The sequence below is a fragment of the Lactuca serriola genome, chromosome 4 (genome assembly GCF_051521515.1).
Source record: "Lactuca serriola cultivar US96UC23 chromosome 4, Lser_US96UC23_V15, whole genome shotgun sequence".
Classification (NCBI taxonomy): Eukaryota; Viridiplantae; Streptophyta; class Magnoliopsida; order Asterales; family Asteraceae; genus Lactuca; species Lactuca serriola.
In genome coordinates, this window is record NC_136411.1 from 23255002 (window position 1) to 23327090 (window position 72089).

A 72089-nucleotide genomic window follows, 5' to 3' on the forward strand; every position below is an offset into this window, starting at 1 on the left:
CTATCCATTGAGATAGAGCCAATACTCCCCCAGTCCCATAAAAGGGAATAGGTTTTCCGTTGGTGAAGTCTTTGTAAGTGCATACCCCTGAATGACCTTGACCTTGGCCATTTGTAAAGCTGTTTGTTCCTCCTCCCGATCCGTTGTTGCTCATTTGAGCCATCACTGCGGTTACAGCAGCGGTTATAAAATGTACGATAAGAAAGACTTTACTTCATTTGAAAGTATTTCGTTTGTCAAGATGTATATGTAAAATGTATGAATAACTTGTTAACTATACTCATTATAGTTTCTCAAAAAGTATGTTTCCATTTAGTAAGAATAACTTGGTAATATAATAGCCCTTTAAACATAAAGATGTTTGTATAAATACTCTATAAGATAGATATTATACTTATGTTTATAAAACGATACTTTGACTTGTAATGTACTTGTATTTTCCCCCTAAAACATGAAAAGAATTGAAAGGTAGGGGTATGAACTCACTCGTTTGGTTTGAAGAGAGAGAGGCTAGAGTTGAGTAGAACTTCGACTGCAGAAAGCTGCACCTTCGGACTCTTCAGGGGTCTCGGTAGCGTAGATCTTTCGTCGAGGGCTCGGGTGCGGAAACCGAGGGCATCGGGATGGTCTATGGAGCTTCTACATCCTTCTGGAGGTTACATTTGATTGTCTTTTGAACATATGAATGTATGTTTTAGGTTGTTTTAAAAATGAAAATTTTACTTTGGTTTTTGATTACTTTACATTTTGACCAACGAATGATGACTTTATTTTACCAGTTGTCATATTCAAGTGTTTTGTCTTATTCAGGTGAGGTTTGGAGCTTCTACATCCTTCTGGCATGATGCGTGGAACGAAGATCAACACTTTTCACTTTCTTTTCGTAGCATTTATGCATTGGATAATCATAGACATGTTTCGGTTATGGATCTAGTCTTAGCTGGCTGGGGCATGGAGACGTTCAGATGTATCCCTAGAGGTGGCATTGAGCAAACTTGGTAGGATGATTATTATTTTTTTAGCAAGATTTCTAGTTGGAATCTTCTCCTGATAGACTAGCATGGCTACTTGATGTTCAGATAGCTTTTATCTTTCTTCCAACCGTTTTTTCTCAATGGTGGTTTACTTCCCACGGAGGAAATGGAGACTAGATAGAATAATTGGGTTCCCATTAAACTCAATATTCTAATCTGGAGGTTGCAGTTGCATAGTATCCCCACTAGAAAGCGACTATCGTATCGAGGGATTACGGTGGAGTCAACTATGTATCATGTTTGTTCTCGGGCAGTTGAGACTATTAATCATCTCTTTGCAGATTGTATTGAGTTGACTGACTTATGGAGCTGCATCACTATTTGGTGGGGTGTTTGTCTTCATCTTAAAGTGTCTATGCATTATTTACTTTCTTTGTGCAACTGTGTTTCTTTAAGTGGAAGCTAACGAAAGGCTTTTGATGCAATGGTTTTGAATACGATTTATTGCCTTTGAAATTTCTGTAATTCCATTCTTTTTGGACAGTGCTCCCCAGTAAATTCTTACTTTTTCATGATGTTATTGATAAGACGTTTTTTTTTATTTCTATTAGGTGTAGTAGAGCTAAGCTTTGTTGGAGTTTCTTGCTTCATAATCCTACTTTAGCTTCAACTTTATTGTAATGAGTTCCTTCTAGCTTCTTTCTAGTTTTTAATATAATTTTTCGTTCCAAAATAATATAATGCAAATACAATGTTTTTTATAGTTTGAAGATGATATATATATATATATATATATATATATATATATATATATATATATATATATATATATATATATACGGATTGGTTCACTTGAAATTCTAAAAAAAATAGAAATCTTGAAATTCAACCTCAACCATATTGTTAGGTGCATTTTGTGCACCTTTTGGCATACATTTTAGTCCCTTTTGTGCATCCATTTAGCATAGTTGTCTTTCATTTTTCTTGCATTTCATCAAATTCATGTTATTCTCTAGAACAACCTTATTTTCATTATGGTCTTTTCAGGTAAACGGGAGGTTGAAACGCATTATGGGAGGTGCCGGGAAGCACGGGTGAAGATTTCGGGTTGATTGTATGCAAACCGGAAAAGTTAGAAAAATCAAGATTGGACTTGGAAGCAGGAGCGAACACGGGGTATGTTGAATTTATACTGAAAAGAGAGCACGGGTCGTGTTTGACCAAAAAATAGGATGTTGACCATGCTGAACACGACCCGTTTCAGTTTAGCCTATTTTGACACGGGCCGTGTTGGTCCAACTAAGCAATTTTTGAGCATTGTACTTTGGAAGAAGAACAGAGGACGGCATGACAATTTCCACTCAACACGAACCGTGTTGATTTACCCTATTTTGATGCGGGCGTGTTAGGCCCGAAAACTAACTTTTGGCAGTTTTTCCTATCTTTCATATTACGGAATTTGGGTTATTTTTACATTTAGACTTCATTTCCAGAGCATGGGAGAAGAGCAATTTTGAAGATTTTTGTGAGGTTTCAATTGTAATCATTTGGAAACATTTGTCTTTGGATTTTTTAGTCTCGTATGAGGATTATTTCATCTTTTCTAGACATGTTGGTTGTTCTAGTGATGTGTGGCTAGAACTATAGTTTCTCCAACTTTATGTCTTGACATTTTAATTGTGATTTCAATCATATGACTCAATGTTTGTTTCTAATTTCTATCTAGTGAATATGATTTCGTTTAAATCGAATGTTTGATTTAATTTTAGTTCACACATTCTTACGCTCCCAAGCTTGTGAGGAGTATTAAATGTTTTTGGGTACATTCACATCAAGTTTAATGCAATCTTTCAATCTAACTCTAAGAGCTTTTTTAGATTAGGTTAGCGAGGCTAGGGTTAATCAAAGAGCTTATTTTGGTTAATTAATGTGGTGAATGAAAAATGTTAGAGTTTGTTAACACTTTCAAGTACCAATTTGGATAGAAGTGAACAAATACAATGTCATCTTGGAATCACGTTGCTAAGTTGATGTGTGTCGAATGCACTTGTTTTAATCCTACTTTTTAAATATAAATTAGACACACAAAAGGCAGTGAACCTGTCGATTGGTGGTATAGTTTATAAAGCAGGGTATCGAACACAAGGAACGACAATTAAGTTAATTACTAATATTATCTAAAAGCAAGCAATAAAAGAAAGGGTTTTCTCTAGTTTTGCAAAATTAGAAACTTAAGTACTTAACTAATACTCAAATAAGCAACTAACAGCTAAGCAAATGAAAATCAACTAAATTCAATAATGGGAAAGACTTCTGTTTAGGTTTTGAATCGTTTATTCCTATGGTTGATTTTATGACAAGTGCAATGGATTAATTAACATTGGCTACCGATTAGTGTGATTAGTTTCACGTTCTCTATTACTAATCCTTGGAAAACAAATCAAGTTAAGCAGTGATCAAGTGATTAAACTAATTAATTTCCTAGTTTATTGATTATGGTTAAGTAAGACTTGTAGTAGCTAATCAAATTGCTAATTCACTTAACCTCTTGTTGATGGTTCGTCACACAAGCTCACACATTTATTTACATATTTTCTAGTTAACCCTAGTTTCACGTTCGCTATTCCTAGGCATATAACAATGTTTTCACACAAATCATATGAGATTAGCAATTAAGAGATGTTCATGCAACTTAATATGCTAGTTAATTAACAGAAAACAGTTGTAATTAACACATAAGGTTCTTTAATAAGCTTAATAAAACAAAATCACCAAACTAAATTAATCCAATCATAAAATCAAACCATATTCATAAAGTCATCTATCCTAAACAGAAGTTATGAGTTTTTAGCTCATAATGTGACAACCCAAATCTATTTCCGTTACATAACCCCGTTTTCACTAACGGAATTCGTCGTTATATATATATATTTCCGTAATATTTGGAGTCGTCAATAAATAAATATCTATTTATTTATATTTCATGAAATTATCATTTTAAAATAAGTAAATATAACTTGTAAGTGTTAACCCCGTTTAACAAAATAAAGTTATATTACCTTTCAACCACTCCACCCGGGTAAAAAGTTTAAACCTCGTTAAACTTGAGCATCGGGTAGTCATGTACCGGGTGCAATACCTGAGGCATATTTAAGGAAAATAGATGTCACTTTACACCCTTTTTCCCACCCCAAACATACACTCTCTCACTACTTTCTCTCTCTAGACCCGATTCCGACTCCAAAACCGCGAATTCCGGCTTCCAAACGTAAGAGTTTCTTCCCTAACTTGTTCTAAAACATGCATCAATGTGTTTATAGCTCAAAAATCGTGTGAATGAGTCAGGATCAAGGAGTTTACGGACTAAGAAGCTCCTTAGGTCGTAAACACCCTAAAGATGGCCAAAAGTCCCCATTTTTCTTCTTTTAAGCATGGATACTAGTTAGGAGTTATACCTAGGAGCCTTTGATCATCAAAACCATAAGTTTTAGGGCACTAAAAAGGGTTTACGGCCCAAGCACATGCTTAGACCGTAAACACCCTTTTTCCATGTTAAAAGTCCCAAAAACCCTTCCAAAACATGTTTGGACTGAAGATGCAACCTAGGGGACTTCCAATTCGAGTTTAGGCCAAGTAAAACACCATGTTTGAGGGGTAAACTAGAGTTTACGGCCCAAGCATATGCTTAGACCGTAAACTCCCCCAAACCTAGCCAAAATGATGGTTTAAGCCCCTAAACACCCTTATACCTTCACTAGAAATCAATGGAAATGGAATAAGGGCCTTAACATCATGAAATGGGGAGTGAACAAGAGTTCACGGCCAAGCCATGAGGCTTACGGCCGTAAACTCCCAAGGAGTGGCCTTTGGGCTGTAAACTCCAAGGGAGTAAACTCATGAGCCCCTTGTTACCCCTTTTGGCCTTGTAAAATACCCTAGAACCACCACCTCTTGCATGTGAGACTAGATAACATTCAAAAATACCCCTCCCATGAGTTTACGGCCGTAAAATCATGAGGGATAAGGCCTACCAACCGTAAACTCACATAGGGTGGGTTTTAGGAGAGTAAACTCCAATGTGGGGTCATACACTCCTTCCCTACAACTCATTCACCTTCTAATACTCAACCATTAGGCCTTTAATCAAGCTTGAATGTTTAAATGCTTTAAATAGAATATAAGTCACTAATTACTTTCAAAACACTTATCCCACATGTTAATAGGGTCTTAAAGGGTGTACAAGTCCTTAATTGACACCAAACACTCAACCGACACTTTCACCCGATTTACCCGATTTACTCGGTTTCAGGTGAGTTCATACCCCTTAAATGAACCTTTCAAATGTTTTTTTTATGTTTTAGGGGGGGATACAAGTCAAATATACATGTTTATGAGAATTAATCACATTTGATTCACTACTCGTAGTTCAAATCACATGTGACTATGCCTTATAAAAGAATTTTGCGTTTTCAAAACTACTTTGGATAAATAAACTAATTTCTAAATGTTTTCTTTGTATAAGATTTTCATTAAATAAGTTTTCTTATAAAATGTAACCACGCTAATATATTTATATAAGTAAGACTTGAAGGACTTAGGACTGATAGCTCGCCTTATTTCTTGTTCTTGTTTGATTGTGGGCTTAGGGTAGTTGTTATCCGTCCGACTGTCGTTGATTTCTTAGTTATATATCATGTATATTAGTGTTGGATACGAGCTTTTTCATTCCATTCGATACCTACATTACTTAATTGTCAAGAATCATACACACTAGAAGTAAATTAGTATCTATTACTAATGGGAGTTTGCACCACTATTACTGATATCAGGTGTAACTTTTCTTATTACACTACCTATTGGAGACTCACTAATATACCTTTAAACCAAATGGTTTTCAATGACGATAATTACATGCAACTTAGGCCCCGTTTCTTTACCTCTTAATTGCAAAATTAAGAGGCAATGTCTTAAAATTTCAGATTCAGAGCGTTTGTTTGTGTTTTATTTTTTACCTCTTAAGAACAAAAATGCCTCTTATTTTTTCAGATATTAAACGAAGTCTGAAAAAAAAAGAGACGCACGTTCTATTTGCCCTAAACACATCGACCACCTCCTCTTCTTTCTTCACTTCGTGTCTGCTTGCTTCGCATATTCTTCTACTCAATTTCTACGACGCCAGTGACGCCTCCTTCCTCCGCCGTCGCAATCGTCGACGACGCTGCACCCAACAATGTCGCCTTCCTCCGCCGCTACTTGTCTTCCGTCTCCATCTCGTTCTTCAGCCGACCGCAGACGGTATTCTTTTGTTTCTTCCTTCTGTTTCTTCCTTCTGTTTCTTTCTTCTTTCCCCTTGAATTCATTGGTCTTCTTCTGTTTCTTCCTTCTTTCCCCTCAAAATTGAAAATCAAAAATCGAAATTGTTATGCTATTAGATTCTGATTCGTTTCTTTTCTCTTGCTTTTTTCTGAAATCGGTAATGATGCTTTGTGTTGTTTCAAATATTGATTTTTTTTGTGGTGCTTATATTTTAGAGATGAATTGTTGTTGTATGTACTATTGTTGTTTTATGAATCGCGTTCAGTTTGCAATTAGCTCTTGTTCTTCTCATTATTCATTGCAATTTTTGTTGTATTGGGGCTGCCATCATTCAATGTTATTAATAGATTAAAGCTTATTGATTTTGTGTTTCTAATTATTTGTTATCAGGTTTCTCTTTGTAAAAGAGTATGGAAAATGTGAAGAAAGAGCATATCAAGATTCATGGTTTTTAATATGTATCTTTGTTTTTCAAAGTTGTAAACATTGTGATCTTGATTACAATTAGGTTAAAGATGATTACAATTTATGTGGAATTGTTTATATATATACAAAGGAATTTAAAATGTAATGTGTTTTGGTTTTGAAATTGTTTATATATATACGATTCATGGTTTTTAATCAATATAGTTGTTTTCCATATAGGTGTCATAGCATTGTGCTTCCTATTTCTACCTAATTAGAATAACTGGTCATACTTTTTAAAGTGTGATGTTTTAATAAGAAAAAAGTTTGGAAGTATAATGTTGTAATTAAAAGAAATGATACTGAAGGGTAAAATAGTCATTTTTGTTATTCAGCACAATAATTCAGAGGTTTCAACCAAACAAACATTTTAAAATTCAGATCTTAAAAATTTAGACCCTCTTTGCAAGTCAGACCTTTTAAAAATTCAGATCTTAAAAATTCAAATCCTGCCAAACAGCCCCTTAAAGGTTTTCACTTACAATGTATTTTCTGGAAAATATAGGATTTTCTAGAGTTTTCTACTACTTACAAATGTATACTGCAACTTTTCACACTATCTGTACTAATGCATTTTATACTAAAACTCACACTAAACTCTTATGAACTCACCAGCTTTATGCTGATACTCGGTTTCAAAATAACTCGTATCCTCAGGTCAAAGATAGACAGGTACAGGTGCAACATTTTGGAGAAGGTGGAGCTTACAAGATCCATCTCTTATTTTTGTAATACTTTTGGTGTTTGTTGAACATTACAGAACACACTTGTAATTAAACACACTATGTAAATGAAATGGTTGCATGTTTCTTGTTTTTACTATTATGCAATTGTGATGATACTGTACATGACGTCCTCCACCCCGAAACGTATTCCGCCGTTATCGGTTTTGGGGTGTGACAGATTAGTATCAGAGCATTGTTTATAGTGAATCAAGTATATCAACCTATAAAAGATATACGAACTATAAACACTTCAGGACTAAAACACTCTGACCAAGAATATATACTGTTAAGTATTTAAAAGATTTAACTAAGTATATAAGCACATCTCTATAAAACACAGAAGTCAATATCGCACTAGAACATAACAAAAGTATTAAGATTGTTGAATAGCACAATTGGGCTTAGAGACATATAGTCACTATTGGGGGGATGTAGCCTGATCAACTACATTTTCCTGGGAGTGACTAGCATGTGCCTAAGTTTGGTTGTGGTATTGCAACAAGTCTAAAACTTACCAACACTACCACAATAACGTTACCATAAGAATACTATAGGAGTATTTTGTATCTCTAAAACATACATATGTGATAACTAAAAGGGTCGTTACTGGTAGGACAATAGTTGCTAAGTGGGTACACCACGGTTACATGCGACTAGGGCGCTATAGACTCAGAATCTGTAGCCTTTGTTTCATTTCCTGTTCTTGTTTGATTGGGGATCTGGAGTTAGGGTTGCTTATTCGAAGGACTATCTTGCTTCGGTTGCATGTAATTGGTATGCACTACGCAAGTATTGGGTCGACTAATAACGATTCATCTTATAAGTATCTTAGAGTAGTTCGTCTATTAACCTTTCCCTTCCCCTTTCTCGCGTAGATAGCATGGCTGGCTTCCACCATCCTGGTGATCCGTACTATCCAAACCAGGGCAATGGAGGATGGCTCGATGAGGAGTCAGACGATGAGCACCCGATTCCTTTGGATGATCATCATGTTGAGGGCTTCTCGGATAGCTCCAACTCCGAACCAGAAGTTAACAACCAACCTCTTGAAGCTCCGAACCCCAACCCCCGTCTGACATTTCAGGGTCCCACTCTTATGTGGGCCATATCCTTGCACCGATGGAGTGAGGAGCAGGGCCAGCCTTTACATTACAATGGAGACCGAAGCTTCTACAACATAAGCGAAGGAGGATCAACGGATCGGGTTCTGCCCATCATGATTCGAAGGATTGCCAGGAATGTCGAGCAGGGTCAAGCATCTATTGGACGAGTTGTAGAAGTGGATGCCAACTCGAATCTCAACAGTGTTCGCATCCGCCAACTCGAAGAAGCCATGGACAGGACAAGTAGGACCAACGAGGCTCTGCAGCATCAGCTAGCTGCATCCTGAGCCGAAGTTAGGGAACTCCGAGCACGTCAAAGGACTCATGATCGACACCTTCAGGAAGTTATGCGATAGATAGCGGATCTGAGGGTTCGCCCAACAAGTAACCGTCGCCAGTAGAAGACGTCTAGTACCTCACTCTTTTGTTTAAAGGACTAGTCTTTCCTCTCTATATTCCATAGATCTCTTGTCTGTAAACATTTCTAGCTTAAAAGTACCTTAACTAGACCTCTAAACTGCCAACATTTTCCTGATGGTTGATGTAAGACCTACTGTTAGGTCAATTTTCATGAACTTGTATTACATCATTTATACCAGTATATTGGCAGTTGACTACTCTATTGCTATGATTCTCATTCTGATCTTGGATTATGTTGATTTGATCCATGAAACACACTATTCATATTCGCAATAGACTCTTACTATTGCTATCATTTCTATGGTCTTCCAGTGAAAGATGCCTCCTCGAAAGCGTCCAAGTCGAGGAAGACCAGCAACTCAAACCCCTCTTCCACCACCTCCCCCACCACAGTTCGATCCAGTGCTGTTCCAAACGGCTGTGACTGCAACTGTAACAGCAGCCATGGCTCAAATGAACTCCGGGGACGCGAGCGGTGGTAACTCTAGATTTGGTGAAGTCCACCAAAGAGTGCAGGGATGCACTTATAAGGACTTCATGAACTGTAAACCTACCTTCTTCGATGGTACTGGAGGAATTCTGGCACTATCCCAATGGTTCGAAAGAACCGAAGCCGTATTTGAAATGTGCTCTTGCCCCGAAGAGAGCAAAATCAAGTTCGCTACTGCCACCCTCACTAACTGAGCCTTGACATGGTGGAATGGTCATGTCAGTGCACTCTCCTTGGTAACAGCCAATGCCATGGGCTGGGACACTTTGAAAGATCTCATGAGAGGGGAGTACTGCCCTAGGGGCGAATTTCTACAACTTGAGGAGGAACTCTGGAACCTCAAGATGAAAGGGACTGACATAACAACTTACACGTCCAGGTTCTGCGACTTGGCGGCTATGTGTCCCAACATGATCCCATCCGAAAGCAAGAAGATTGAACGATACATCTAGGGTTTAGTGCCCCCGGATCGAGGAAATGTTCTAGCCTCACGCCCTACCACCTTCGACAGCACCAAGGAATTGGCCCAGAGTCTGATCAATCATGAAGTCTCTTCCACCCCAACAACAGCAACCCCAACCACCACTACACCACCCGATTCATCTGACAGAAAGAGGAAGCGATGGGATAAGAAGAAAGGCAAGAAAACTCAAACCTCCTCCAAGGACCAGCAAATTGTGGCGGTCCATGCTGCCACTACTCCAGCCACTCCTGCACCACCAAAAGCTTATAGTGGGAATCTGCCCAAGTGTCCCAAGTGCCCTTTCCACCACAATGGCCCCTGCCGTGAATTGCAGTGTTCCAACTGCGGCCGGAAGGGCCATACTGTCCGATTTTGTAGGGCCCCTCCCAAACCTATCACACAGGTTCCCGATACGGGAGTGACCCCGACTTGTTATGGCTGCGGTGAAGCTGGTCATTTCAAGAAGAACTGTCCGAAGGCTACAAATGTTGGGGGAACTGGAAGGTTACTCGCTATCGGTCACAATGAAGCGGTAGCGGATCCAATAGTAGTCACGGGTACGTTTCTTCTCAACAACTCTTATGCATGTGTCTTATTCGATAGTGGTGCAGAAAGAAGCTTCATAAATCAAAACTTTAAACACTTACTCAAACAATCCCCTCAACCACTAAAAGAAACATTCGTCGTAGAAATGGCTAACGGGAAGACCGAAAGCTCTAACGAAATCTACATAGGTTGTACCCTCACGTTAGACGATCATTCATTTCCAATCGATCTCATACCGATCTCTATCAAGAGTTTCGATGTCATTGTCAGTATGGACAGGTTGAGTCTTCATCGTGCCGATATCCTATGCTTCGACAAAGCCATTCGCCTAAATCTTCTGAACCACGAAACTCTGTGGATCTATGGAGATAAACCCGGTACGAGCCTTCGCATCATCTCTAGTATCCAGGCTCAGAAATATTTGCGTAAGGAATATCGTGCCTTTCTTGCTCACGTTGTCGACACTAGTCAGAAAACGAAGGATCCGAAGGACATCCCCGTTCTATGCGATTTCCCCGATGTCTTTCCGGAGGACCTTCCAGGTCTACCTCCCAAATGTCAGGTTGAGTTCAGAATCGACCTAGTCCCAGGAGCTATGCCCGTAGCAAAGTCTCCCTATCGTCTAGCGCCTGCCGAGATGCAAGAACTATCTGGTCAACTCAACGAGCTGCTCAGCAAGGGCTTTATAAGACCGAGCTTCTCACCTTGGGGAGCTCCGGTCTTGTTCGTGAAGAAGAAAGACGGATCGTTCCGTATGTGCATCGATTATAGGGAACTCAATAAACTCACGGTCAAAAATCGCTACCCTCTCCCTCGTATCGACGACCTATTCGACCAATTACAAGGAGCAAGTTACTTCTCCAAGATTGATCTTAGGTCCGGGTATCACCAGTTACGGGTACTAGAGGAAGATGTTCCGAAGACAGCTTTCCGAACCCGTTACGGACACTTCGAGTTCGTAGTGATGCCCTTTGGACTAACAAATGCCCCCGCAGTATTCATGGACTTGATGAATAGGGTATGTCGTCCATATCTAGATCAATTCGTCATCGTCTTTATTGACGATATACTCGTCTACTCTCGAAGCGAGGAAGAACACAAGGATCACCTGAGACGAGTCCAGGAAACGTTGCGATCAGAGAAGTTATATGCGAAGTTCTCTAAGTGCGAGTTTTGGATCCGAAGAGTTGAATTCTTAGGACACGTGGTTAGTGAAGAAGGAATCCACGTGGATCCCTCCAAAATTAAAGCTATTGAGAACTGGTCAGCACCGAAGACGCCTACAGAGATTTGTCAATTTCTAGGCCTCGCTGGCTACTACCACAGATTCATCCAAAACTTCTCTCGGATTGTGAAGCCTCTCACCATGTTGACACAGAAGGGTGTATCATTCGACTGGGAAGAGAAACAGGAGAAGGCATTCCAGACCCTGAAGCGAGCCCTATGCACCGCACCGGTATTATCTCTTCCCGAAGGAACAGAAGATTTTGTTGTATACTGCTATGCATCAAATCAGGGGCTCGGTTATGTCTTGATGCAACGAGGTAAGGTCATCGCCTATGCATCAAGACAGCTAAAGACGCATGAGGTGAACTACACTACTCACGATCTCGAGTTAGGAGCGGTCGTCTTCGCACTAAAAATCTGGAGACACTACTTGTATGGGACGAAGAGCGTGGTATACACTGATCACAAAAGCCTCCAACACATACTAAACCAGAAAGAGCTCAATATGAGACAACGCCGATGGGTCGAACTACTTAACGATTACGACTGCGAAATTAGATATCACCCGGGGAAAGCCAACGTGGTAGCAGACGCCCTGAGTAGGAAGGAGTATTCTGGTCGTAGAACCAAGTCATTGACAATAACTATCCATTCGCATCTATCCACGCAGATCAAGGGGGCTCAGCTGGAAGCCTTAAAGCCTGAGAATGTGACGGGAGAATCCCTACGAGGAATGGAGAAAAGTTTGGAGGTCAAGGGTGACGGAGCTTACTATCTCATGGACCGAATCTGGACTCCATGCCACGGAGGTTTCAGAGATTTAGTCATGAAGGAAGCTCACAACACTCGATACTCTGTCCACCCAGGTTCGGATAAGATGTATCTGGATCTCAAAAAGCTATACTGGTGGCCTAACATGAAAGTTGAGATAGCTACTTTTGTGAGTAAGTGCCTTACTTGCGCGAAGGTCAAGGTCGAATATCAAAAGCCATCGGGACTCCTCCAACAACCGGAGATACCGGAATGGAAGTGGGAGCGGATCACAATGGATTTCATAACCTAACTGCCCAAGACAGCGGGTGGGTTGGATACCATTTGGGTCATCGTCGACAGATTGACCAAGTCTGCACACTTCCTGCCCATCAAAGAAACGGACAAGATGGAGAAACTCACAAGGACATACATAAAGGAAATAGTGCGGCTTCATGGCGTCCCCGTATCTATTATCTCGGATAGAGATAGTAGGTTTACTTCGAGATTTTGGAAAGCACTACAAAAAGCATTGGGGACGAGGCTGGACATGAGTACAGCCTACCATCCACAGACTGACGGACAAAGTGAGAGGACAATCCAAACCTTAGAAGATATGCTACGAGCTTGTGTGATTGATTTCGGTAAATCGTGGGACACGTACTTACCCCTTGTGGAGTTTTCCTACAACAATAGCTATCATACGAGCATCAAAGCAGCCCCATTCGAAGCCCTCTATGGCCGGAAGTGCATATCCCCTTTGTGTTGGGCTGAGGTGGGTGACACTCAGTTAGCTAAAGGGCGAGTTCCTGATAGTGCTCTCACTGGTCCGGAGATTATTCGAGAGACGACCGAAAAGATTGTACAGATTCGTGAACGATTAAAAGCCGCTAGGGATCGACAGAAAAGCTACGTAGACAAACGGAGAAAACCCTTGGAATTCCAGGTGGGTGACCGAGTCCTTTTGAAGGTCTCGCCCTGGAAGGGCACGATACGCTTCGGAAAGCGTGGAAAGCTGAACCCGAGGTACGTAGGGCCTTTCGAGATTCTCGCAAGAATCGGCCCTGTAGCTTACAAACTCAACTTACCCCACGAGCTAAGCAACATACATCCTACCTTCCATGTCTCCAACTTGAAGAAATGTCTGTCCGACGAGACTTTCGTGATTCCCCTCGACGAGATCGAGGTCAATGAGAGCCTTAACTTCGTGGAAGAGCCTGCGGAGATTATGGATCGGGAAGTAAAACGAACGAAACAAAGCCGCATCCCAATGGTGAAGGTTCGGTGGAACGCCAAGCGGGGACTGGAATTCACTTGGGAGCGCGAGGATCAAATGAAACTCAAATATCCCCATCTCTTCGCTCAGCAATGTTGTAATACTTATCTGTATGAATTCTAAATTTCAGGACGAAATTCCCCTAACGGGGGGATGATGTGACAACCCAAATCTATTTCCGTTACATAACCCCGATTTCACTAACGGAATTCGTCGATATATATATATATATATATATATATATATATATATATATATATATTTCCGTAATATTTGGAGTCGTCAATAAATAAATATCTATTTATTTATATTTCATGACATTATCATTTTAAAATAAGTAAATATAACTTGTAAGTGTTAACCCCGTTTAACAAAATAAAGTTATATTACCTTTCAATCACTCCACCCGGGTAAAAAGTTTAAACCCTGTTAAACTTGAGCATTGGGTAGTCATGTACCGGGTGCAATACCCGAGGCATATTTAAGGAAAATGGATGTCACTTTACACCCTTTTTCCCACCCCAAACATACACTCTCTCACTACTTTCTCTCTCTAGACCCGATTCCGACTCCAAAACCGCGAATTCCGGCTTCCAAACGTAAGAGTTTCTTCCCTAACTTGTTCTAAAATATGCATCAATGTGTTTATAGCTCAAAAATCGTGTGAATGAGTCATGATCAAGGAGTTTACGGCCTAAGAAGCTCCTTAGGTTGTAAACACCCTAAAGATGGCCAAAAGTCCCCATTTTTCTTCTTTTAAGCTTGGATACTAGTTAGGGGTTATACCTAGGAGCCTTTGATCATCAAAACCATAAGTTTTAGGGCACTAAAAAGAGTTTACGGCCCAAGCACATGCTTAGGCTGTAAACACCCTTTTTCCATCTTAAAAGTCCCAAAAACCCTTCCAAAACATGTTTGGACTTAAGATGCAACCTAGGGGACTTCCAATTCGAGTTTAGGCTAAGTAAAACACCATGTCAGAGGGGTAAACTAGAGTTTACGGCCAAGCATATGCTTAGACCGTAAACTCCCCCAAACCTAGCCAAAATGATGGTTTAAGCCCCTAAACACCCTTATACCTTCACTAGAAATCAATGGAAATGGAATAAGGGCCTTAACATCATGAAATGGGGAGTGAAGAAGAGTTCACGGCCAAGCCATGAGGCTTACGGCCGTAAACTCCAAGGGAGTAAACTCATGAGCCCCTTGTTACCCCTTTTGGCCTTGTAAAATACCCTAGATCCACCACCTCTTGCATGTAAGACTAGATAGCATTCAAAAATACCCCTCCCATGAGTTTACGGCCGTAAACTCATGGGGGGATAAGGCCTCCCAACCGTAAACTCACATAGGGTGGGTTTTAGGAGAGTAAACTCCAATGTGGGGTCACACACTCCTTCCCTACAACTCATTGACCTTCTAATACTCAACCATTAGGCCTTTAATCAAGCTTGAATGTTTAAATGCTTTAAATAGAATATAAGTCACTAATTACTTTCAAAACACTTATCCCACATGTTAATAGGGTCTTAAAGGGTGTACAAGTCCTTAATTGACACCAAACGCTCAACCGACACTTTCACCCGATTTACCCGATTTACTCGGTTTCAGGTGAGTTCATACCCCTTAAATGAACCTTTCAAATGTTTTTTTTATGTTTTAGGGGGGGATACAAGTCAAATATACATGTTTATGAGAATTAATCACATGTGATTCACTACTCGTAGTTCAAATCACATGTGATTTATCACTATGCCTTATAAAAGAATTTTGCGTTTTCAAAACTACTTTGGATAAATAAACTAATTTCTAAATGTTTTCTTTGTATAAGATTTTCATTAAATAAGTTTTCTTATAAAATGTAACCACGCTAATATATTTATATAAGTAAGACTTGAAGGACTTAGGACTGATAGCTCGCCTTATTTCTTGTTCTTGTTTGATTGTGGGCTTAGGGTAGTTGTTATCCGTCCGACTGTCGTTGATTTCTTAGTTATATATCATGTATATTAGTGTTGGATACGAGCTTTTTCATTCCATTCGATACCTACATTACTTAATTGTCAAGAATCATACACACTAGAATTAACTATAATAGGTATAGTTAAAACCACTACTACTCGTTACTGCCACTACTTTACATACTATAAATGCACACTATTATAAGACGACACACTGATAAGAGAACACACTACAAGCTATACAAAAGGCTATTACACTATAATACAAGAGAAAGCACTAATCAGGAGATAACGCACTAACTCACTACGAGATACGCTATTCGCTACATACTATGCCCAGAGTTTTCCGACAGGAAGACGACGCTACATGTATAGATCTATACGGGGCAGACACTATTACATCCCGACTGTCAACTTCAGTCTGAGCCGTGCAGGCCCAGGGATGCCACTACTTCACTACACTGTGCATGACCGGGAAGGTCATGGGGTCCGCTATTACTCACACTATCAGTATCATACAAGGAATACACTACATCCATACTAAAATACTAACACTAAAGAATAAGTTAATATCCCAAAGTAAATAAGTATCTATTACTAATGGGAGTTTGCACCACTATTACTGATATCAGGTGTAACTTTTCTTATTACACTACCTATTGGAGACTCACTAATATACCTTTACAACAAATGGTTTTCAATGACGATAATTACATGCAACTTAAAGGTTTTCACTTACAATGTATTTTCTGGAAAATATAGGATTTTCTAAAGTTTTCTACTACTTACAAATGTATACTGCAACTTTTCACACTATCTGTACTAATGCATTTTATACTAAAACTCACACTAAACTCTTATGAACTCACCAGCTTTATGCTGATACTCGGTTTCAAAATAACTCGTATCCTCAGGTCAAAGATAGACAGGTACAGGTGCAACATTTTGGAGAAGGTGGAGCTTACAAGATCCATCTCTTATTTTTGTAATACTTTTGGTGTTTGTTGAACATTACAGAACACACTTGTAATTAAACACACTATGTAAATGAAATGGTTGCATGTTTCTTGTTTTTACTATTATGCAATTGTGATGATACTGTACATGACGTCCTCCACCCCGAAACATATTCCGCCGTTATCGGTTTTGGGGTGTGACACATAATTAAAGCAGAAAACAACTCAAAAACGAAATCAATTAATGCAAACATAGTTTAAACAAAGATTAGGTAAAGAGTACATTGAATTGCCTTGATCTCCCCAAAATCGAATGATTAGAATCGATCTTCAAGTTCCAGAGCTCCAGCAACAGCTTGAATCGTTAATTATCCTTCAAGGGTTCCAAAGAGAGGTTCCAAATTCGTGAATCCACCACTTAAAATCCGGCGAGTCCACCACTTAAAATCCGTATACGATAAGGAATCTTATTTGTGCGCAAATCTTCGAGCCTACTCGGCGAGTAGGCTCCCAATTCGCCGAGTTCTTCAAGGTTTTTCTTTCTTTTCTTTCTTTCTTCAATTCCCGAGCTTCTTATCGGTTTTTCTGCTTCCTTTTGCTTCCGAGGTCATCTTTTAGGTTAAAAATACATTTTAAACATATTTTAGTACCTTTTGTTCATAATTTTCAATAAAATAGCCAAAACGTATTAAGATTTAACAAAAAATATATGACTAATTATGCCCATATCAAATTATCCCACACTTGACTATTGCTTGCCCCCAAGGAAAACTGAATTTTAACATACTAGCATCACATAAAGTAATTCCAATCAAAACCAGCCATTATGCTAAGACCGCAATGCATGCATTTGTGTGTAAAAATTTTCCTAAGGATCCCCCTGATTCTAAATACTCACAATCCTCATAAACACTCCGCCACTTCTTTTGAACAACGCTTGTTCTATGCATCCCTCCGAATCCATCCGCAAAAAACTTCCTAACCTCGAGGTATTTTTGGTCAAGCAACCCAAGCATACATAAGTTAGAAAATTATAACTTTTCGATACCACAATGGAGCTCTTTCGAATTCTTCACTTCTTTGATAATTTGATCTTGATTTCCTTGAATTCACCACCTTTTCGTTTTTTGGTATCTTCAACTTTTGAACTACTTTAGAATTTTGATCTTTTGATCTTCATACTTTGATTGCTTCGAAAATTCTTACAACTTTTCTTGTAATTCTCTCTCTTTTTTTAACATGTAACTCACTATTTTTACACTCAAAACCTACATGCTTAAGCAAGGGCGCTCAACTTCAACCTGTATTGGTTAAAGATATTAGTTTTCCTGGATACATTTCGAGTACACGATGCTAAACATATCGCAATCCTCAAACTAAGCGAGGTTGTATTTTTGTCCCATGATTTCACTAGAATGAAGGGAGCCACAAATGCATTATAATGTATATTGGCTCAACTAAACATTTAGGTTCTCATAAAATCGTCAAACACAATACTAGCCTGGTTCCTAATTGCTTTTACCAAAATTTTCTAAGTTATCCCTAGCAATTTTAGTGCAAAATTTTCAAAATTAACTAAAATTTTCAAGATTTTCAAAATTTAACTAAAATTTCAACTAATGTAACCAACCCCCTACCCCACACTTAATTTATGCAATGTCCCCATTGCATATTATGCATGATAAAGAATAATAAAATAAAGAGAGAATTAGAACAAACTCCCTTGGGATAGTAGTGGCGAGGTTGGTCTTCATCTTTAAGCTCCATGTTGGGCTGAAGTTCTGTTTTATGTTGCGTCTTTTGGGCTCGTAGATTAGCCTTTTATTCTTCGGTTTGGTCCTGTCCAACTGAGAGCCTTTTATGTATTGTATATAAGTTATTGCTTGCATGCATATTAGGTTAAGATTCAAGATTACAGTTTGTACATTCAAGAATTCTACGATATTGCTTTCTTGTAATCTCCCAATCCTTTACAGTTGATGTTCTTAATCGAGCTCTTCTAAGGATTTTATTTAATCATTCAACACGATTGATTCAAGCTGCTGTGTTCTTAATATTTTTCTCTGGTTTGCTATTATTATTGCGTTCTTGCTGTTTCTTACACTTATACTTGTTCAAGATCTAATCGATCTTCATAGATTAAAAGTTGTTTTAATCCTATCAATTGGTATCAGAGCAGGAGACTGTGTAATCGATACACATCTTTTCTGTGAAAAAGATTTCCATTAGGGTTTTTCCGCAATCATCGATATTTATTGAGCCGTCGTCTTAATTGACGTATCTTAGTATTTATTGTTTTGCCCTAATCTGCTTTATTACAAGTTTGATCTTTGAACAGGTTATTACGATCATAATGGACGCGACGCAATCAAACCCTATTAATATTTCCAACAGCATTGGTTCGACGACAAAGATTCCAATCTTATACACCCATGACTATGAAGTATGGGCACATCATTTTGAAGATTACGTGATTGGATCGGAGGACAATGGTTTTCTCATATGGGAAGCCATTATCAATGGACCGTTTTCTCATTCCGCGACATCCAGAGTTATTAAGACGCAAAAAGAATACAACGATCTGCTTAAGGACGTGACGAATATTGCGCAAGATGAAAAAGACAAATTCCAGTGCAATATTAAGGCACTAAGGTTGATCAGATTCGCCCTTCAGTCCGACACATTTAGACTGGTCAGCTCATGCACTACGGCGAAGGAAGTGTGGGATAGACTTCGCGAACTGTATTCCACAGACGAAGATCTTGAACATTCTATCCAAACTTTGCTTCTATCTGAGTTTGGAGAATTCAGGCAAGGGGCTGAAGAAACTGTGACCCAGACGTTTGATCGCTTCAATCATCTTCTCAGCAAGATGATCAAACACGACATTGAAAGGAAGCTCATCGAACAAAAGGTTACTTTCTTGAACGGACTGCGATCTGAATGGAGAGCAAATGTTTCCACTGTCAAAGCCCATGAACAGTTTAAATCATACTCTTTGGCAAAACTGGTGGGTATTCTAAAGTCCCAAGAGAAGATTGTGGTTCAAGAGAAAAATTTTGTCTCCAGTCTTGGTTCGTTGGCCCTCCTATCTAAAAGTAAAACTGTGATGGAGGATGAAGAGCTCAATTTAGAAGAATATGACCTCTCAACTGAGGATTATGCCATGATGGTATCCAATCCTAAGAGGTTCATAAAGAAGAGATTCCCCAACAACAAAAACCGAAACTGGCAGGGGAGTTACAGCTCTGAAAAGGCGAACAATGAACCGAAGGCTGAGGAGTCCAAGAAGGAACCGAAGGTAGATGGCGATTCTGGAGTAAGCTGTTTTTACTGTGGTGGCAAGAACCACTATGCTAAGGACTGTGTTCTTAAAAAGATGGCTGAAAAGGATGACGGAAAGGATGAGGAAGCCGTGCTGCAGAAGAGATTGGATGAGTTGAGAAAGAAAAAGTCTATCGCTAACCCTTCTATTAATGCTCTTATTGTGCAGGGTTCGGTTAATGACGATGAGTTCGGTAGCACCGAAGTTTGGTCTACTGACTCAGAAGATGAAGAAGTGAGGAAGCCTACTCATGGAAAGGCTTATATGGCTAAGGAGGAAAGCAGTGGTGGAAAATGCTTCATGGTGTCAAGCGCATCTCAGATGAGGGAATACAATACCGATGGAGGAAGCAATGGACCGAAGGTGCAGGAAGATATGTGCTTCACGGCCAAACCACTCAGCCAACAGTTCAATGAGCTTGAAGAACTGATAAAGAAGGTACAATCTATTTTTATTTCATCTAAAGTACCATCATTCTCATATGAGAAAGAACTAAAAAACGTTAACACAAGAATTTGTCATTTAGATAGTAGCTTAACTCAAACTCGAGTCACCAATTCTAACCTGACTGATCAATTAAGCAGGGTGGCGTCGAAGAGTGAGGAGCGGCGTATGTGGATTGAGTTAAAAGAGTCGGAATTAATTAAAGTCAAAGACGAAAACATTTATTTGCAGAGAGACAATTTGAAATTGTTAAAACAACGAAATGTTTTTTGTTTAATAGCTAAACGATTATATTCCAATATTACTCAGCTTCACTTGGACTGTGAAATAGGCAAAAAGATCCACCGTATGATTTTACCATTCCTAGAATTTAAGGAGGATGAAATCGATGCCGAAGCTTACAATTGTGAGAGTGTGATTTCGTCTGATGATGTCAACCCAACTTATCAAATTGGACTGGACAAAATTGAGTCCTTCATTAAATCCAAAGACCATAAGGACATGCTCAAAAATCTTTTGGACGAAAATGACAGACTTAAACTGAGAACCGAAACCATACAAAAGTTTGACTCTCTAAATGCCAAAGTAAGCTCAGAAAATAAAATCGATGTTGAAAATGCATCTGAGCTTAACGAGGACGAAAACATGAGTGAAATTTCTATAGAGGATACGGTTGACTGCTCAGAATTTGTTAAAAGCGAAACTAAAAACCACAAAAATCTTATTTCTGAAAATTCAGTGGAATTCGCTAGATTGTCCCAACAAAAGTCCCCAAAATTAGTAGAAAAAGCTGTTGTGTATCAAAAAGTCAGAACCACTCCGAATCAAGTATACAAAGTGACTGGAGTAACCGAACATCAAACAGCTGAACTCACGGCTATTGTTAACGAAGACAATGCTGATGGCTGTGATGAATTCTTCTGGGAAGCTCCTATTGACAATGGAAACGAAACCGTTGGCCTATCTGAAAGAACCTCTTGGATGAAGAAAGGGAGATACATACCTGAACCCTTGAACAAGCCTGATAATTTCAGTGAACCAAGCACAAGTGGTACAAAAGATACTCCTCAAGAGGTTGATCGCTCAGCAAAAGAAGACATTCCTTCTACGCCAACAGCTCGAAGTGAAACTTCATCAGATACTCCTTCCACTTCCTCAGGGCAAACTGAATCTTCTTCGAACATTCCCTCTGCACCCTCAGCTCAAAGAAAAACTCCTAAAGTTCAAAAGGAACCAGCAAAGGTGACATCAAAAGCGAAAGCGAACATTCATCATCAACCTAAACAGATGAGGGATAAAAAGATAGAAAGGAACCTAAGATACAGGAAAAACCTTTCTGAAAGAAAACAATTCTGGCACTCCCAGAATGCATACTATTCACACAAAGACAAGAATCTGAAGTATGAAAACAATCCCGTAAGAAAACCTGATAATTCCAACAACCGAAACCAAAGGTTCGGTTCGCAAGAAGATACCAACCGAAAGCAAAGGTTCGGTTCTGAAAAGGATTTCAACCGAAACCAAAGGTTCGGTTCCAAGAACCACTCCAACCGAACTCAGAGGTTCGGCTCTGAAGTCAGACGAGAACAAGACTCAAAGGTTAACCCCACCAACGATCAAAAGCAAAAGGGTCACCTAGAGTTATCAGCAAGGAAGACATCACCATCCAAATCCAAATCCTCTCTTCCTAATTCTTCTCGTTTATCACCATCTTGCTCTAACGCTAATTCCGTTGATTCTCAAAAACCTCGTCCATCTGCTGAACAGAAGGGAAAGCAGAAGGTCGATGAATCCAAACCTGAGTCCAAAGCGAACAAACCCAATCCTAACAAAATAAAAGTATTCACCATTAAAAAGAAAGATGAAACAACTTTAATTAAAAGAACATATCTTGTTGACATCTCTCTAACTATTCCTGTTCCCATGAAAACCTCACATGGACCCAAGAAACTTTGGGTTCCTAAATCTGCTTAATTTTTGCAGGTTATAAGTGACGAGCAGTTTGACGAAGAATGGTACATCGACAGTGGCTGCTCACGTCACATGACAGGAAGGAAAGAGGAACTCAGAGAATACAGATCTCTTGCAAATGGTGGCAACGTTAACTTTGGAAATAACTCTTTCGGCACCATAAAGGGATATGGGATGATAACGAATGGTGATTTTACCATAAGGAAGGTGGCCTATGTGGAAGGACTTCAACACAACCTCATCAGTGTATCTCAGCTTGTTGGAGGTACAGGTCTCAAAGTTTCATTCGATGATGAAGGTTCTGAAATCACAGAGAAAAAGTCAAAGAAAGTGATTTTAAAGTCAGAGCGAAAGGGTGAAATGTTTCCGCTGAACATGAAACCCATCAAAGGAAACCCAGCAATATGTCTGCTATCAAAAGGTCAATCCGACGAAAGCTGGTTGTGGCACAGAAGACTCTCTCATCTCAATTTCAAAGATATCAACCGACTTGTCACTGGAGGTCATGTTAGGGGTCTTCCATTGCTCAAGTTTGACAGAGAGCATTTATGTGCTGCATGTGAAATGGGAAAGCAGAGTCGTCAAAGTCACCCATCCATAATTAACACAAAAGTTGTTGAACCACTCGAATTGCTTCATATCGATTTGTGTGGTCCTTCATCTATTGAAAGCATCGGTGGTAGCAAGTACATTCTTGTTGTCGTTGATGACTTCTCTAGATTTACATGGGTGTTCTTTCTAAAGCTCAAATCTGAAGCGACTCAAAAGCTGAAAGTGTTTATCAAGCAAATTGAAGTCCAGCTCAAGAAGGTCGTTCGCAACATCAGGAGCGACAATGGTCTCGAATTCAAGAACAGGGAGTTTGAAGTGTTTCTTGCAGAAAAGGGAATTAGCCATAATTTCTCAGCTCCCTACACACCACAGCAGAACGGAATAGTCGAAAGACGAAACCGATCTCTGTGTGAAGCTGCCCGAACTATGTTAAGTTTCGCTTCCTTACCTCTTTATTTTTGGGCTGACGCTATTTCTGCTGCTTGTTATACACAAAACAGGTCCTATCTCAACAAGCGATTCACGCTCACACCATATGAGATATTAAACAACAGGAAGCCCAATGTGAAATTTTTCCACGTTTTTGGCTCAAGGTGTTTCATCTTTAACTCTAAAGAACACCGCAACAAGTTTGATGTCAAAGCCGACGAGGGAATCTTTCTGGGTTACTCACTCACTTCAAAGGCGTACAGGGTTCTAAACAAACGATCAAGAAGGATTGAAGAGACATACTATGTGACCTTCGACGATAGATATGTCAAGAAGCTACAGGCCATAGATGACACTGCCAGGGAAATCTTTCCTCAAACTGGTCAGGTCACAGTCTCAATCGCCAATATGTACGAGAATTTTCCGGATCTCTTTGACGAACCGGAAAAAGCTTCTCTCTCAGAAGCAGGTGTAGCCGACAACAAAATAGATCATATGAAGCAGATTGTCGAAGATGCTGCAAGAAGAATGGATGAAGGAAAATCGCCTACTGATGAATCTCCAACCAACAATGCTTCAGTCGAGGGGGAGCCAAGTTCTCTTGTCGAGGGGGAGCCTAGCTCACAAGTCCAGGGGGAGCCAAGCTCTACTACTTCAACCGAAGGTCCTTCATCAAACGAAGGTAACTTTCCAACTGAAGATGCCCCTCCAAACGAAGGTGCTTCAATGCCTGAAAATCCAGCACCACAAGAAACCCCTGAACCTCATGTTTGTCAAGACTCATCAATTGAGGGGGAGCATGATGATATGACGCTTGATTTTGATAGCCAATCTGAGCCTGAAGAGATGATCAACGCTGAACTAGATCCAACCTTCGATCCGAATTACCCTCCTCTTACAAAATGGACCAGAGATCATCCTATCTCTCAAGTAGTTGGTGACATATCTGAAAAGGTTCTGACCCGATCTCAACTGAAGGCAAAACAGACATCCTTATTCTCAAAGGTTGAGTTTTGTATGTTTAACTCATTTGTATCAAAAGTTGAACCGAAGACAGTGAACACTGCTCTCGATCACTCTGATTGGGTTCAAGCAATGCAAGACGAACTAAACGAGTTTGAAAGGAACAAAGTCTGGCGCCTCATTCCAACTCCTCCAGATGCTTCAGTTGTTGGTCTCAAATGGGTTTTTAGAAACAAAATGGACAAGGAAGGTAATGTCATAAGGAACAAGGCTCGTCTGGTTGTCAAAGGATACTGTCAGGAGGAAGGGATAGATTACGAAGAGACGTTCGCTCCAGTAGCTAGGCTAGAATCGGTCAGAATATTTCTGGCCTATGCTGCTCACAAAAACTTTGAGGTCTTCCAAATGGACGTCAAGTGCGCATTTCTCAATGGAGAACTTGAAGAAACTGTGTATGTGGAGCAACCTCCTGGGTTCATAAACGAAAAGTATCCAAATCATTGCTACATTCTGGATAAAGCTGTGTACGGCCTCAAACAAGCTCCGAGAGCCTGGTATGAAACGCTTACAAAATTTTTAAAGATGTCCAAATTCAAACAAGGTTCGGTTGACCCAACCTTCTTTCGCAAAAAGGAAGGTAACCACCTTATGATAGTTCAAATTTATGTCGATGACATCATCTTTGGCTCTACGAATCCCAGCTTAACAGCTGAATTCAGAAAGTTGATGGAGACTAAGTTTGAAATGAGCTCAATGGGTCCTATTAATTTTTTCCTTGGTTTAAATATAAGACAGGGACCCGAAGGCATCTTTATCAATCAGGAAGCTTACACAAAGACTCTCCTAGCAAAGTTTGGCATGATGGGAGACTCAAAAGTCAAAGTCCCAATGGCATTCGGCACCAAACTTACCCCTTCTCTAGACAAACCGGCTGTCGACATCACGCTCTATCGTCAAATGATAGGCTCACTGATGTATCTAAGTGCTAGCAGGCTTGATATCATGTTTTCTGTGTGTTATTGTGCTCGATTTCAGGCTAACCCACGCGAACCTCACATGCTGGCTGTGAAGAACATCCTACGCTATCTCAAGCGAACCGCCTCCTTAGGTCTATGGTATCCATCCAACTCTGGCTTCTTCGTTCAAGCCTATTCTGATGCTGACCTCGGAGGATGTGGACTCGACCGCAAAAGCACAACTGGTGGCTGTCAATTTCTTGATGGGAAGTTGGTCAGCTGGCAATCCAAGAAACAAACATGTGTGTCGCTGTCTACTGCAGAAGCGGAATACATTGCCGCTGCATCCTGCACATCACAAGTGATTTGGATCCAGAGTCAACTTCGAGACTATGGACTCAATATGAAGAAGATCCCACTATATTGTGACTCTGAAAGTGCAATTAGGATCTGTCATAACCCAGTGCAACACTCTAAAACCAAACACATAGCACTGAGGTATCACTTCATCAAAGATCATGTGGAAGATGGAAATGTCGAAGTTCACTTCGTAAGAACCACTGATCAACTGGCTGACGTCTTTACCAAAGCTCTTCCAGAAGCATCGTTCAATAAAATATTGCAAGGGCTAGGAATGATGGAATCAGAGTCAGTTCCTTACACTACCTCTCGATCTCAAACGTAAGAAGCGAATCCAACCGAACGTTCGGGTTCGGTTCAACCATTTCACTCGCTCATTACTTCAAAGGTAGTTTCTCCTTGTTGTATATTTCTGGTGCAAAATTTGTTTTTCTTTATGTAAAAAAGTTTTTTTTATTGCATATCTAAACTCCTTGGTTTCTTAAAAAAAAATTTTCTTTTTTTCAAAATTCTTTCTGAACCGAAACCAACCGAAGGTTCGGGTTCGGTTTCTCAAAATTTTTCTGAACCGAAACCAACCGAAGGTTCGGGTTCGGTTTTTCAAAATTTTCCTCAACCGAAACCAACCGAACGCTCGGGTTCGGTTTTTCCATTTTCTTTGGCAAAGTTTTTTTTAATCGTATTTTTTTCTTTTCATTTAACTCTTTTATAATTTTTTTATGTCTTATTTTTTTTTACTTTTAATTTTTTTTTTCTCTCAATTTCAAAAACTCTAAAAAATATTTTTTTTTTTTGTGTGCTCTTTTGTTTATGGGGATATATTTCATGACTTACTTAAGTGTCCCTAGAAGCATGTTGCTGTATGTGTCCCAAGCCTCATAAGATTTTGAATAATAGCCTTCATGACCTGGTATACACAAACCTTGTCTTCCCAATAAGGCTAACTCATTTATTCTAATCGTGAGCTACCTCATTCTTTTCTCACATGAGTTCAGAGTCTCCTGCTTGGTCCTTATGTTCGCAGCAGAGGTACTATGTCTTCTTTCACCATCTCCATTACACTTCTCCATAACATTCGCATCATCACTGTAACCCTTGAGACTCTCAGCAACTACCACTGAGGTTTATGGTTACACAACATCTGTGTTTCTGATCTTAGCTTCGTGCCACTACGAGCTGAGTGAAACCCAAAACTCAACACCAATGAATTGACGGTGACCAATTAACTTGATCAAGTTTTCACCAATGAATTAACGAATGTACCTTCATGAAATCTCATTTTTTTTGCGTGGTTCCAATGAAATTGTTACACACCATGACATTTCTTCCCAAGGGATCCAGTTTTAAATTTTTATCTGAGATTTCATATTAATCCAAGCCACTACAAAATTAACTGATACCTACTTGTTCAACAGACTACACTGGTCTCACAAGTACTTTGTTCACGTTCGTTCTTATATCAGGAATTGAATTGTTGAATCAAAGCGAAACCACCCTTAATTTGCCTTATTTAAAGAAGCCTTTCAACATTTATTGATAAATGTTTGATCGTAATTCAACGGGATTCCACACTACCACTTTGAGGTCTCTCTTGACCTTGAAGGAAGAGATTCGTGCCCGGGATCATCAGTTTCGTGTCATCATTGACATCACAGATTATCCTACACAGAGTTGCTTTATTTCTCTAATTTTTTTTACACTCTTTGCACGAAAATCCTAGATTTTCAAAAATTCCGTTACTAATTATTTTACAGGCTGGATAATTAATGGATGGTTCATAATGAAGTTGTGGTTACCAATAATTCACGTGGGCATTTTATTCAAAAGATGGCGTTTAAAAAGGGATAAGTTCAAAAGGTTGCTGACGGGGCGGGAGTTCAAAGGATAGAAATTCAAACGACGGTACAAAAGGAGGGCGCGTGAATTTGAAGCGGCCGCGCTTTTTCTGACACTATTGGACGCGTGTGCAGTATTGAAGCGTCATCCATCTGGCATTAATGGCGCGTGTGGAAATGGAAACGGTTCCTCTCTCTGAACCGGCGCTTATTGGGCGGTGTGATCCTAGGAATCTGACACTCTCTCTCCTACGTGATCATCGCACGTCCCAACTGTCACCAATCAGTCAATCAAAAACCCTTCCGTATTTCAATAAGAGATTTGACACGATCTTTCTCTCTCCTATCCCCTACTATAAAAAGCCATCAACACCACCTTTTACCTCTTTACTGCCCCCATAATTCCAAAGCAAAATTACTCCCAAAACTCTCTCCCGGTCATCTTCTTCTCCACACCTGCAACAATGGCTGAATCTTCATCCGTTCATGCCACTTCTCAAATTCTTCCCATCAGACCTCAACAATGCCTTGTCATTGATCTGAACCCACTAGCCTATGATCCTTACATGTCGCCGGTCATCGAATGCCTCAAGTACTCCCAGCTTGCTCCGACATTGTCCAGACTTGAAACGGTGCCAATGGTGGCTCTATCTCAGGTCTATGCGACGGCCTACTACGACAAGGGCGTCGACAGGATATTTTTCGAAGTGGCGAAACACAAAACGTCGATTTCTCGTCCCCGCTTCTGCACCATGCTTGGATTTGCTGCAGACCCATCGCGTATTAACCCGGAGACGATTCCGGTTGGAATGTTATACAGCATGTTCTACAACATGGGCTACACGGAAGTTCTTACCTCCGTCGCCAGGTTCAAGAAGTCATGCCTACCGCCCCTGTGGAATGGGTTATTTACAGTTCTCTTCAAGGGACTGTCTGAGAGGAGCTCAGGATCGGACGGGGCCAGTCGTCTTTTCCTGTCAATCATGTATGGGGTGTACAACGGGATCAACCTCGATTATGGGTTTGTCCTTTGGCAACAACTAATTCAGAGCCTTTCTTCCACTTCTCGACACTCTGAAGTGTCGCTGGCCCGGTTCTGGATCTTGATCACTAGATGGGCCATGGACAGGTTTGAGGTCCCAACTGCTGACGGTGCACCGATGTCTTCTGTTGGTACGTTCCATACCAAGAAGATCATCGTATCCGATGCATCGAAATTCTCCTTCATTGGCTCTATCCCGGAGTCGATGTATGGTAGTGTGCCATCAGACAACAGTATGATCAAGGCGATCAAGGAGTTAGGGCCATCTGGTCCGAGGGAACTGACACCGGACATGCTGCGATCAATTCATGATGCCGACAAACCGGTGGCCAGGGGTAAGAAGGCAGACAAGGGGAAGAAACCATCCAAAGCCCCAAAACCTTCTCCCAAGAAGCGCAAACAACCGAAGGCTGCTTCGTCACCACAACCGAAAAGAAGGAAGACCCAACAAAAGCGAAAGCTAGTCCTTCCCTCCTCATCAAGCGAATCCGAAGGTGAGCGTTCGGACTCTGAGGGATCACAAGGAGACGAATCTCCACAAAGAGGCAACACACCCCCTCGGTCCCCAACCCCGGAGATGGAACTTCACCAATCCCCAGTTCCTTCCCCTCCACCCACAATTCCTATTTCCATTCCCACCATAAACCCTACCATACCACCAACCTCATTCCCTATAGCACCACCCATATTCACCACATCCACCGAAACACCACCTGTTACCGAAACCCCACCTGTAACCGAACCTCCACAAACCGAAACCCATACACCACCACCACCCGAAACTCATCCCCCACCCACTCAACTTGAACCAACTAAACCAATAACACCCCCAACTTCACCACTACCTCAATCTCCAGAAGACGCCTCCGACGGCGATGATCAATACCTTGGTGGTGATCACATGAACTATGATTCGGTCTATTATAGTCCGTTTCAAGTTCAAAGTGATGAGGAGGATGATGCTCCAGTGACAAAGAAGCATCTTCGCGAGCTTAACGAGAAGGTTGCTCAACTTCTCGCCTCCTCTTCCAACCAGCAGTCCTCTTTATCTGAAGCCGCACTTCAGAAGATAGTTGATGCCTTCTCCAAGGCTCAACATGATTCAATGGCCTCAGCAACTGCTGCGATAGACGCCTCCACCCGAGCTTGTGAGGCTGCGACCGAAAAAGTCGATAAACTATTCCATGACGCTACAATCCTGCTGCAGTCTATGCAGGAAAGCGCCGAAGCCACCAAAACAACTCTGGAACCACTTGTTAATCAATTGGCCCAGTTTGTAAAGATGGAGTTATCCTCGTTCGCTACCCTCAGACAAAACCTTAGCGACGACAACTCGGCACTCCGTGCCTCCATCGATGCCCGCTTGGCAAAGCTTCAAGAGGATCTTGCGGCTGAAAATTCACTGATGGACGTCCTGGCGAGTAAGACTACTGCCCTCAAGGTCAAGAGCACCCAACTTTCCAACTCCGAACAACAATTGGAGGCTCTTCGATCCGAGAGGGAAATCATCAAGACGTGTGTTTCGGATGTCCACGCCGCTCTATCCAACATCCTGGAAGCACACGACCCCATCCTCAATCACTCAGTGAGACGCACTCTCGCTGAGAAACTCTCTCCGGCCATGGCCCTCTTGAGTAAAATTGAAGGCCTACCCAGTTTCGTGTCCATTCCGAAACAAGGGGGAGATGAGAAGAAAGGATCGAAACCCCCTCCTTCCTCCAAAGCTACTCACACAACTGAACCACCCCCAACTGGTCATGCCTCGGGTTCGGGTGTGAAGAACAAAGGCAAAAACATAGCAGAGGGAGGAGATGACGATGAAGATGAAGATGAAGACAAGGAGACTATTGCGGACATGTTAAAGAGAAAGAACAGTCGCAATACTGATGACGATGTCAGTCGTGTGGCACGTGAAGCTGAAGAAGCCGAACGTAAACAAAAAGAAGCCAACGATCTCCTTGAGAGCCGAAAGCTGCTCTTCCCTGCCTGGACCAGGGATCGTCTGATAAAAGAAGCCATAGAGACTCCAAGCATACTATGGCTCGAGCCGGTGATATCGTTCGACTGCATCAACTCGGTCGATTCGCAATTTGATATGCCGCTGACTCGAAAGGCGTTCATCTTCCACGCCTTCTCCAACATTTTCGAAGTCCCGCATCCGAACGATGAGCTTGACAGGGAGCTCATTGACTTCTACCTGGAGGCCGCTCGCCCTCAATACCTTACATGGAGCGCCCAGAAGATTGTCAATGTTCGGGTGATGAAGCCGTTTGCTGTGGGGAGATTCACAAATGTAAAGTTCAAGCTTATCCGAGGATCTGCAAGAACTGCTCACATGATCTCTCTGGCGGATCTGCCCAATCTGAACCCTCATGATTGGATAGTCTTGTACAACATCTTGCTGACAAACGATGCCGAATATGGTCCCATCTTAGACCATGTCAAAAGGATGCTGGCATGCTATATCATGGAGGTGGCCCTAATGGATCAGGAGGTTGCCACAGTGTTTAAGAAGAAACCGAAAGTCAAGCCTGTGGGATCGGCCAGTGATCTAAACACGATGAAAATGGGCAAGATAGATTCGAGGCGAAACTCTGTGATGTTCAACAGAGCCGAAGGACAGAAATGTCTGTTCGCGTTAGCTGACAAGCACCTCTACACCACTACCTGCTTGGAACACGTCCTATCAATCGTCAAGCGGTGTAAGGACAATTCGGCTGATGACATCAAGTACTTTGAAGATATGATCAATTGGTACATCCGGTTTAGACAGACCATCCTTTCCATAACCAAGTGTCTGTTTAGTACCGTGAAGAAGAAGGTACCAGCCTCAGCCGCCGGCCCAAGTAAGAAGTGAAGGTCTCGCTCCAAATTGACGCAAAGGGGGAGATTGTTGGCTGAAGTTCTGTTTTATGTTGCGTCTTTTGGGCTCGTAGATTAGCCTTTTATTCTTCGGTTTGGTCCTGTCCAACTGAGAGCCTTTTATGTATTGTATATAAGTTATTGCTTGCATGCATATTAGGTTAAGATTCAAGATTACAGTTTGTACATTCAAGAGTTCTACGATATTGCTTTCTTGTAATCTCCCAATCCTTTACAGTTGATGTTCTTAATCGAGCTCTTCTAAGGATTTTATTTAATCATTCAACACGATTGATTCAAGCTGCTGTGTTCTTAATATTGTTCTCTGGTTTGCTATTATTATTGCGTTCTTGCTGTTTCTTACACTTATACTTGTTCAAGATCTAATCGATCTTCATAGATTAAAAGTTGTTTTAATCCTATCACTCCATCTTCAATTGACTTTAGACATGGGAACAACTCATCCATGTCTTGGGCGTCAAGATATCGTGTGGTATAGCTCCAATTATAAGGGAAAAACTCTTGGGAATGCTTGAAAAATGATCTTCCAAAGAAAAGAACCAATGCCCGTATCAAATGTGGTCAAATTGCGAACTTGAAAATAGAATTAACGAGTGACTCGTTGAGTAGATATGCTAACTCGCCGATTTGTAGCGTGACTGGCAGAAAAATCATGAAATTTCACATGGACTCGTCGAGTCCATAAGATGCACTCGGTGAGTAGACCGTTGTGGGGAAAAATTTGTGTTCTGCCCAGATCCGTTTCTGATGTATGGGGGTAATATAAACTAATACGTTCCCCCATTTTTCCTCAATAAATAAATACTCTATAACTCTCTTCATTACCGGACTCAACCTTGGACTCAAAAACTTCTATTCTCTCGTCTAGACTCGACTCTTCACGCTATATTCTCTTACGCTCTACACTCTTTCACTTCACTCTTTTATCCAAATTCTGAAAATACCAAAGGCAAACATACATAATAAAAATGAAAAACAACCAATCCTAAAAATTACTAAATGCTAAAAACAACCCAAAACAAATAAAACAAACCAAAAAAAATGAAAAGTGTCTTAAAAGCAACCACTCAATCAAAGAAAAATAAAAGGATAAATCAATCTTCATCTCCCACCTCACTATCACCAACACCGCTTCCTCTGGCTTCGCTCCATCTTTGGCTCACTCTCTCGTCCGAACTCCATACATATGGATACTCGGGCCCGAGGATTGGTGCAAGATGCAATTGATCAAATAAATGCCCAAATGAACCATGATAATAGTTCATGCTCCGACCAAGATCATCTTGATACCTCCTCAATTCCACGTTGTACCAATCCATTGATAGTTCATCATCCACCGGAATTACTGCTGGATCTTCTCGAACCAGCTCATGCCTTGGTCGGACCCGCCAACCCGGTTACTCGGGCTCTAATACCGCATCATCATTAGGGAGGCAATGTGGCCACCACCATAATCCTCTATGATCCTCGCCCTCCTACGTAACGTGATACTAAAAGGAGGTGTGGGTACCATTGTCAAATAGTTACCGGCCCCTTGCTCCAATATACATAATGTCCTAGCCAATCGAGTTACGAACATCCCTCTATTGATCTTAGAAGTGACTCTTTCCTTGACCGCCCCTTCCCCTAAGTATCTAGCCAAGCAATAAGGAACGTTGCAAAATGTGTTAGGAGTGATAATGCTCCACAAATAGAAGATGTCGAGGGTCGGAACCTTGTTATCATCCTTACGCATGTTGATGGTGCTTGCGACAAGGCGGTGGATCAAACATTGGATGGGAGCACGGATACTCCCTTCTTGAGCGGAAGATGGTATATAAACCCGGTTAGCAATAGTGTTCCACCAAGTAGAAGAAACCACTCCCTCGGGTAGATCTCTATGGTAGTTCTCCAAAAATACCCCAAAAACTTCGGACATTACCACGGATTGGTCATATATTCCTAGCCTCCATCCAAGCTCGGCCATGCTACATTGGTGAATTTCCCCGCCAAGATAGAAAGTAAGGACACCGGGATTGTAGTACTCGCTACCACCTCGGAAAGAGACGGTTGATAAAAATTCCCAGCACAACTCTTGGTATAGTGGTTCCTGAATTCTAAAAAGTTGGTTCCTCCAATCACATGTAACAGTCCCCCCATTATGCATAAAGGTCTTGACCAAGTACGGGGTCAATTCTTCCTCCAATCCTGACTGGCCAATCCAATGCAATCAATCTCATTGGGCACATAGATCTCTTTCCTCATGAATGTCTCCAATTTCTTCTTGGCTTGGACTAGTGATGATTTGGATGTGATTTGAGGAAAAATTAACCACAGGTTGTCCCCATTTCCGCTTCCACGAGAGCTTTGGCCCCTCCTTGACATTTTCTCTGCAAAACTTAACCCAAAACACAAAAACAAAACACATAAAAATTAAAACTGTAAAAATTATGTGTCATTGCAACATGGACTCGTTGAGTCCACGAACCGACTCGGCGAGTAGCATGAACAGTTCATCGTGATTCTCAGTTCTGATTTGGATCACATCATTCATCAAAAATCCAAATTTGTTCCAGGGGTTTGTTCAGGGATGTCTATTAAACATTAATTCATAAGAAATTTTAACTATAACAACCTAATTCATCCAAAATCGAAACCCTATAAACTCAAGTCAAGTTCAAAATCGGGATTTCCAAAAATTAGGGACATTATTCTACCAAAGATTGGAACTTTAACAAGATTAGGAGTAAAAGATATTACCTTTTGATGGGATTTTGAAAATAATGCAAGAAATTGAAGATAAATTCTTGAGAGAGTCGTTTTGCTCGTCGAGTGCTATTGTGGTTGTGAATGATAATCAAGTTTACCAATTAGGGTAAAAACCCTAATTTCACAGAATAGTAAAAAAAATTCGATTTAATCGTGGACTCGCCGAGTAGATACGTGATTCTGAAAATGAAATTGGGATTTTTCAAATGGATTCACCGAGTAAGACTTCGGACTCGTCGAGTCTTAGGATCTGTTTAAAAAATTTTGAAAAATTTTGTGTTCTTTAAATTTTATGCCACTGTACCCCACACTCAAGCTTTGGTTGCCCTCAAACAATCATTTTAAACAAAGAAGAAGATTGAGATAGATAAATCCTAAGAAAAACCAATAAAAGACGAAAAATAAAATGAAAAAGAAAAGTAAAAACGAAAACAAACTCTAAGATCGGTTTGCCTCTCGTAAGCACTTCTTTTTTAAGAGTCGTTAGCTGGACTCCTACCCGCTCTACGTTTCAGCGGCTTCCTCCATCGCGAATTCCTGCTTAATCCTTTGGGCTTTATACTTTGTTTTGTAAGCATGGATTTTTCTCTTATACGCCTTCTTCAACTCCTCCTTTCTCCTTTTGGTATCATTTCCTTCAGATTTATGCTTTATCCCTTTACCACACTTCTTCTTTCTTTCTTCTACCATGTGCCCCATCATGTCCATTCCTCCTTTATCTACCTCGGTCTCCTTTTCAGTCATCATCTCAGCATCACTCGAGGTGAGGTATTCTTTCTCACTTTCTTCATATGCTTGAGAATCCGGTGCTTTAAAAGTGAATACTTCAAAAGTAGTAAAAGCTGAAGCGCGAGGTTTTGTTCTTGTGGTTAGCTTATCTCCTTTTTCTTCTTGATTAATTGTGTGCAATCTAATACAAGATTTATACTCCTTATTTTTCAAATCTGCAACACCCTTTTCATCTTCCAGCCATTCCTTATTATCAACTTGAATTGCTTCCTCATTTTTCAAATTCTTTTCATCAAGTGTTGAGTTTATTTCTTCAAAGTTGTCCTCAACTCCTTCAAGTAACCTTTCCAGTTCCCTTAAATCACTTTGAGCATCAAACTCTTCATCTAATGAATATTGCTTTTAATTATCTTCTTCCAAAAGTGCTAACTCTTTCTCTAGAAATTCATCACCTAATTCCATTGATGAAGTCTTATCTTCAAACGATTTTTCATGCTCCTTTTCTTGAATAGTGACAAAAGTAACCGAATTATCCCCCACCCGAAGTGTAAGTGTTGATTCCTACATATCATCTAAGGCACATGTTGTGTTCAAGAATGGTCTTCCAAGGATGATTGGAATCTTGGGGTCTTCTTCCATGCCCACAACTACGAAGTCAACAAGGAACACCAACTTATCCACCTTGATTAAAAGATCTTCACATACTCCTTTCAGATGGATCATCGTTTTATCAGCTAGATGGATGGTCATGTGGATAGGTTTAAGTTCTAGAAGGTTCAACTTTTTGAATAAAGAGTATGGCATAATATTGATACTAGCCCCTGAATCAGCTAATGCTTGAGTAGTAACCAAATTCCCAAATTGGCAGGGTATGGTGAAGCTTCCCGGATCACCCATCTTTTCTGGTAGTTTATCGAACACTATTTTTGATACTTCTTCCATGTTCTTTCTATTTGTGAGGATCTCTTTAAGAAAGGATGCATACTTTGGCGTGTGAAGGAGTGTTTCAACAAATGGATTGTTCACTTGAAGTGTCCTTAGATGATCCATGATCTTCTTACACTCTTGAATCTGCTTATTCTGAATGGCTTAGCCTGACAATGGTAATCGTGGCGGATATGGCTTTAAATAAGACGTATTTTTACTGGTAGGCTGCGAACTCGTCGAGTCCGTGTTATGTAATTATCGAGTCTATGTCACAGTTTGCAATTCTAGACTTGTTTCTTCATCTTCAAGCTCCACTTTTGCTTCCACTTCCTGGATTGGCTTCAAAGGAGAAAAATTATTTTCAGAGCTTGTTGTTATCACATTCACATGTGCTATTCTCGGGTTCTTTATGGGATTACTTGGAAGTTCACTCGTCGCTCTTTGGTTGACTTGTTGTGCAAGTTGGCCTAATTGTTTCTCAATATTAAGAACAGAGGCTTGCTGGTTTCTCATTAAAGCTTGTTGCTCTTTCATCATGAGTTCTTGTTCTCGTATTGTAGATCAGTTTTGTTGTGTCTTTTCTCGGACGCAACTGCAAGTCTTGTGATAATATATTCAAATTCTGGCTTCTTCTCTTGCACTGGTTCCTCTTTTTGGAAGAAACCTCTTGTCTTCATTTTATATTTCTCCTCCTTATTCTTTTTGTACTAATCATAAGGTAGTCATTCTTTCCTTGGTTTTGGCCAATCTTCATCGTATTTATCGCCACTCGAGTAATATACTTGCGCTTTCCGGTCCCATTTTCATCATGATCGCAGTCCTTTGTAAGGTGAGGCCCGCTATAATTTTCACACCCCACTCTAATGGCATGGATGGATTAGTCCATCCATCTTAGTCATCCTTCGCTCCATATTCTCCAATTTGGCCATCACAGCTGCCATGCTATCATTCATAGAGTTCACCATCCCTCGAGTCGAGTCATGTCTTGGATTATGATATTCTCTAGAGTGTTTAGAGAATTCTTCAATGGGTCTTTTAACTTCAGCCAAATTTTTCTTCGTTAATGGGCCTTGAGATTCAAGCAGTTGTCTAGTGGTGACATTCACTCCATCATAGAAGGTTGACACTTCTTGTTGCATATTAAGGGCATTTTGTGTTCAATTCCTTAGTAGACCTTTGTAGCGCTCCCATGCTTTTAATAAAAACTCTCCTGCTTGTTGCTTAAAATTAGCAATGGCCTTCTTGAGTTTAGCAATTTTAGATGGTGGGAAAAATTGTTCCAGGAACTCCTTACGCATCTTAGCCCATGTAGTAATCTCTCCCAGTGGTAGTGCTTTTAGCCAATCCATTAAGAGCCCCTTTAAAAGTAACAAGGAGCATCCTCAATAACACCGTCTCTCTAGGTACATTTGGAATGTTGAAGTAGTCGGCGATGTCATTAACTTCATCAAGATGCTTGTATGTATCTTCATAATCCTTTCTGGTGAAAGGAATCCCCTTCAATGCAGTAAGGATGTGCCCCTTAAGTTCAAACGTGGCAGTGACGCGTATGGCGGGTTGCACAAGCCTCGGACCGGTGTCGTCTCGAATCCTCTTTTTGTATGCCTCCATCGAGAGGTTGGCAATGTCGGCCATGGTTTTGTCGAGTTCTTCTTCGTGATCAGTTTCTTCAAAATCGGTAACACTTTCCTCCTTCTCGGTCTCGTACTCGGTGTCTTCTTTCGTGTTGCTGGATTCCCCTACTTTCTTTCCCTTCTTCTTGCCAAAAACCGATCTAAAATTCTTAAAAGGCGACTTCTTTGGAGTATCTTCTTCGGTATTGTCCTTGTTCTTGTGAAACAATGATTCCGGCTTTTCAAGTGGTGGAATCAAGGATGAATTTGATCCACAGGTCATAAACAATATGCAAGAGACATAAAAACACGTGTAAAAAGAACAAAATAAACTGGAAAACGAAACTGGAAAATTGCCTTGGACTCGTCGAGTAAGTGTGAATGGACTCGGCGAGTTCAAGGGTAAAACAGAAAACATTTAAAGTGAAATTTCTAAAAGAAAAGACACCAAAACTTAAATCTAATTAAAACTTTTCCTAAATCAGTAACTTTGTGCAAGAAAATCTTACACAAAGGATCGATAACACTAGCAATTAAAATTAATTTTAGAACGGTTCCCCGGCAACGACGCCAAAAACTTGATGTGTGTGGAATGCACTAGTTTTAATCCTACATTTTAAATATAAATTAGACACACAAAAGGCAGTGAACCTGTCGATTGGTGGTATAGTTTATCAAGTAGGGTATCGAACACAAGGAACGACAATTAAGTTAATTACTAGTATTATCTAAAAGCAAGCAATAAAAGAAAAGGTTTTCTCTAGTTTTGCAAAACTAGAAACTTAAGTACTTAACTAATACTCAACTAAGCAACTAACAGTTAAGCAAATGAAAATCAACTAAATTCAATAATGGGAAAGACTTATGTTTAGGTTTTGAATCGTTTATTCCTATGGTTGATTTTATGACAAGTGCAATGGATTAATTAGCATTGGCTACTGATTAGTGTGATTAGTTTCATGTTTGCTATTACTAATCCTTAGAAAACAAATCAAGTTAAGCAGTGATCAAGTGATTAAACTAATTAATTTCCTAGTTTATTGATTATGGTTAAGTAAGACTTATAGTAGCTAATCAAATTGCTAATTCAATTAACCTCTTGTTGATGGCTCGTCACACAAGCTCACACATTTATTTACATATTTTCTAGTTAACCCTAGTTTCACGTTCGCTATTCCTAGGCATATAACAATGTCTTCACACAAATCATATGAGATTAGCAATTAAGAGATCTTCATGCAACTTAATATGTTGGTTAATTAACAGAAAATAGTTGTAATTAACACATAAGGTTCTTTAACAAGCTTAACAAAACAAAATCACCAAACTAAATTAATCCAATCATAAAATCAAACCATATTCATAAAGTCATTTGTCCTAAACAAAAGTTATGAGTTTTTAGCTCATAATTAAAGCAGAAAACAACTCAAAAACGAAATCAATTAATGCAAACATAGTTTAAACAAAAGATTAGGTAAAGAGTACATTGGAATTGCCTTGATCTCCCCAAAATCGAATGATTAGACTCGATCTTCAAGTTCCAGAGCTCTAGCAACAGCTTGAATCATAAATTATCCTTCAAGGGTTCCAAAGAAAGGTTCCAAATTCGTGAATTAAATCCCTTTATATAGTTTCTGAAAAACAAGGGCTACTCGTTGAGTCCACCACTTAAAATCCGTATACGATAAGGAATCTTATTTGTTCGCGAATCTTCGAGCCTACTCGGCGAGTAGGCATCCAGCTCGCCGAGTTATTCAGGGTTTTTCTTTCTTTTCTTTCTTTCTTCAATTCTCGAGCTTCCTATCGCTTTTTCTGCTTCCTTTTGCTTTCGAGCTCATCTTTTAGGCTACAAATACATTTTAAACATATTTTAGTAACTTTTGTTCATAATTTGCAATAAAATATCCAAAAAGTATTAAGATTTAACACAAAATATATGACTAATTATGCTTATAGAGTTGGAGTCTTTCATAAATTCTGAATTTATTTCAGCTAGTTAGCATCTTTCTTGCTTCTTTAATCTTTTACTTGAATTATTGTTTACAAAAACCCCTTTTTACTTTTGGTGACCAAAGTACCTTGCGTGAAGAGCTATAGATTGATTGTCCCGTGTCTCTATGGTTCCATCATGCTTGCCTTGTACTACCTTTTAGTGCAATATAGCAGTGTTCTTGGAATATATTACACCCCTTTATTCGTTGGGTTTGACACACATAAAACATATATTTCTCATTTGACACTCTAATGCTCCAATATACCAGCAACAACGGGGTATGTATGATCATAAATGTTTAAATGGAAGAGATGTATAATAATATATGACCATACATGTTTATACATATATGTCTAATCATAAATGATTATCAATGTTTAAAAACTAATTTGAACCGGTCGGCCGCACCGGTTAGACCGGGAACCGGGAGAGGGGGCGGTTCAACTATCACCGATTTTACATTGATTTCTGAACCGGCCGGTTTTTTGAAAAACCCGGTTGAACCAGTCAAAATAAACAGGTAGAACCAGTTAAACTGAATAAAAACACATGAAAAAGAACCATTTACATTATAAACTTTGGTGATTTTTTTCAAATCTATTTAGTTTTCTCTAAATAAAAACATATGGTAAATGTCATAAAGTTTTTTGATGTGTTTGTATTCATCTAAAACTATATTTCATTTCGGTATTATACTTTATTTTCTTTTTGACGTATATGGATTGATGTAAAACACTAAAAATTATGCTTATGTGTTATTTTAATGTATTTGGATTCATCTACAACTTATTTTATGTGTATTTTTAATGTTTAAACTTGTAAACATCAAATTCATAAGCTATATATGTATGTATGTGTAGGAAAAAAGATAAAAACATGAAAAATATAGAAACTAGTTCACCTGGCAGTCGAACCGGTTAAATCGATTGAACCAGAAGCCGGTCACCATACCGGTTCAACTAAAAAGCCGATTTTTAAAACATTGATGGTTATACATATATATTTTGAGTAATCATAAATGATTATGGTGGTTGGTGGCAAAGGAAGTGGTGGTGGTAGAGGTGGCGGTGGCGGTTTTATAGGTAATGGAGTTAGCGGTTGTGTTGGTGGGGAAGGTGACTGGGGAAAAAGGAACTGGCAGAACTGAATATTCATTTATGATAATAACTCTCTCGTTGCGCTGGTACGTTGAAGTGCTATAGCGGCAAATGAGAATATGCGGCTGAGGTTGAATATCAAGATCTCTATTTTTTCAAACTTTCAATGGAAACTATATATATATATATATATATATATATATATATATATATATATATATATATATATATATATAGAGAGAGAGAGAGAGAGAGAGAGAGAAAGGTAAGTTCAATTGAGAAATAAAAAAGGTTGAGAATGTGGAAGTCATTCTAAGTCAATCATTTATTTTTGCCGCAAAACCCTCAATCGTATCGGCGAAAAGCGAAAGGAATGCACGTGTGTTTTTAAACAAAACATGTTTCATTAAACTATGTTAATAATTACATTAATATATACACAAAAAATAATTTTTGTTTTTTTTTAATTGTCAAGGAAATATTTTTATCGAACACCAATTCTAAATATATCGAAATTTAGAATATTTTATTCTCTATAAATAGACATCAATATTGACATAGTTTTAAGATAAAATAAAAAAGTTATTTTCTAATAATTTCACCTCTCATTTTTTATAAGTGAATACAATTGCATCATATTTTTATTACAGTACATTCGTTATCCAATTCTGAATAAAATGTATGTTTAATTTTTTATACAACTTAAGTATCATTCATATATGAATATAACATGCAATAAACGTTTTAAGATTTACATCAGCTCACATGTTTTATTCACATACTAGATGTAAGACCCGTGTTCTACACGGGTTGATTTAAAAAAAAAAGTTAAATATGAAGGTGTAAACATTAAACTTTTAAAGTAAAATTTGAAATAAATACGACCAAAATGATTAATAAGTAAGTAATTAAATCTATTCTAATAAAAAGACTATTGACATATTTTAAAGAATTGTCTTGAATCATAAATTTTCAAAGACTTTTTTTGAATACAACATTAGATGTCTTATTGCTAAGTTTACCGTCGTTATCTAAAATTAATATTTTTAATTCATTTCTTCATTTAACTCTGGACAATCTACTGTCTATGAGTGAATATTGGTTGTATAAAAAAACAACCCCACCTTTGATAGCGACTGTCATTTTTGTTTATTGTCATTGCAAAATATACGATCAGTGGAAATTGTCTTCTTTAAAATTTAAAAGAAATTCTTTTATATGAATGCGTCAAAGACATTCTTGGAATAAACATATAGTTTCCTATATCACTTCTAGATATTATATCTTTTTATATAACATGATTACCCAATGTTATAACCCATAGCCTCATTCAACTACACAAACCGCATTTCTTATTAACATTCATTAGTAACATAACTGGATCACCGATTTTTAATACCGAATTATGAATTGACAAAACTAGCGGTTTAAGACCATTTAGAACATCAGGCGAGTATACACTTTCATTAAAGTCATCTAGAACATAATCTGAATGACAATGACTATCTTAACTAAAGTATTCTTTTCAGCTTCCAAAATTAGTGATAACAAACGATTGTTTATTTCTTAAAGGACTTCATTTTTAGGTGCAAAGATTTCCCTTACTTGAGAAAAAAATCAGATTCTTAACATTTTGAAGAATTGAAGGATGGACAAATTCAATTAATGAAGCTATAGGATCAAATGAATCGGTATTAAGAAGATCATCCGGGATATCAATAATTGTTTCGCAATCATTTAAACCACTAACCTTTCCTTCCCCTATATCTAAAATTCAGTTTGCAAATGTCGTTAATCTTAGTACTTTGCATTTTAACCAAATGTAGGATGAACTTAATGAAGCATTCACAATGTGTTGTCTACTTCCGTTAGAAACAATAGGTACACTTTGATTAAAATCGTCTAAAAACAATTGCTTTTCCTCCAAATGAAAATTTTAAGCTGCTACAAAGATCATAACTCAATATATCTTTCAAATATCGATCCAACACTTCAAATCCATGCTTATGAATCATAAGTGTCTCATCTCATATAATCAATGATGTTTTTTTAACAATTGAGTAACATCAGTATATGGCTGATATAAAACAAAGAGAAGCCTCATTAAGATTTAGAGGAAATTAAGTTTGTAATGTGTTTTGAGTAACGTTATTTAATCAAGATTACTTATAAAATAATTATGTTGTGTAACGAGATATATAATTATAAAAATCAGAAAAATAAATAGAAAATAAATGATTAAGATAATAAAATAATTATACATGAACATTAAATGATAAGAATAATTACAATTTAAATGATAAATGAAAATGTATCATCAACAAAAAAAATGTTATGAAGAAAAAAAATGAAGTATATTTTCATAAATTTCTGAATACTTCTTTATACACAAAATTGGAATGTGATATTTGTAAGTCTATGATTTTTATCTGAAACTAACAGTTTTAATTATTCTCTAGTTTGAACTCGAGATAAGGAAACATACAATTGACAATATGAAAAAATAGGTTTTATGAGGAATAAACCAACCTTTGATAAGGAATGTCATTGAATTTTAGTATTTATCATTCTAAAACATATGGTTAATTGAAACTGTATTGTTTGAACTTGAAAGATATATTTTAGTAGGACTTAAACATGTTTTTGGAATCAAGGTTTGGTTTTCAATATTACTTTCAAATATGATAAATGCTTAAATAATACACTTGCTTAAAAACGATAAAAGTATCAATAATTATCTTCCTTATAATAAGCAAAGGGTAAAAACATAAGAATCCTTCTAACCTAGTGGTAACTTTGTTTCTTTGTTAGTTGGAGGATGTGGGTTCGATCCCTGCACTCTCCTTTACCTATTCACTAATTTTTTCTTATAAAGAAGCTAAGGGAACGCAGTCAGCACACACATGGATGACACATCAGCAAATCTAGCTTAGTCAGCGCATATGTGGCTTTTCATCTGTAATGATGACTGGCTTAACCTGTAAAAAGGGCAAAAATGAAAAAAAAAATTGTAAGTTTGTGGCCTAAATGAACTAAAAGCTTGTCAAAGGGTAACACTGATAATTTTTGGCCATACTTGAGGCTTATTATGACATTATCCCAACAAATATTAGATAGTTATAATATAATTATCTATTAATAAAGCAAATCAATTTTTATCCATTTTCATCATTAAAAAGATCCTTACCTATTTTGACAATTTATATTACTGCTACCAACTTAATTAAAACATATTATATGAATTTAAATTTGAGTTAAAAGTGAAAAATTAAATTTATAGAAAGAAAACCTAAATAATATTTGGAATAAATAATTACAAAATGCTTCATTTCCTTATGATAAAATAATGTATATCATGAAACTTTAGAAAAAAATAACTTACTTTAGCTTGCAAATCTCTCCATCAATTCAAAGTAAAACTAACCATTACATTAAAAGAATACGAACCAAATATTTTGTTTCAAACAACCCAACATCTTGTACTACCAAATACATTAAAAATTTATGCAGTTATCTTATGTAGTTAGCCTAGGGATGTCAACGGGACCAAACGGGAGCAGAAATAGCTGCCCCCGCCCCCATCCCTGAAATCAGTTGTTGCCCCACTCTGAGGTCCGCCCCCCGGATCCCCCGATTACATTGCCCCCGATTACCTCCATCGCCACTGATCTCGCTCCCATTCCCTTGGTTATAGACTTAAAATTGGATTTTTTGCAAAAAAAACTGCTATGCTTTAGGTTAAAAAGACTATTCTTAATAACTTCAAAAGCTTAATGTAACGCCCCAAAATTCAACCCAAAATTTTCGATTAAAACTTTAAATAAAAGCACAATTGCAAGATCTTAAAACATTCATCAAAGTATCATTAAAAGTTATCAAGTACACAAGTCCCTCATTCATGCCATGCAATCGAGTCGTGTCCATCCTTTAATATAAGAAAACCTAAAACATACAAACCAAACATAGTAAGCACAAAGCTAACTGAGTTCCCAAACTACCACACACATCACAACACAAATAAACAGCTATGGGTTATCAGCAACCCTAGGGACTATCAGCAGTCCCGGTGGGCTAACAGTATGCCCGGTGGTTTATCAGCACCCTTGAAGACTATTAGCAATCTCAGTGGGCTAACAGTACGCCCGATGGGTTATCAACAACCCCGGAGACTATCAGCAATCTTAGTGGGCTAACAGCACCCCCAGTAGATTATCAGCAACCCGGGAGACTACAAGCGGTTTCAGTGGGATAACAGCACGCCCGGTGGGTTATCAGCAACCCTGGAGACTATCAGCAGTCTCAGACACATATAAACAACATAACACAATAATAACAGCTAGACCCAGCTGGTCATCATAGATACAACTATCCTACCACATAGGCTCATACAAACATGCGAGAGTCTCAAAGACAACTAGCATCGTACATACATAATTTAGTGAGCCGACATTGGTGCCTTCGGCTCGCGGGCATTGGGAGAAGACTCACCTCAAACTGCTGAAACAACCAAATAAATGCTCGAACTACTGATCCGGGGAACCCCTTCACAAAATATCATCATGCAGTATCTAAATTAAAAATTAGGTTATAAACCACCTCCGGGCCCTGCCTAAAGACACCCATAAGCCTACAATGGCCTAAATCCTAAATGGTTGCCAAATCCCACTATGGGCCCAGATCCAAAAAGGCCCAGATCCTAAGGATGACCCAAAGTCAAAAAGGACTTGTGATCAAATAAGACCAAATACCTTAGTAATCCAAATATGGACCAAAACCCAAAACTCAACGACGGTCAACAATGTGAGTATGCCCTGCATACTCGATCTATGCCCACCGTATGCCACCTTTGGGCAGTATGCGTTGCGTACAAGCTGGGTACGCCAATGTATTTCACAACAGACCAAACTTATCATTAAGGACTTAAATGGTTAAGCCACTAAGTCCACTTCTTATATCTTATCCCAAATAACGTCTTAACCCATAAAGTCAAAGAGTTTAAGCCTTTGCATGGGTAGAAAGAGTTTAAACCTTGAACTTTAACTTAATCCACACTCAACACTATCAAGATCATGCACGGCTATAAAGGGACCATCAATTAACTGTTTTTACGAATCCACAAGACCTAAAATGCTTGAAAGGACAACTAATAAGCTCTGGAGTACTCCATACTCACAAAGGTCCAAGCTTTGGCACAAAAGTTAATGAAAAACTCATATATGGATATCTAAAAGGAAATTCATCAAGGTATGAACTTTATACCTTTAGAAGATGCACCAAATGGAGTAGTTTCCGGATCCTAATGATTGCAAGCAACCCCTCCTTATTCACTAGTCTTCTTCTTCTTCAACAAAAGGCCACAAAAGTCACCACTAAGCTTCCATATCTTCACTCACAAAGGATACACTCGAAATTAGGGTTTGGAAGGAGTGGAGGTTGATTATGGGAGGCCCAAGGGTGAGTTAATGCCTTTAAATAGGGGTGATACCCTAAAAATTAGGGTTTGGCATCAGCCTACATACGCCCCATATACTCCTAGTATGCCCAATGTACTAGGTTCGACTCTGCAATCATCCATCACCTAGTACGCCCAATGTACTAGGCTCAACCTAATAACCCTCCAAATTCGACTGGCCAAAACTTCTTCATTCTAACTCTGATTTCGACGTTATTTACATCTAGAGAAAGGTATCGAAAATCCCCACAATAATATATAGATATCTTGTACAGATAACTCTTCGAAAAAACTCCATTTCTCATGAAAGAAACTAACCTGTGATTTTTCCCACACTATCCTTCGGCCCAAAGCATAGTCCAGAGCATTTAGGTCTCGTAACTGATGGGTTTTGAGCATTCTAACACTTCCTAAGTGTACATGCAATCCTAATAACCTTGGATCTATGTTTGTCTAATAATCATGCAAAGAATAAATTTGAGAGAATAGTTTAACACATGCAAAATCGGCCAAACCCTTTTGTTTCTTAGTGTGTGTGTGTGTGTCCGATTTTGGGGAGAGTTACATTGCTTATATGGTGTGTTGCATTAGGTAAACCCTAATGTTCCATGACTCTTCATTTCTTGATCCATGGGTTAACTCCATGGAGCATCTTATGGGTGGAACCCAACTTGATAATCCATGGAGCATCTTAGTCCACTATATAAGATATGGAAGATTTACTTAATCTACACATATATCTAATTAGTTATCTTTTGATCACTTAATTAATTCTAAATTAATGCTTGATCAAAACTAATTCAATAATATTATTAATATATTAGAACTTATAATATATTAATAAACCATATGTGTTATTTCTCTCATTTAGTTTATCCAATTGCATGGTGCCATGCAACCCAAATGGACCATGCCAGGTCGGGTCAAGTACTTACCATAAATAGTTATGGACTTAGACACCTTATTCAACAGTCTCCCACTTGGATAAGTCTAATAACTATAACTGCAATACTTCAGGAACCGATCGGCAATCGTAGCTCTTTCAAGGCCTCTCGGAAATGAGAAGATGTTGATACGCCATTTAAGATAAGTGATCATATAATCCTCTGTTCTAGATATCAGCCGGACAAATACATGGAACAATGTCTTACTTATTGTCCAGCAGTTTGTTTCCCGATTTCCGATTTGTTTGACAAAGAACTTAATTGAACACATCAACTTAGTTCTGACCGGGCCCGGTACATAGGTCAAAACAAAATCATCGAGGGGCCCAGATATCAGCTTCTAATCCAAGAAGGAACATATAAACTTCGACTTATATGTTTGTTCTACTACTAGTTGAATTATACACAAAAGCATGTTTTATAACATCGAGTTACCAATGCGTTTTCGTATAATCAATTCATAGGCAACAAATCATATCTCTAGGTTTGAAGACTTATATGATATTACCGTCTCACGATCACTCGAGATAAAATTCCATGAAGTGATTCCAGTGAGCGTGGGTTGATTCCAATACTCAGAACTTATGAACACTCATGATTGTTGTAGCCATGTCCAACACCTTAGACCTCTGCAACCAATCATGACAGTCTTGATTCATACCTACTTCCGACATATGACCGACTGTGGAGGGTCAAATAATATGATATACCAAACATAATTATTCTGGAAGTCAAAACATGCAAAAGAAATATAGTAAACGATTGAAAAAAGATAGTAACACTTTACTCATAAATAAACACAACTTTTATTCATCATCAAATGTCAATTACACTTTACAAATTTCATAATTTATCTAACTAATAAAACTTATATCATCCTTCAGCCCTATGCTCCGAGCATGATGGAGATGCTTAACCCTACTCAGTCCCTTCATGAGGGGATCTGCTAGGTTCTCATCCGATGATACCCTCTTTGCCACGAGGATTCCTTCTTCTATGCGATCTATGATAAAATGATATTTTCTGTCGATGTGTCTGGATCTCCCGTGATCCCTTGGTTCCTTGGCTAAGGCAACAACACTTTCACTATCACAGAAAATTTCCATGGTCTCCTTTATAGCTGGTACTACTCCACGGTCTCCAATGAAGTTCTTCAGCCATATAGCCTCCTTTGCTGCCTCGCTCGCTGCTATATACTCTGATTTACAAGTGGAATCAGCCACTATCTCCTGCTTGGAACTCTTCCAAGTGATTGCTCCTCCGTTTAGGGTGAAGACCCAGCCCGAATGAGAGCGGAAATTATCCCTATCAGTCTGGAAGCCAACATCACAATACCCTACAACTCTCAAGTCATCACTCCCACCGAGGGTAAGGACCCAGTCCTTAGTCCTCCGCAGGTACTTGAGAATATTCTTTACCGCAGTCCAGTGAGCCTTGCCAGGGTTCCCTTGATACTTGCTAATCACGCTCAAGGCAAAGGCTACATTAGGTCGAGTACAAGTCACATACATGATCGAGCCTACTGCCAAAGCATAAGGTACTCGACTCATTTATGCTATCTCAGCCTCAGAACTAGGGCTTTGTGTCTTACTCAATCTGGCATTACTTTGGATGGGTAACTCTCCTTTCTTGGAGTTCTGCATACTGAATCACTTCAACACCTTGTCCAATTAGGTACTTTGACTAAGTCCAATTAGTCTTTTACTCCGGTCTCTCAAAATCCTTATCCCTAGAATATAGGCAGCTTCTCCTAGGTACTTCATAGAGAAACACTTCCCAAGCCAGGACTTAACTTCCTGCAGAGTTGGGATGTCATTTCCTATGAGTAGTATGTCATCCACATACAAACCAAAAAGCTAACTATACTCCCACTAGCCTTGACATACACACAAGATTCATCTTCACTCTTAGAAAAGCCAAATTCCTTGACTTTCTCATCAACGCAAAGATTCCATCTGTGAGGTGCTTACTTTAATCCATAAATGGATTTCTCAAGCTTACACACTCTATTAGAATACTCGTTACTGACAAAACCTTCTGTCAACATCTTCAGTCAACTTTCCATTAAGGAAAGCGGTTTTGACATCCATTTGCCATATTTCATAGTCATGAAATGCGGCTATGGCTAACATAACCCTAATAGACTTAATCTTGGCTACTGGAGAAAAAAGTCTCATCATAATCCACTCCAGGAGTTTGAGAGAAGCCCTTTGTAACCAATCGAGCCTTATAAGTGTGTACATTACCATCCATGTCGGTCTTCTTCTTGAAGATCCATTTTCACCCTACAGTATTACGACCTGGTACATTCTCAACCAAGTTCCAAACTTGATTGTCATACATGGATTGTATCTCGCTATCCATAGCCTCTTTCCATTTAGCAGACTCAGAGCCTGCCATGGCTTCCGCGTAACTGTAAGGTTCATCCAGACCTACTAGTGTCTCATCACTAATAAGTGTCTCACCTTCTGCAGTAATATGGAAACCATAGTAATGCTCAGGTGCATTCCTAACTCTCGTGGAATGCCTCAGAGGTACAGACTCGTCAATTGGTTCAACAGGAGTTTCCTCCACAAGTTGAGGGCTAGGGTTTGAATTTCCTTCACCACTTGACTCTTGAAGTTCTTCAAGGTCAATTTGCCCCCCACTGTCTCCTTGGCTTATAAACTCTCTCTCTCTCTCTCTCTCTCTCTCTCTCTCTCTCTCTCTCTTTCTCTCTCGAAAGACTCCTCTTCTTGCTACAAAGACCACATTATCACTAGGTCTGTAGAAGAGGTAACCAAAGGATCTTTGTGGGTAGCCGATGAAAATACACCTCTCGCTTCGGGGTTCAAGTTTATCATGAGTCTCACGTCGAATGAAAGCCTCACAACCCCAAATCTTGATGTGGTCTAGTTTGGGTACTTTACCAGTCCACATCTCGTGAGGAGTTTTGGCAACTTTCTTTGTAGGGACTAGATTAAGGATATGGGCGGCAGTCTCTAAGGCATACCCCCAGAATGAGATTGGTAGCGAAGCTCGACTCATCATGGAACAAACCATATCCAGCAAGGTTCGATTGCGCCTCTCAGCCACACCATTCAACTGCGGTGTTCTGGGATGTGTCAATTGTGAGACAATCCCACATTCCCTAAGATAGTCGAGGAACTCTGAACTAAGATACTCACCACCTAGATCGGATCGAAGCAAATTAATGTTCATGCCCAATTGATTCCCGACTTCCTGTTTAAATTCCTTAAACCTTTCGAAAGTCTCTGACTTATGCTTGATTAAGTATACATATCCATATCTACTATAATCATCAGTAAAAGTCAAATAATAACGATTAGCATCCCTTGTGGCATGTTTGAAGGGTCCACACACATCCGTGTGTACAAGATCCAACAAACCTTCACCCCTCTCACAAGAACCTGTGAAGGGTGACTTTGTCATTTTTCCAAGTAAGCATGATTCGCAACTATCATCTGATTTTAGGTCAAATGGCTCCAAGACTCCATCCTTTTGGAGTTGGCCTATGTGTTTCTTGCTTATATGTCTAAGACGACAATGCCATAATGATGCTTTATCCAAGTTATTATTATTAAGAGAATCAATACACAAAACATTATTTCCTAAGTTATCAACCACAGATACAGTTTCATACACACCATCACAAGGTAATGCTTTAAAATAAAGAATATTATTAAAGAAAGCATTAATCGAACTAACTTCATTATCAAATGAAAAGGTAAAACCTTGTTTATACAATGCATGAAAGGAAATAATATTTCTTGCCATTTCTGGCGAATAACAACATTTATTCAAATCTAAACTAAACCCACTACTTAGTGATAAAGTATAAACTCCAATCTTAGTGACAGGTGAGGCTTTCCTGTTTCCCATGATCAAGTTTATTCTTCCTTGCTCCACATTCTCACTTCTTCTTAGTCCCTGCAAATCAGAACAGATATGAATACCACAATCGGTATCAACGACCCGTGAGTTAGAATGGGGTGAGTTATTGGATAAGATAGTGTAAATACCTGCATGGTTGGGTTTGACTTTCCCATCCTTCACATCTTGCTGGTACTTTGGGCAGTTCCGCTTCCAATGTGCCTTTTCATGGCAATAGAAGCATTCAGCCTCTTTTGGGTCAAAACAAGGAGTGATGAAACCTTTCTTGGTTCCACTTGAAGAAGAGCCATCAAAGGTCCTAGCCTTGGTACCCTTCGAAGAACTCTTTCTCTTATTCCCTCGTCCTTTCCTGATTGCCAAGACAGGGGCGGAGTTGGTAGGAGTAGGAGTAGTAACAACCCCTTACCCTTAAGACCACTTTCTGCGGTCTTTAAGAGTCCTTAAAGTTTGCTGAGAGTGACCTCTTCCTTATTCATGTGGTATTTCATGTGGAATTGATCATAACATGATGGTAAGGAGTGCAAAATGATATCTATTGCAAGCTCCTCGGGGAAGTTCACATTGAGCTTCAGTAAGCGGTCCACAAACCTTTGCATTTTCTGCATGTGGCCCGTGATGGGTTTACCATCCTTCATTCGGTTTGTTATCATGGAGGAGATGATTTCATACCTCTCTTGTCTTGCACTTTGATGGTATCTTTCCATCAAATCTTTGTGCATTTCAAAAGGGTAGAAGTCCTCGCAGGACTTTTGGAGGTCGGCTGTCATAGTGGCCATCATGATGCATGCCACCTTGGTGGCATCCCTTTCATGTGCCCTAAAGTCAGCGATCTCTTGAGGAGTAGCAACTGTCTCATCAATCTCCTTAAGCTCCTTATCGAGGACATATTCTTTGTCTTTGTACCGGGTAATCATTCGGATGTTTCTGATCCATTCATTAAAGTTGGATCCATCAAAAGTGACTTTCCCACACAAGTTCATTAGAGAAAAGGAGCCATTAGGATTAGAGCCAGAAGCAGCAGTGTTTGTAGACATCTGAAAAGAAGAAAAGTTTAGTTTAGAAATAGAGATACTCCTTAATAAAACACCCAAATGTAGTATTAAGGCTAGGACCCAATCACAATATATTATACTTAGAAGAGGTATGCCGTAATCTAAGTAATAACATATTTGAAAGGTAGGTGAATGACGATTCACCAATTTCCACCAAAGATGAAATATTAAAAATATTTAATTTGATTCTTAGAAACTCCTAGAATCTTTTGAGATTCAATGAACTTTTCAAAGGCATGTTTCAATCTCGAGTGTGCCCTCCAATTTTTGTATCTGGGATGCCGAGGATCACAAAACGAGGTGTGAAGTAACCATGCAAATCACATGGTACCCTTAATGTTTATCACTCAATCGATGTGTCGGTTAACCACACACGCTCCACCGATACTATGATAAACTTTAAGTCACCCTTTACCTACCTTGTTAAGTCCAAGTTAGTGTGTCGGTTAACCACACACGCTCCACTAACGACTTAAACAAATTGTATAGTGTAATTTCATGGATTAGCACCTTATTCACATTTCCTAAAGTAACTAAGATTGGGGATTTAATAAAACATTTAGTTACTTTATAATTATCATTATACTTTTAATGAGAATTTATAAGTCCTTGTCCTACCCGTTCGGCTAACGACCCTCCACCGATCAAGGAAGCGGTAGGTGAGAGTGGACACCCATTAAGTTGCCATTTTATAGGCAACAACCTTATACCCCCCCCCCCCCTTATAGACCGGCTTCGTGAATGAGGCGTACTAGCGGTAAGACGACTTGATCTTATACATACACACACACACACACACACACATATATATATATATATATATATATATATATATATTATTAACTTATAATATTATAAAGTATAAGGGTTGAATTTTAACTTTTAAAATTCTAAGGTTTGGAACTAACATTTTAATCAAGACTTTACTTGTTCCAAAACTTGAGGGCAAGTTTTGTAAACTTTCAAAACTTTTCATTTCTTGTAACTTATGAGTTAATTAGAGTATTAAAAATGAAGACTCTTCATTTTATAACTCATGTGTTCTTTTAATGGTTTTTAAAACAAAGTGACTTTTGGTTTTCCAAAACTTCGAGACAAGTTATGGACTCCATTAAAACACATAATGATCATGAATTAATCTACCACATAGGTTACAAATAATTCCTATGATCATCTAAACATCATAAGATCAAGAACATGAATATGAACACTTTCATGAATCAAAAATTACACTTAAAAAACTTGTAATTTGATAATTTTTCATTGTAAATGGATTAACATGAACATTACACTAACTAAAACAAGTTTTAAAACACCAAAACAATTTAGGGTAATGTTCCTAGTCCATTTCCAACAACAAAAATTGAAATTCTAAAAACTGCAGCCTCTACTCGTCGAGTGCACGAAGTGACTCGACGAGTAGCTTGCATTTGGTCATGGACTCGGCGAGCCCCCATGGACTCGGCGAGTTCATACGGGCAGAAAGCAGAAAACTCGATTTTTTCAAGCAGTTTGCACAAAAATCAAACAAGCAAGCCCAGTCTCTGATACCACATGGGTTTTGAGCATTCTAACACTTCCTAAGTGTACATGCAACCCTAATAACCTTGGATCTATGTTTGTCTAATAATCATGCAAAGTTGTTTTCCAAGGTTATGAACCTATCTAGCATACATGGGGTACAATTTTCTTTGTATAAAAGATAGAACTACATACCTTGTTGTTGAAAGTGTTCCTTGAAACCTTGTGAGTTTAGCACCTGAAGTGTGATGCCTCAAATGCTTCACACAACACCAAATGCAAAGAATAAACTTGAGAGAATACTTTAACACATGCAAAATCGGCCAAGCCCTCTTGTTTCTTAGTGTGTGTGTGTGTGTGTCCGGTTTTGGGGAAAGTTACATTGCTTATATAGTGTGTTGCATTAGGTAAACCCTAATGTTCCATGACTGTTCATTTCTTGATCCATGGGCTAACTCCATGGAGCATCTTATGGGTGGAACCCAACTTGATAATCCATGGAGCATCTTAGTCCACTATATAAGATATGGAAGATTTACTTAATCTACACATATATCTAATTAGTTATCTTTTGATCACTTAATTAATTCTAAATTAATTCTTGATCAAAACTAATTAAATAATATTATTAATATATTAGAACTTATAATATATTAATAAACCATATGTGTTATTTCTCTCATTTAGTTTATCCAATTGCATGGTGCCATGCAACCCAAATGGACCATGCTGGGTCGGGTCAAGTACTTACTAGAAATAGTTATGGACTTAGACACCGTATCCAACAGTAACCTTCATTGACTTCTTCGAAAAGATCTAAACATCGCCTCCTTAAGGCCTCAAAGATTTTATGGAATCGATATCCGGACTATGATAGGGTGCTACAACTCTCCCCCGCTTAAATTAGATTTCGTCCTCGAAATTATTCCTTACTATCTCCCCTGCCAAACCAAATGATCCCGACTGAACTCCCTAAAGCACGAGGATGACGAGGAAAGTAACCTTACTCGGATAACCACCCACCCTTACTAATGTTGAGCCCAAAATAACGGAAATCACAAGCGTTTGTGAAGATTGAACCTCAACTTTGCTCTAAACCAACTTGAGCCCAATCGTTACGCCCGAAACTGAAACCCTGATCGATGTCTGACTCCCAGGATGGCCAAAACCACTCCAAACCATTTCCATAATGGTTCAACTTCATATCCCGATCCACACCAACCTAACCGTCTTGAACAAATTTACGGATGCCTGAAACAAAACCTCCCGAACACTTACCGAAAACAAAATCCTCATCGAAAACAAAATCAACTCCATACTCAAAAACTGACCAGGTACAGGTGGTCATGGTCCCGCTAACACAACTCCATCAATCAATCACTCCCAATGAAGGACAATCAACCTATGATCGAACGACCACTAAGTCTGCTTAACCCCAGAGATGGCTACAAACCAAAATGAGTTCTCACATCACATTGACCCCAACCCAGCCTATGATTTCCCAAGTATTACAAATGTTGGGCCCACTTACAACCATTCTCCTAACCCTTTGATGATCTAAATCATACTAGAGAGTGCCATGAGCCAAGTCATAGACTTCCATCACTGCTACCACCGCCTACCGTTCTAGTGAATGCTACGGCTGCTCCGCAGTTCTTGTAACATATCCACAACTGCACACTAAGTTGGTGAATGCTACGGATGCACCGTAGTCTTACTTGTAACACCCCGAAATAGTAAGAGTAGAGTTGAAGGGCTAAAAGTGTTATTGGGAAAGAGTGACTCGGCGAGTCCATGGCTAGACTCGGCGAGTAGAGTCGCGACTTGGTCGCGTGTTAAGTAGCCGACTCGGCGAGTCGATGAGATGGACTCGGCGAGTAGGCGCTGGATGGAGAAAACCCTAATTCCCGGGGTTGAGCCCTATATAAGGAACATTATGTTCCTTCCCCAGCCTCTTTATTTCCCTCTTGAGTTCCAGAAACCCTAAATCGCGGAGGAGCTCCATTGTTGAGTGGATTGGAGCATTGGAGAATTTTGTTGAAGGAATTTTGTGAGAATTGAAGGCTTGGAGCAAGGGGCTTTGCTTGGATTCGAATTTCATTGCAGTTGGGGCGTCCATTGGAGGTAATATCTCGTTCTTGAGCTATCAATCTTCTGGATTCATCATTTTGGGGTTTGTGGAGAGTATGTCTTGGTATGTTTTAGAGTTTGGAGGTTAGATCTGAGGTTGCTACCTCAGGTCTGGAATATTGAGGGCCCAGAGTACATTAAAGTTCCTGTGGTTGGGTGCTTAGTGAAGCCATCATGTCCCAAACCCTAGCTATAAGTGAATAAGGCCTAGATCTCTTTGGATTCACGTAAAGTTTGCCACCTTACGTGATGGATGAGTTGTAGGAGGCTAGATCTATGTTTTGGAGCAATTGCATGGCCTGGAGTGCTTCTGTATGGATTCAGACCGGTGGTACTCGGCGAGTCACATGGGTGGACTCGACGAGTTGCTTGATGATGGCCTGGAACTCGGCGAGTTGTATGAACAACTCGACGAGTAGGATGAAGATTGCCTGGAACTCGGCGAGTTGTATGAACAACTCGGCGAGTAGGTTGAAGATAGCCTTAGACTCGGCGAGTCTGTTCTTGGGCTCGGCGAGTCTTGTCGAAGAGTCCCAGCATTTTCCGGTCGAGTCGAGAATCGGCGAGTCAAGGGATGACTCGGTGAGTTGTATGCGAGTGGACTCAGAGTTGTTGAACTCGACGAGTCTCGGGGTGACTCGGCGAGTTAGGTCGCGGATTGAGTGAAGTTCTGATTATGGGAACTCAGTGAGTCATAGGGTTGACTCGGCGAGTAGGGTCAGTCAGGAGTTGACTTTGACCTTGTCTTTGACCAAGGGTTGACTAGTGGTTTCCAGGGGCATTTTGGTAATTGTTGAATGTTGTTTTGAGTTCAGTGCATTGGCGGTTGTCCAGTGGTGGAAATCGAATCAGTGATCGGAGCAGTTCGGGTTATCTGTTCAGTCGGCAGTTTCGAGGTGAGTTATCCTCACTATATCAACAGGGTCTAAGGCACCAAGGCCGGCCCTTATCGGATTGAGATCCGGGTAGCTGTTGTTGTGTTATGTTTGCATCCTGAGAGCTAGGATGGTATATAGAGACCTATTTGAGATCGGTATCCTGAGAGATAGGGTGATGCTATGCTAGTGACCTGTTAGGTCGATATCCTGGTTAGGATGATGATATGCTATGTGATCTGTTTGATCTGCTTGTTGGCTGTGAATTGCTATATGATTATATGTATATGTGCACATGGTTGTTTGGACTGGAGTTGGGTTGAGGCAGGTCCTGCTGCGTGTTGTAGGCGAAGATACCCAGGGCGGACCAGTTGTCCCGAAGGCCCAGCGAGCGGTCCGGATAGGCTGTAGGCCCCGAAAAGGCGGACCAGACGTGCCGAAGGCTCGGAGAGTGGACCAGATAGACTGAAGGCCGGTGCGGGCGGACCAGTCATACTGTAGACTCAGAGAGTGGACCAGGTGGATTGAAGGCCCGGGACCGGGCGGACCAATCACACTGTAGACTCGATGGATGTGGATAGACTCAGAGGGTGGACCAGGTGGACTGTAGGCCGGTGTGGCGGACCAGTCACACAGTAGACCCGAAGTGTATGGTTGTTCTGTGATCGGATATGTTATGGCATGTTATGCGTGTATGGTATTTGTGGTTGGTATTTTGGGGATAACTCACTAAGCTTTCGGGCTTACAGTTGTGGTTTCATGTTTTTCAGGTTCTTCAGGAGATCGTGGCAAGGCGAAGGCGTGATCGTACCGCTCCTCATGATTTTGTAGTGTGTGATTCTGGGAACACATTAAATGTTTTGTATTGAAAACCCTTTTTGTAATGAATTAATGGAATCGAGATGTTTTTGAAAAATTTAAAATTGGTTGTATTTTCGGTCGTTACAAGTTGGTATCAGAGCTAGGGCACGGGTCGATGTGTTCGACGGGGACGTCGAACCCTATAATGGGGGGTGAAAGTGGGTTAGATCTGATCCCACATCGGCTTGGAAGGGGAACTAAACACTCCTTATAAGGGGTGTGGATACCTTACTTGTCACAACGCGTTTTAAAGCCGTGAGGGCAGCAGATCCCATAAGAACTCTGCAGTTAAGCGTGCTCGGGCGGGAGTAGTACCAAGATGGGTGACCCCCTGGGAAGTCCTCGTGCCGAGTGGCCCAAAGTGGACAATATTGTGATACGTGCCAGAGGGGGGTGTTACAAATGGTATCAGAGCCTTGGTTTGAGTGAATTGGAGAAACACTCGTGTGACTCCAGTCTCAAATCGAGGAGAGTTTTCAAAAGAGTATTTAAAAATGGTTTTCAAAATAAGTAAAGGAGGACGCGGAGGTACGATCAGCCGGAGCTAGTAAGTAACCCTAAAATACCATGCATGTTATTTGTTTTTGATCTTTGATAGAACAGCACGCTAGTGTTAGGCTAGGGATCTTCAGGATTTCATGATATGTTGCTTGATTTGTGATGCCTGTAGCCTAGGGTCCCTTATGGGAGATTCTCAGTGTTTCTCTAGTGGTGAGGGTTGATCGTTGTTATGCATGTTCTCTAGGGTTTTGTGGTAGTACTTCATACAAATGTGGGTAGGTGTGGAAGGTAGTATGGGCCCGTACTACTGAAAGCACAGGACCCATACGCGTATCAGGGAAACCATGATCTTTAGGGTGGGTTGAGAGAGAGAGTTGGATCCCAGGGTGTGGGAAGAGTATGAGATTCTGTGTGGTGTTTCTTTTCAGTATGGAGATTCCGAGGCATGATGAGAGTGGATCCGGGTCAGGATCGGGAGCTGGAGAGAGAGTTCCGGGCGAATCGGTGCCGCCCGAGGTTATCGGTCAGATGAGCACGAGCGAGTTGGACGCGAGGATTCATAAGATCCTGCGTGATGAGATTGCGGAGTTGTTCCGGGCTGAGTTGCCAGAGCTGTTTGGGTCGATTAAGACCGCCATGGTTGAGTATTTTGATGAGCGTTATGCGACTCTCACTGAGACGGCTGCCGCGGCAGCTACAGCAGCTGTAGCAGCGGCAGGGGGAGGAGCTAGTCGGGGTTTTCAGTATCGGGACTTCGATAAGACGAAGCCTCCCACATTCGACGGAGTTCAGGACCCGATTGTTGCTATGAGGTGGTTGTCAGACGTGGAGGGGTGTTTCTTCACGTGTTCATGCCCTGCTGATCATAGGGTGAGGTGTGCTCTGAACCTGTTGAGGCTCGGGGCGAAGGATTGGTGGAGATTGACCATGGGGTCATTTTCAGATGCGCAGAGGGCTGCGGTTTCATGGGATCAGTTCAGAGAAATGTTCAGTACTCGTTATGTTCCGCAAGTTGAGAGGGAAAGATTGGCTCAGGAGTTCCTTGAGCTGAAGCAGGATTCGGAGTCGGTGACTGAGATCACCAGGATGTTCACTGAGAGGGCGATGTTTTGCCCGGAGTTCGCTTCGGAGCAGGCCCATATGTCCCGATATCTGAGCATGCTCAAGAGGGACATCAGACAGTTTTTGTCTGCGCAGAGGTGTGAGACCTTGTTGGAGTTGCAGGAGGCCGCTAGGCGGCGTCAGTTAGAGATTGAGTTGCAGATGCGTGAGTTGAGGCAGGCTCCGGTGCAGTCGCAGCCGGCGCCAAAACGGTTCAAGACCGTTGATGTTAGAGTGGAGGATTTGAGCAGCCACACTTGTGGGAAGTGTGGGCAGGGTCACACCGGGGTTTGTAGGACCGGTGGTGCATGCCACAAGTGCGGAAGGGATGGGCACTATGCGAGGGATTGTCGGCAGTCAGCGCCAGTTCGGGATTTGAGGATCTGCTATCATTGTCATCAGGTTGGACATTTGAGGGCCAACTGTCCACAGTTTGCTGCAGGATCGGTGCAGGCTCCAGCACCGGCCACTTTGAGGATCACAGGTGGAGGTCAGGGTGGAGCAGAGCCCCCAAGGGCTCAGGGTCGTGCTTATCAGCTTGCGGCAGAGGAGGTCAGAGCAGTACCGAATGCAGCTGCGGGTATGCTTCTTTCTTGATATCTTGTTATCTTGTGATTATTGTGGTGTAATGTTTCTGAGCCGGTATTTTGTTTGGTTTTCGTTGCGATATTCGTCGTTTTGTGGGTTGGAGTTTTTAGTTATGGTTTGGGTTTCGGGTTTTTGTTTTGGTATCCGTTGTTCCCTGAGGGTTTGGTATGGTTATAGTTTGATGTTTGTGCTGTCATTGGTTATCTTTCGTGAGGGTTATTAGTGGAGATGCGGCATTGGGTTGAATGTCGGGTAGCATCTGTAGTCGTGGAGAGGATAATTGGAGATCGGATTCTTTTTGAGCAGTTTGATCAGTGAGGAGATGTGTTTTGCTGAGGGTTGTTTATGATTGTGGGAAGCAGTCAGTGTGTAAGTGTTCTCTTCGTGTGGATTGTTCTGGAAGGTCGTTAATGGCGACCGGTGGTTGTTGGTCAGTGCTTTAAGTGGGGGAGAATTGGAGAATGCTCCGGGAGAGTGGGCTGACAGGAGCGAGTGTCGGGTATGCGGGGCGGGATACAGACCCAGGGCATAATATTGTGGAGGGCCTGGGAGCAGGCCGGGATCGAGTATGTACGATGGAGTTAGAGTTCGGAACCCCTAGAGGGCTAGAACGGCATGCATGGGAGGAATTCCGAGGGGGTTAGCTTGGAATGTTGGTTAATAGTTGAGCGGTCCGGATAGACTGAAGGCCGGAAGGCGTACCAGTTAGACCGAAGGCTCGGAGAATGGTCCAGCCAAACTGAAGGCACTGAGAGCAGTCCAGATTGGCTGAAGGTTCTGAGAGAGTGGTCCAGATGGACTGAAGGCCTGGTGAGGCGGTGCAGTCATGCTGAAGACTCTGCAGGTATTGTTGGATCAGTTTGAGATTGCTGATTGTGTATGGTGCAGTGTGATTGCATTGGAAGGTCTGGCCCCGGGTAGTTATCTTGATGAGTTGAGATAGTGCATGGGCTTGAGAGCCCCTGTGATGAGAGCCAGAGTATGTGTGTTGGATCGATAGCGGATACGCAAAAAGGGTGGTGTCGCGTTGGGCGAGCACCGTGACACTTGTTGGAGTGGCAATGTGGCCAAGTGTATTCCTTGGAAAAGGAAGAGAGAAAGGTGTATAACTCCGAGAGGGAGTGCAAGTTCACGAAAGTGAAAGCTGCAGAGCAGAGTTATGATTAGAGTATTTCGAGTATGGTTTTTGAGCATCGTGTTCGCGGCAGTGGAGTAGAAGCTCATCCGGTTTGGGATGTCTGCTGAGGTTGCGGAAGGAATTCCGCAGGTGTAGAGCCAAGAGGCTTGGAAAGGGTGCAGGGGGAGAGTCCTGGACTCTCAGTGTGATTCTGTTCAGGGTATTGGATATGTATTAGTGGTTCATCCTGGGGGATGTTGGAGGATATTATTAGTGTGTCAGGTTTTCCCAACCTGAGGGTGTTTGAGCTAGTTCAGCATATGTATGCAGTTGCAAGAGGGGAACTCGTGAGAGTTGCTCTGAGAGCGAGAATGGGTCTTTCCGTCGTCACGGAATGGATGGAGTGGGATTCGGATCGGGAATCCGATGGTTCATGGTTTTCTAACCCTTATGGGTCAGGTGATTGTTAAGATTTCGAGCAGAGTTGCATCTTGGGTAATTCTCGGTTATTGAGAGTGATGATCCGGGGTACAGCCGGTGCCCGGCTCGAGATGGTGGTCAGGACGCCGTAAGGAAAGAGAAAGTGTGTTTGAGTTTCGATGAGTATGCCTTGAGGGACTTGGCCCGGTTAAGACAAGGTGGCGCGCTGTGGAAGTATCTTTGGGATTGAATTGCTGTAGGCTTCGAGGACGAAGCCTAATTTAAGTGGGGGAGAATTGTAACACCCCAAAATAGTAAGAGTAGAGTTGAAGGGCTAAAAGTGTTATTGGGAAAGAGTGACTCGGCGAGTCCATGGCTGGACTCGGCGAGTAGAGTCGCGACTTGGTCGCGTGTTAAGTAGCCGACTCGGCGAGTCGATGAGATGGACACGGCGAGTAGGCGCTGGGTGGAGAAAACCCTAATTCCCGGGGTTGAGCCCTATATAAGGAACATTATGTTCCTTCCCCATCCTCTTTATTTCCCTCTTGAGTTCCAGAAACCCTAAATCGTGGTGGAGCTCCATTGTTGAGTGGATTGGAGCATTGGAGAAGTTTGTTGAAGGAATTTTGTGAGAATTGAAGGCTTGGAGCAAGGGGCTTTGCTTGGATTCGAATTTCATTGTAGTTGGGGCGTCCATTGGAGGTAATATCTCGTTCTTGAGCTATCAATCTTCTGGATTCATCATTTTGGGGTTTGTGGAGAGTATGTCTTGGTATGTTTTAGAGTTTGGAGGTTAGATCTGAGGTTGCTACCTCAGGTCTGGAATATTGAGGGCCCAGAGTACATTAAAGTTCCTGTGGTTGGGTGCTTAGTGAAGCCATCATGTCCCAAACCCTAGCTATAAGTGAATAAGGCCTAGATCTCTTTGGATTCACGTAAAGTTTGCCACTTTACGTGATGGATGAGTTGTAGGACGCTAGATCTATGTTTTGGAGCAAATGCATGGCCTGGAGTGCTTCTGTATGGATTCAGACCGGTGGTACTCGGCGAGTCACATGGGTGGACTCGACGAGTTGCTTGATGATGGCCTGGAACTCGGCGAGTTGTATGAACAACTCGACGAGTAGGATGAAGATTGCTTGGAACTCGGCGAGTTGTATGAACAACTCGGCGAGTAGGTTGAAGATAGCCTTAGACTCGGCGAGTCTGTTCTTGGGCTCGGCGAGTCTTGTCGAAGAGTCCCAGCATTTTCCGGTCGAGTCGAGAATCGGCGAGTCAAGGGATGACTCGGTGAGTTGTATGCGAGTGGACTCAGAGTTGTTGAACTCGACGAGTCTCGGGGTGACTCGGCGAGTTAGGTCGCAGATTGAGTGAAGTTCTGATTATGGGAACTCGGCGAGTCATAGGGTTGACTCGGCGAGTAGGGTCAGTCAGGAGTTGACTTTGACCTTGTCTTTGACCAAGGGTTGACCAGTGGTTTCCAGGGGCATTTTGGTAATTGTTGATTGTTGTTTTGAGTTCAGTGCATTGGCGGTTGTCCAGTGGTGGAAATCGAATCAGTGATCGGAGCAGTTCGGGTTATCTGTTCAGTCGGCAGTTTCGAGGTGACTTATCCTCACTATATCAACAGGGTCTAAGGCACCAAGGCCGGCCCTTATCGGATTGAGATACGGGTAGTTGTTGCTATGTTGTTGCTCTGTTATGTTTGCATCCTGAGAGCTAGGATGGTATATAGAGACCTATTTGAGATCGGTATCCTGAGAGATAGGGTGATGCTATGCTAGTGACCTGTTAGGTCGATATCCTGGTTAGGATGATGATATGCTATGTGATCTGTTTGATCTGCTTGTTGGCTGTGAATTGCTATATGATTATATGTATATGTGCACATGGTTGTTTGGACTGGAGTTGGGTTGAGGCAGGTCCTGCTGCGTGCTGTAGGCGAAGATACCCAGGGTGGACCGGTTGTCCCGAAGGCCCAGCGAGCGGTCCAGATAGGCTGTAGGCCCCGAAAGGGTGGACCAGACGTGCCGAAGGCTCGGAGAGTGGACCAGATAGACTGAAGGCCAGTGCGGGCGGACCAGTCATACTGTAGACTCAGAGAGTGGACCAGGTGGATTGAAGGCCCGGGACCGGGCGGAACAATCACACTGTAGACTCGATGGATGTGGATAAACTCAGAGGGTGGACCAGGTGGACTGTAGGCCGGTGCGGCGGACCAGTCACACAGTAGACCCGAAGTGCATGGCTGTTCTGTGATCGGATATGTTATGGCATGTTATGCGTGTATGGTATTTGTGGTTGGTATTTTGGGGATATCTCACTAAGCTTTCGGGCTTACAGTTGTGGTTTCATGTTTTTCAGGTTCTTCAGGAGATCGTGGCAAGGCGAAGGCGTGATCGTACCGCTCCTCATGATTTTGTAGTGTGTGATTCTGGGAACACGTTAAATGTTTTGTATTGAAAACCCTTTTTGTAATGAATTAATGGAATCGAGATGTTTTTGAAAAATTTAAAATTGGTTGTATTTTCGGTCGTTACATTACTCCACTTCCACAACCATACTCTAACCTGGCAAATGCTACGGCTGCCCCACAGTCTTACATCACTCCTAGAACAGCACATTATCTTGGGGAATGCTACGACTGCTCCGTAGTCTTACATCACCCTCACAACTGCACTGAAACCAAGAACATTATGAACCAAAACCCTGCCTATCGGACTCTATTAGGTGTCCGGGTCATGCTTCAGACCCATAAGCCTTCATCAGACAAAAACAAGCATAAAGGTCCTAACACAACCCTCGACCTGAACCTAACTCTTGCTTAACGCTGAACTTTCTCGCAACCAAAACTAGCTCTCTAATTGACTGTCCTTCCTAGTTAATCCTTAATCAAACAATATCTTATTTGTAAGTCTATGATTTTTATCTGAACCTAACAGTTTTAATTATTCTCTAGTTTGAACTCGAGATAAAGAAACATAAAATTAACAATATGAAAATACAAGTTGTATGAGGAATAAACCAACCTTTGATAAGGAATGTCATTGAATTTTAGTATTTATCATTCTAAAACATATGGTTAATTGAAACTGTATTGTTTGAACTTGAAAGATATATTTTAGTAGGACTTAAACATGTTTTTGGAATCAAGGTTTGGTTTTCAATATTACTTTCAAATATGATAAATGCTTAAATAATACACTTGCTTAAAAATGATAAAAGTATCAATAATTATCTTCCTTATAATAAGCAAAGGGTAAAAACATAAGAATCCTTCTAACCTAGTGGTAACTTTGTTTCTTTGTTAGTTGGAGGATGTGGGTTCGATCCCTGCACTCTCCTTTACCTATTCACTAATTTTTTTCTTATAAAGAAGCCAATGGAACGCAATCAGCACACACATGGTTGACACACCAGCAAATCTAGCTTAGTCAGCGCATATGTGGCTTGCCATCTGTAATGATGACTGGCTTAACCTGTAAAAAGGGCAAAAATTAAAAAAAAATTGCAAGTTTGTGGCATAAACGAACTAAAAGCTTGTCAAAGGGTAACACCGACATTTTCGGCCAAACTTGAGGCTTATTATGACATTAACCCAACAAATATTAGATAGTTATAATATAATAATCTATTAACCAAGCAAATCAATTTTTATTCATTTTCATCATTAATAAGATCCTTACCTATTTTGACAATTTAAATTATTGCTACCAACTTAATTAAAATATACTATATGAATTTAAATTCGATTTAAAAGTGAAAAATTAAATTTATAGAAAGAAAACCTAAATAATATTTGGAATAAATAATTACAAAATGCTTCATTTCCTTATGATAAAAATAATGTATATCATGAAACTTTAGAAAAAATAACTTACTTTAGCTTGCAAATCTTTCCATCAATTCAAAGTAAAACTAACTGTTACATTAAAAGAATACGAACCAAATATTTTGTTTCAAACAACCCAACCTCTAGTACTACCAAATACATTAAAAATTTATGAAGTTATCTTATGTAGTTAGCCTAGGGATGTCAACGGGACCAAACGGGAGTAGAAATAGCTGCTCCCGCCCCCATCCCTGAAATCAGTTGTTGCCCTGCTCTGAGGTCCGCCCCCCGGATCCCCTGATTACATTGCCCTCGATTACCTCCATCGCCCCTGATCTCGCTCCCGTTCCCCCCGGTTTATAGACTTAAAATTGGATTTTTTGCAAAAAAAAAAACCGTTATGCTTTAGGTTAAAAGGACTATTCTTAATAACTTCAAAAGCTTAATGTAACGCCCCAAAATTCAACCCAAAATTTTCGATTAAAACTTTAAATAAAAGCACAATTGCAAGATCTTAAAACATTCATCAAAGTATCATTAAAAGTTATCAAGTACACAAGTCCCTCATTCATGCCATGCAATCGAGTCGTGTCCATCCTTTAATATAAGAAAACCTAAAACATGAAAACCAAACATAGTAAGCACAAAGCTAACTGAGCTCCCCAAACTACCACACACAACACAACACAAATAAACAGCTATTAGTTATCAGCAACCCTAGGGACTATCGGCAGTCCCAGTGGGCTAACTGTACGCCCGGTGGTTTATCAGCAACCTTGAAGACTATTAGCAATCTCAGTGGGCTAAAAATACGCCCGGTGGGTTATCAACAACCCTGGAGACTATCAGCAATCTTAGTGGGCTAACAGCACCCCCGGTAGATTATCAGCAACCTGGGAGACTACAAGAGGTTTCAGTGGAATAACAGCACGCCCGATGGGTTATCAGCAACCCTGGAGACTAGCAGCAGTCTCAGACACATATAAACAACATAACACAATAATAACAGCTAGACCCAGCTGGTCATCATAGATACAGCTATCCTACCACATAGGCTCATACAAACATGGAAGAGTCTCAAAGACAACTAGCATCCTACATACATAATTTAGTGAGCCGACATTGGTGCCTTCGGCTCGCGGGCATTGGGAGAAGACTCACCTCAAACTACTGAAACAACCAAATAAATGTTCGAACTGCTGATCCGGGGAACCTCTTCACTAAATATCATCATGCAGTATCTAAATTAAAAATTAGGTTATAAACCACAACCGGCCCTGCCCAAAGACACCCATAAGCCTACAATGGCCCGAAATCCTAAATGGTTGCCAAATCCCACTATGGGCCCAGATCTAAAAAGGCCCAAATCCTAACAATGACCCAAAGTCAAAAAGGACTTGTGACCCAATAAGACCAAAAACCTTAGTAATCCAAATATGGACCAAAACCCAAAACTCAACGACGGTCAACAATGTGAGTATGCCCTGCATACTTGATCTACGCCCAGCGTATGCCACCTTTGGGCAGTATGCGTTGCGTATAAGCTGGGTACGCCAATGTATTCCACAACAGCCCAAACTCATCATTAACGACTTAAATGGTTAAGCCACTAAGTCCACTTCTCAGATCTTATCCCAAATAACGTCTTAACCCATAAAGTCAAAGAGTTTAAGCCTTTGCATGGCTGGAAAGAGTTTAAACCTTGAACTTTAACTTAATCCACTCTCAACACTGCCAAGATCTTGCACGGCTATAAAGGGACCATCAATTAACTGTTTTTACGAAACCACAAGACCTAAATTGCTTGAAAGGACAACTAATAAGCTCTGCAGTACTCCATACTCACTAAGGTCCAAGCTTTAGGACAAAAGTTCATGAAAAACTCATATATGGATATCTAAAAGGAAACTAATCAAGGTATGAACTTTATACCTTTAGAAGATGCACCAAATGGAGTAGTTTCCGGATCTTAATGATTGCAAGCAACCCCTCCTTATTCACTAGTCTTCTTCTTCTTCAACAAAAGGCCACAAAAGTCACCACCAAGCTTCCATATCTTCACTCACAAAGGATACACTCGAAATTAGGGTTTGGAAGGAGTGGAGGTTGATTATGGGAGGCCTAAGGGTGAGTTAATGCCTTTAAATAGGGGTGATACCCTAAAAATTAGGGTTTGGCATCAGCCTACATACGCCCCATATACTCCTAGTATGCCCAATGTACTAGGTTCGACTCCGCAATCATCCATCGCCTAGTACGCCCAACGTACTAGGCTCAACCTAAAAACCCTCCAAATTCGACTGGCCATAACTTCTTCATTCTAACTCTGATTTCGACGTTATTTACATCTACAGAAAGGTATCGAAAATCCCCACAATAATATATAGATATCTTGTACTGAAAAATCCTCAAAAAATCAATTTCTCATGAAAGAAACCAACGTGTGATTTTTTCCACGCTATCCTTCGGCCCAAAGCATAGTCCAGAGGATTTAGGTCTCGTAACATTCATTGACTTCTTCCAAAAGATCTAAACATCGCCTCCTTAAGGCCTCAAAGCTTTTATGGAATTGATATCCGGACCATGACCCTGAATCACAGAATGGCCCATAACAGGGTGCTACAACTCTCCCCTACTTAAATTAGATTTCGTCCTCGAAATTATTCCTTACTATCTCCCCTGCCAAACCGAATGATCCTGACTGAACTCCTTGAAGCATGAGGATGACGAGGAAAGTCACCTTACTCCGATAACCACCCACCCTTACTAATGTTGAGCCTAAAATAACGGAAATCACAAGCGTTTGTGAAGATTGAACCTCAACTTTGCTCTAAACCAACTTGAGCCCAATCGTTACGCCTGAAACTGAAACCCTGATCAATGTCTGACTCCCAGGATGGCCAAAACTACTCCAAACCATTTCCATAATGGCTCAAATTCATATCCCGATCCACACAAACCTAACCGTCGTGAACAAATTTACGGATGCCTGAAACATAACCTCCCGACCACTTACCGAAAACAAAATCCTCATCGAAAACAAAATCAACTCCATACTCAAAAACTGAACAGGTACAGGTGGTCATGGTCCATCCGTTAACACAACTCCATCAATCAATCACTCCCAATGAAGGACAATCAGCCTATGCTCGAACGAACACTAAGTCTGCTTAACCCCAGAGATGGCTACAAACCAAAATGAGTTCTCACATCACATTAACCACAACCCAGCCTATGATTTCCCAAGTATTACAAATGTTGAGGCCCACTTACAACCATTCTCCCAACCCTGTGATGATCTAAATCATCATAGATAATCCCATGATCCAAGTCATAGACTTCCATCTCTGCTACCACCATCTACCGTTCGAGTGAATGCTACGGCTGCTCCGCAGTTCTTGTAACATATCCACAACTGCACACTAAGCTAGTGAATGCTATGGTAGTCTTACTCCACTTCCACAACCATACTCTAACCTGGTGAATGCTACAGCTGCCCCACAGTCTTACATCACTCCTAGAACAGCACACTATCTTGGGGAATGCTACGACTGCTCCGTAGTCTTACATCACCCTCGCAACTGCACTGAAACCAAGAACATTATGAACCAAAACCCTGCCTACCGGACTATATCAGGTGTCCGGGTCGTGCTTCAGACCCATAAGCCTTCATCAAACAAGAACAGGCAGAGAAGTCCTAACGCAACCCTCGACCTGAACCTAACCCTTGCTTAATGCTAAACCTTCTCACAACCAAAATTGGCTTTCTAATTGACTGGCCTTCCCATTTAATCCTTAATCAAACAATATCTTATCCGCACCTCCTGATTAGCCATATCCAAAGTACCTTCCCTTGATACAATTCCACATCCACATACTATTCCAACGGATGACAATGAACCCAAAAGACCCACAATCGGAACAAATAGATAATCACTTCAATGTACTTGCTACTACCAAAACAAACATGAGTCTACTATAGAACATAATTCCACAATCCAACAATTTAGGGCAACGTACCCAAAAGCCATGATATACCATAACAGAACATGACTATGCACGAGAACAACCATCGATCGAGAAATGAACTGACAATAACCCGCTGATCCGTAACGTTCTACTAAACTAAACTCATGCAAAACTACATAAACCCAACCCTGAAGTCTATTAACAAATCAACCACTGCTTATCTTAACTGTAGGTAGAAATCTACTTCCTGCTGACGAATCCTTCAAACACCGTTATTCAACCCGAGAGACCTAAACGACTCATGACCTAAACATCAACAAACCCAAAAGAACTACTGACTACCACGAACTCCCTGACCATCAACTTCTTGGTGTGAAAATGGCTTGTGGATTCCTAAGATCTAACAATAAAGATTAACTTGCTTTACACCCCATCTTGACCACATCTTGAACCAAAGCCTCGCATATCCGATCCGCAAATCCCTATAACCCATTCTTATGAAATTGTGAATTCAAACAAAAATCGATGATTTTTCAAATATCATGCCCATTTCTCCCCCACTTGGGTTCGAACTAACACCAACTGACGTTGTAGACAAACCCCACTCAAGCCAACGCAACCCGATACATACCATCCCTGACTCTTGGAATGTATAACACAACGCAAGATAACATCCCGGATAAAGATTCAACAACTCAAAGACATTTGGAATATCATATGGACACCTCGTAAACTTCCCAGACCTAACCACATCTATCATCAATAATCCCATGCAAATTCAGAAGAAATAACTCTCATAACTCATTCGTAGATTTGATTCTATATCTAAGAACAATTGGAGTACCACAAAATTTGCCTTTGATTCCCTAAACTTCACTCCATCGTGAGACACATTCATGCAACATGAGGCATCATCCTCACAATCAAGACACAACAAAAGTTGTCGTTCCAGATTCACTTTTCCTGATAATATGGAACAACCTTCAGGAACACGCTCTAACAAAACTCAAGGAAAGCATACCTATGGTCCTCATCTTGTACATTCTCCATGAAAATGAATCTCTTTCCACATATGAAACATTGGAAGGGTAGAGCCCTTTGATGGATTTGAGCCAAAAGAACATCCTATGTGCTCATGCAAATCCTAATGCTTGGATCTAGGTTTCTCTATTGTACATGCAATTCATCCAAGTCTTGCAAACCCTAGATCTAGTGAGTATAATTCGAAATTAACATAACAAAACATATCCAGATGATTACCTCTTCTTAAAAGCTTGAATCTTTTGTCCTTGGAGCTTAGAGTCACAAATGTCACTCCTCTAATGGCCTACAAACACCAATAGCAAGAGGATGATCTTGGAGAGAGGTTGGAGGTTCTAGAATTTGGCTCTTGCACTCTTAGGAATAGGGTTAGCCGATTTCTGAAGCCTAAGGGGTCTATTTATACCTATGTTGCTAGGGTTTCAGTGAAAACCCTAATTGGATAGCTTAGGCCTTAAGCAGTCCAAAGAATCTTCCAAAATGAGGCCTTGGACGAAAATTAGATGGGCACCCACTCTAATTTCGTCCACCCCTTAATTCCAAAAGATTCTCTGCCCAAATCAACTATTACACAATTGACAGTTCCGGTCCCCTTTATTTAATTAATCTCTTTTAGCCACAGAATTAATTCTTAATTAATTCTTGTCTAATATTAATTACACTATATGATTTCTCTCTTAATATATTATTCATATAACATATTAATAAATCATAATAACCTATTTATTCATAAATCATCCTATCATGTTGCTTTGGTGAAGGCAACCCAAAAGGACCATGCACAACCAGGTCAAGTACTTACCAAATATAGTTACAGGCATAGACACTAATCCAACAGTCTCCCACATGGATAAGTCTAGTAACTGCAAATGTAAATACAATCTGATTAGCAATCGTGGCTCTCAAAGACGCTGTCAAACTCTGATCTTATCAGTAACCTGTCTTTTAGATAAGGGATCGTATAATCCTCTGTTCTAGATATCGTGTGGACAATTACATGGAACATAGTCATACTTATTGTCCAGCAGTTTGTTTCTCGATCTCAAATTCGTTTGACATAGAACTTAATTGAACATATTAATTCAGTCCTGACCGGGCCCGACACATAAGTCAAACCAAATCATCGAGGGGCCCTGATATTGCTTTTACCCTTTTAGGATGAAAGGAACATATTAACTTCGACTTATATGCATTTACTATCCACTAATCAAATCATACACAACAATGTGTTTTATAACATCAAGTTGCTAATGCGTTTAAGCATTATCAATGCACAACCAATTAGCAAACAACAAACCATATATCTAGGTTTTAAGACCATATGATATTATCGTCTTGCGATCACTCGTGATAAATCCCATGAAGTGACACCAGTAAGCGCGGGTTTATTCCAATGCTTAAATCAAGCTCATAAGCACTCATGAACGTTGTAGCAAACTTTTGCTATGTCTAATACACTTTAGACAATCTACACACCAGTTCATGACAGTCTTCATTCATACCTACTTCCAACATAAATAATACCCATTTATTTAATACCCATTTATTTACTCATAAATAATACCCATTTATTTAATCATCGAATGTTAATTACAATTTATCTATTACACGTTTCTAAACTATCTAATCTAAACTAATATCGTCATTCAGCCCAATGCTCCTAGCGTGCTGAAAGTTTTTAACCTTACTCAGTCCCTTCGTAAACGGATCTACTAGGTTATCCTCCGACGATACCCTCTTCACTACGAGGAGTCCTTCTTCCACCCGATGTCGAATAAAGTGATATTTTCTGTCGATATGTCGAGATCTTCCATGATCCCTTGGTTCCTTGGTCAAGGAAACTCCTTCATTATCATAGAAAATTTCCATAGGCTCCAGTATGGTCAGCACAACTCTAAGGTCTCCAATGAACTTCTTCAACCATATAGCCTCATTTGATGCTTCACTCGCTGCAATGTACTCTGATTCGCACATCGAATCAGCTACCGTCTCCTTCTTGGAACTTTTCCAAGTCATTGCTCCTCCATTAAGGGTAAATTCCCAGCCCGATTGCAATCAGTAGTTGTCCCTGTCAGTTTGAAAATTAGCGTCACTGTATCCTCACATCCTTAATTCATCACTCCCACCGACGGCTAGAAACCATTCCTTGGTCCGCCGAAGGTACTTAAGAATATTCTTGACTGCGGTCCAATGCGATTTGCCAGCGTTCCCTTGATATCTGTTGACCATGCTCAAAGCGAAGGCCCATCAGG

The 72089-nt window shown here is 40.3% G+C and overlaps 1 non-coding gene across 1 annotated transcript; it reads left to right on the forward strand.

The window, feature by feature from the left end:
* Window positions 1-36979: 36979 nt before the first annotated feature.
* LOC145049012 (small nucleolar RNA R71) lies at window positions 36980-37086 on the forward strand. The gene has a single exon (XR_013683134.1). It is a non-coding gene; the product is annotated as a small nucleolar RNA R71 (small nucleolar RNA).
* The last annotated feature ends 35003 nt before the right edge of the window (window positions 37087-72089 follow it).